At 42.0% G+C, this 70,988-nt stretch overlaps 3 protein-coding genes across 3 annotated transcripts; all 3 read left to right on the forward strand.

Annotated features, from left to right (window-relative positions):
• Positions 1 to 7,658: 7,658 nt before the first annotated feature.
• Positions 7,659 to 39,612, forward strand: PRPSAP1 (phosphoribosyl pyrophosphate synthetase associated protein 1). Its single transcript, XM_027872894.1, has 10 exons — positions 7,659 to 8,073; positions 15,644 to 15,696; positions 18,464 to 18,530; positions 26,039 to 26,211; positions 27,304 to 27,419; positions 27,925 to 27,980; positions 28,569 to 28,714; positions 35,357 to 35,427; positions 36,589 to 36,735; positions 37,697 to 39,612. The coding sequence occupies exons 1-10, from the start codon at positions 7,904 to 7,906 to the stop codon at positions 37,853 to 37,855; spliced, it is 1,158 nt and encodes a 385-aa protein (XP_027728695.1). The 5' UTR covers positions 7,659 to 7,903; the 3' UTR covers positions 37,856 to 39,612.
• A 1,977-nt stretch (positions 39,613 to 41,589) lies between these two features.
• On the forward strand, positions 41,590 to 43,843 carry LOC114050937 (uncharacterized protein C16orf96 homolog). Its single transcript, XM_027872985.1, has 2 exons — positions 41,590 to 42,138; positions 43,515 to 43,843. Exons 1-2 carry the CDS (start codon positions 41,590 to 41,592, stop codon positions 43,794 to 43,796), a joined length of 831 nt encoding a protein of 276 aa, XP_027728786.1. The 3' UTR covers positions 43,797 to 43,843.
• A 3,777-nt stretch (positions 43,844 to 47,620) lies between these two features.
• Positions 47,621 to 68,170, forward strand: LOC114051167 (glutamine-rich protein 2-like). Its single transcript, XM_027873386.1, has 16 exons — positions 47,621 to 48,836; positions 48,900 to 49,310; positions 50,502 to 50,587; positions 50,927 to 51,024; positions 51,658 to 51,772; positions 52,738 to 52,992; positions 55,107 to 55,229; positions 55,542 to 55,616; positions 55,874 to 56,038; positions 56,529 to 56,650; positions 58,471 to 58,536; positions 59,258 to 59,359; positions 64,807 to 65,007; positions 65,873 to 66,023; positions 66,708 to 66,792; positions 68,163 to 68,170. Exons 1-16 carry the CDS (start codon positions 47,621 to 47,623, stop codon positions 68,168 to 68,170), a joined length of 3,279 nt encoding a protein of 1,092 aa, XP_027729187.1.
• The last annotated feature ends 2,818 nt before the right edge of the window (positions 68,171 to 70,988 follow it).

Here is a 70,988-nt window from a genome sequence, read left to right on the forward strand (position 1 = left end):
CTCCCCCACCTGGGGAAAAGGAAGGAGGGGTAGCAGCTACAGCATGGGTCCCACTGGCAATGGCCTTGGGCTCTGGTGCAACCTTTGCCTGGAAGCATCTCCCAGGTTCAGTACATCCTGCTCGAGGTAAAGAAGCTGGCCTCTGAATTTGGATTTGTGTCTTCCAGACTACAGGTCATTCACGTACAGTTGGTACCAAACAGCGAGTACCAGCCAATGTCCCCCCATAGTTCCCTGGATGCAGCCTGTGCTAGGTTCCAGTCAACCTCTTTGGGACCCCCTCGAGGCAGGGACAGCTCTACGCCCCTTGCCAGCAGGAAGCAGTTTCAGAAGCCAAGACCTTCACCCTTTACTCCAAAAGAATTTGGGTCCCATTTGTTTGAGGGGGAAACAATGGGGTTGGGATCTGGGCCCCAGAAAGGAAAAACCCTGGACTTTCCCACATGGTCAAATCTCTGGAGTTCACCTGAGGCTATAATCCCATCAACTGGCCTTTCATTGTGGCTACACCCAATCTCCCCTCCACTGTCTTACCTCCCTATGGCCCCTGGCCATTTCTTATCCTTAATCCTAGATAGGCTCCATTCTTTCTTGGCCAAGAGGTTCAGGTCCCAGGAGTTCTGTTCACTCCAGTTTACTGGCCACTCCTACATCCCTCCCACAGTTTTTCTGTATATAAGGTCCTTCTTGTCTCCATTAAGATGCTCAGATTTTTATAATCTAGCCACTGCTTAGATTCCTAAAATCTAGCCACTGCTTAGATTCCTAAAATCTAGCCACTGGTCAGATTCTTATAATCTAGCCAATAGCTTACTAATGTTCAGACTCCCTAAGAGTCTGCCCAATACAACGGATGTTCTAATAAACCTTGTCTTTGGCTGAGAAAATGCTTGGGTCAAATTCTTTCGGGCAGAACCCACATGTTGTGATTTGGGGTCCTAGCACTCCTAAACCCCTAAACTGCATCAGTAAGTCTGTGTTATTGGCCAGATTTTAAGAATCTGAGCAATTTGGTAGATAAGACTGACTTTTTCATAGTGTGGCCAGTAGCTTGGGGGGTGACTGGGAGGTAACAGAAGGGGGTCTAGAATAATTAAGGAGTATCTGTAATCCAGTGGTAACAGATAATGAAGGGCTGGGTTGGGTTAGAGGTAACAGAGAATTGAAGGTCAGAGACACAATGAAAGGACAGTTGAAAAGATTATTAGCCAATGCCTCAAGTGAAGGCCAGGGATCTGATTTCAGATGTGGGGCTCCTGGAATTCATGGGAAAGTCCAAAGGTGGAGGGGTCCAGAGCCCATACCCCGTCATTTTGAGGTCTGGAAGTGCTATTCCCCCTTCATCTTTTCATCATTTTCTTTGATATTCAAGATCTTTTGTTTTTCAAAATGAATTTTGTTATTATTTCAGCAAGTTCTATAAAGTATCCCCTTGGTAATTTCAGTGATAGAGCATTAAAAGTAAAAATTAATTTTGGCAATATAGTCCTTTTAATTATGCTGGTATAGCCTAGCCAGGAGCCCTGAATATTCCTCTGATGGGGTTGAGATCTGGGTCCCAGAAAGGAAAAACCCTGGACTTTCCCACATGGTCAAATCTCTGGAGTTCACCTGAGGCTATAATCCCATCAACTGGCCTTTCATTGTGGACCTCCCTATGGCCCCAGGCCATTTCTCCATTCTCCCTTGGTCATGTGGTCCAGGTCCCTGGAATTCTATTACCTCATAGACTACTTGACCATTCCTAGATCCCTCCCATAGTCTTTCTGTATATAAGGTCCATCTTGTCTCCATCAAGATGCTTAGATTCTTAAAATCTAGCCACTGCTTACCCATGTTCAGACTCCTTAAGAGTCTGCCCAATGGGTTCTAATAAACCTTGTCTTTGGCTGAAAGAAGGCTTGGGTCGAATTCTTTTGGAAAGGACCTGAATCTTGTGATTTTGGGGTCCCAGCACCCCTGAACCCCTAAACCACATCACCTCCAGCTATTTAAGTTGTTCTTATTTAAGATGCACTTTGTAATTGAATCTATACAAGCCTTTTGTGTGCTTTGGTAGGTTGATCCCCAAGTATTTGATTCACTTTGTAGTTATATAGAATAGTATTTCCCTTTCTTTTTTTGGTTATTATATAAAATTCCGTTGGTTTTTGAGGATTTATTTTGCACCCTGCAACTTTGCTGAAGCTATTGTCTTAATTAGTTCAAAGCTGTCCTCTGTCTTCAATGATTTGTTACCTTAAGTGGTTGTATGGAAACTGAGGGGTCCTCTTACATCCATAGAATACTAGTCACAGTTATATTTGGAGATTTTTCCCAGAGTAGACTCTGAGCAGCAGAATATGAGCCAAAGTATAGTTGACTTGGGGGCTAGCCCCAAGATTCATGAGTACACAGTTTGGGGGGTACTGAGTCACACAATACATATACAAATATCTATGGTATATGGGAGGGTGTAATAAGGACAAAAGAAAGATTTAAAGTGCTATGAAAAATTTAACAAGAGATTATTAACTTTTAGTTATGGGGTTGATGAGGTCTAGAAGTTAGGGGTCCTGAAATCCCAAAATCAGAACACATGGGTCCTGCCCGAAAGAATTTGAACCAAGCCTTCTTTCAGCCAAAAACAAGGTTTATTGAAGATTCGCCATATTAGCCAGACTTTTAAGGAATCTGAGCATCTGTGGGCTATTGGCTAGATTGTGAAAATCTGTGTAGTGGCTAGATTATAAGAATCCCAGCATCTTAAAAGAGACAAGATGGACCTTATATACAGAAAGACTGTGAGAGGGATCTAGGAGTGGCCAAGGAATTTGGGGTGACTGGAGGAGGGGTCTAAGGAAGATCTGAATGGGAGTGGCCAGTAAACTGGGGTGTACAGAACTCCTAGGACCTAGACAATGGAGCCTGCTAGGATTAAGTGTGGGAAATGCCCAGGGGCCATAGGGAGGTAAGACAATGGAGGGGAGATTGAGTGTAGCCACAAGGAAAGGCTAATTGATGGGATTATAGCCTCAGGCTAACTCCAGAGATTTGGCCATGTGGTAAATTCCAGGGTTTTTTTCCTTTCTGGGGCCCAGATCCCAACCCCATCAGGGTTGTTGAGGTTTAGAGGTTTAGGGATGCTGGGACCCCAAAATCACAACACAAAGGTTCTGCCCGAATGAATTCAACCCAAGCCTTCTTTCAGCCAAAGGCAAGGTTTATTAGAACATCCATCATATTAGGCAGACTCTTAAGGAATCTAAGCATTTGTATAGCTAATTTAAGGGGGCCAGATCTTAAGAATCTCAGCACCTTAATGGAGACAAGATGGACCTTACATAAAGACTGTGGGAGAGAGCTAGGGATCCAGGGGAGAAAGGAGTCTAGATAGGATTAAGGGTGGAAAGTGGCCTGGAGCCATCTGGAGGTAGACTGGGCCTAGGGGATAATGAAAGGCCAGTTGATAGGATTATAGCCTGAGGCAAATGCCAGAGATTTGGCCATGTGGAAAAGTCCAGGGTTTTTCCTTTTTGGGGTCCAGATCCCATCCTCATCAGGGTAGTGAAGGTATTTTGGGAAAATTTCTGAAGGATTTGTCATCTAAATTAGGCTTTGAGAGACTTCCATACTGGTAGGGGAGTGAGAAAGACTTCATTCAAGCAAAGGCAGGGATGAAAAGAAAAAAAAACCAACAACCCCAAATTAAAAACCAGGAAAGGATAATAGTCCAATTTAAAGGAATAATACGTGAAAAGGAGTGATTAGAGCCAAGAATAGAGAGATTGAAGTCAGATTGTAGAAGGCCTTGAATCTCAGGCTCAAGAGTTTATACTTGAATAGGTAGGCAAAGATAAACCACTGAAGGTTTTTGTTAAGTGCATATATCAGGCACTTACTATTTGTTGAATTGAAATGGAATCAAATGACCTGGGTTCAAATCCTGCCTCTGACACTGTGTGATTTTGGGCAAGTCACTACAACTCTCTAAGACTATTTCTTCATATGTAAAATGAGAGAGTTGGACTAGATTACCTTTAAGGTCCTTTCCAGATCTAAATCTATGATTATTTATGCTGGAGTCTAAAGAATAGATTGGAAGGGAAATAAAAGACTGGCTAGGAAATTATAACAATAGTCAAAAGAGCAAAGAAAAGGATCTAAACTAATGCAGTTACTGTGGGAATGGAAAAAAAGGACACAAAAACATTAATATATTTATCTAGAGTGGAGCTACAATGGACTGACCTTGGCATTTCTATTTCTCATATCTTGTTATATTATTTGTTAATTTGTATCATATTTTAAATAAATCCATTTAAGAAATAAACTATACCATTGTATTTTGGAGTGTAGAGAACATAAAGACAAGAAAGAAAGAAGGAACTGGGTTTTAGGTATTTATTCAGAAAAAGTGGCGAAGTTGAATAGAGGGTAGGTTATGAATGAATGAGAAAGCATTTAGTCAACAGTAAAGAAACACACATTAAGCACCAACTATATGCTAATACTAACAATGCTAAACCCTGAGAGTACAAATACAAAAGGGAACTGCCTTGAAGGAGCTTAAGTGTGTGTGAACCAACAACTACACATATGAATATATGCAGAATAGATTCACATTTTCTTCTACAGTTTATTCTTTTGACTTTGTTTTGTTTCTTTTTTTCTCACCTTTTATTTCTAATTGATTTTTAATTTTCAACATTCACTTCCATAAGCTTTTGAGTTTTCAATTTTCTCCCCTTCTCTCCCCTCCTCCCTCCCCAAGAGTTTTATTGTTTCTTGATGTCTTATGGAGTAATTAGCTTCCACTTGCCCAATTCTAATTTTTAAGGAATTATTTTCTTCTGTGAGATTTTGTACCTCTTTTTCCATTTCGCCAATTCTGTTTTTAAAGTTCTTTTCTTCAATGAATTTTTGTACCTTTTTTTTTTTTTTTTTTTACTATTAGGCCAATTCTGTCTTTTAAAGTGTTATTTTCTTTAGTATTTTTGTGTGCCTCTTTTATCGAGCTGTTAATTCTCTTTTCATAATTTTCTCACATTACTCTCATTTCTTTTCCAAATTTTTTGTCTACCACTCTTATCTCTTTCTTTAACTTTTGGACTTGGATCCAATTAGCATTTTTCTTTGAGGCTTTGTTTGTAGTTGTTTTCACATTGTTATCTTGTTCTGAGTTTATGTCCTTGTCTTCCCTGCCACCATAGTAGCCTTTTATGGTCAAATTCTTTTTTGTTGTTATTTGTTCATTTTTCCAGCCTCTTTCTTGACTTTGAACTTTATGTTAAAGTTGGGTTTTGACTTGGAGGTGGGGAGACATTGTCTCAAGCTTCAGGCTTTTTTGAGCTGCTGTTTTCAGAGCTAGTTCTGAGTACCTGAAAGTTTTTGGTGCTTCCAAGATGGTGTTATCCTGGGAGAGGTGTGGTCACGGCTCTCCTGGTCTGAACCTAGTCTTCATTCAGGAAGGACTCATGCTGCCCTTCAGCCACAAGCTGAAGAACTCTCTTGCCTTGGAACCACAATCAGGGACCCTGCTCCCAATGGTCTTCTCCACCCTGGAACTTTGATCCAGAATTGCATGTGGGCAAGAGTTGTCAGTGCCAGCAAAGAGGCCCCTGTAATCTCTTTCTGACCAGTTGTATGACCCCCTTACCGTTTTTGCTGTGACTATTGTTGCTACAACTGTGGGGGGGGAGGGGGAAGGTGGTGTCTGGACAGGCTTCCACCTCATGTGACAAACTTCTCCAGTTGACCTCCTAAATTTTCTTAGGCCTGAATAATGTCTCACTCTGACCTTTTGGTGTCTCTGCCACTCCAAAATTTGATTTGGGGTGTTAAAGTTGCTCAGAGCAGAATGTTGAGAGAGTTCAGTTGGGTAGCGTCTAATCTACCCTCTTTATACAGAATATATTCAAAATGAATACAAGGTAGTTTTTTTGGGGGGGTGCCCTAGCGCTGTGGAGATCAGAAAAGGCTCCATGTGAAAGGTGGCACTTAAGCTGAGGTTTTTTTTTTTTTTTCCTCTCAAGGCAATTGGGGTTAAGTAACTTGCCCAAGGTCACACAGCTGCTAAGTATAAAATGTCTGGTCTGAGACCGAATTTAATCCCAGTTCCTCTTGACTCCAGGTCAGGAGCCATATCCACTGAGCCACCTAGCTGCCCCTTAAGCTGAGTTTTGAAGGAAACCAGGAATTCTAAAAGTTGAAGTCTGTCAATCAATAAACATTTATTAAGTGCCTACTATGTGTCAGGTAGCGTGCTAGCACAAAAGAAGCAAAAGACAGTCCCTGCCCTCAAGGAACTCAATCTAATGAGGGAGATGCCAAATGTGTACAAACAAGCTATAAACACGATACATAGGAAATAAATAAGAGACGGAGGCACTCGAGTTAAGAGGGGTTGAGAAAGGTTTCCTTGCAGGGCAAAAAAGTGCAATGGATTTAGAGGCAGAAGATTGGGATGCAATTTTACGATCCAATTTGATCGCTGTGTGACCCTGGGCAAATCACTTCAGTTCTCTGTGTCAGTTTCCTAATCTGTGGAGTTGGGACAATATTTAGCTGTCATGACGAAATCAGTTTCTAAATCTCAAAGAGTTTTTAAAGCCTAAGTTTTTACAATGCTTTTGAAAGAATAGCCCCCAGGGAACCCTTGGATTGGCTTTAAAGGAGTAGAAAACCAAGGCAAGGGGCTGTGTTGGAAAGGGCCAGGGATTTGTGTCACCTAGAGCCAAATCCTGCTCAGACACTTTTGTGCCCTTTTGCAGATCATTTAACCTTCTTGGGGCCCTAGTTTCCTTATCTATTAAATGTGGGGAGGGGGGGTGGGGAGGCTTGGTCTCTATGACAACTGCCGAGGTATGCTGGAGCCAGCTCAAAGTGGAGCCGAATGTTAAATGTCCACTGTGCGCATTTATACTTTGAAAATCAGGACTTGATTTATTGTTTTGTTGACTGGATGGAGAAAATGTTAATGATGCAGATTAAACTTAAAACCGTGTCCTGAGTACATTTCCTCCCTTCCCCCAGCCGGATGTTAAACATTTACCAGCATACCTCTGCTCTACGGTCCCTTGTAACTCTAAATCTATGCTCCTATGACTACACATATAATGACACTCATGTTGTTAATCAAGGATCCTTCAGTCTTCTCAAGGGACTTTTGTCTACTACCGTAGGTTTAGCGTGAACGACAGGATGCTCAGCCAATCGGCTTACCTCTTCCTCCCCCCCCCCACCCCCGGCCCCAGCGCAGGAGCGCGCATGCGCTAAGGACCATAGCGTTCTAAGGCTACAGCAGGGAATCCTGTAGATGTTAACCGTAGGTGCCTTGAAGAAAGTTCCTGGATCTACTCTCCCTCCAGTTCCCTCTAAACAACTAGTGTCCCAAGCTAGACTCTAAGAACTTTTATCGTTTTGGAACTCCGCTACTGCAGTTTTTAAAATACAGTAGCCCTCGGCGTCAGCCATCTTAGATCGGGGCAGAAGCGTTAGACATAGAACCGCCCACCACGGCGTTGCCCGAGGCTGCGAGAAGGAAAGAGTCCCCCTGGTGGGCGGAAGTTGAAACGATGAGTTCCTTGTCACTTTCCATAGAGAAACCGCCTCGGAGGGAGCGGAGGAGGAGGAGACTGAGGCGAGGGGGAACGACGCTCTAGCCCTCGCCTCTCGGATTCTACCAGGGGGCAGGGCCTAGCTCCTTCCCAGCAGTTGGAGCAAGCGGGGCGGGCGTTCACAAAGGCCCTGAGGGCTGCGGAGGAAGTCCGCTGGGGGATCGGAGGGAGACCACCGAACTCCTCCCTTCCTGTTCCGACCTCGCCCCTTCCCCCTGCGCGTTTGCTCCCCCGGCGGATGCGTCCGCGACCTCGGCCTCAGTAGTTCTTCCTGCCTCTCCGCACTGCCTGCGCCGGGCCGGACGATGCCCAAGAAGCTGCTGCTGCTGCCCCCGCTGTCCGTATCCTCGACCTTTCGCGCCCTTCGAGCCCGACCCGCCGCCTTCCCAACCATGAACGCCGCCCGTACGGGATACCGCGTCTTCTCGGCCAACTCCACGGCTGCTTGCACCGAGCTGGCCAAGCGCATCACGGAGTAAGCGGGAGGGGGCACGGCACGCATGCGCGACGTCGGGGTGGCTGGGGCTGGTTTTGGAATCTGGAGACAGGGGTTCGAATCTTGGCTGAGTTATTTCTCCGGCTGTAGGCCTCAGTTTCCCCAGAGAGAGGGTATCCTAAAGGGTGTCAGAGTTACTTCCCAGCTTTAAATTTGGTATTCCCGATCTTATTTTGCATTTGGGCTTGAGAGAGAGGAGGCAGGTTTGCAAAAGGAGGAAGAACACGTTCAAGGCCTACTTTGCACGACTCCCTGCAGAGTGTCTGCCCTTTTGCCTTTTTATCAGTTTTACATTATGACTTTTGACGAAAGTTATAGCTGTAGTAGTTATAGCCGCTCCAGCTCTTTCCTAGTTGGTAAAAAAAAAAACAAACAAAACAGGACTAATAGGAGATGGGAGTCTGGGTATCCCTTCGGTCCCCCTTCAGCACTCTATTGCTACTTATGGATTCACCAGTGATACCAGCACTCAGCTTTGCTTCTCCTTAGAGGTTAGTGCTATCCAAATTCATCAAGCTGATCCAGATCCCCGTGTCTGTGATTCCTAGAAAGCTGTTATTCCCTTAATTTCTCAGTGTTATTTCCCTAAATTCTCAGTGAGGTCAGTGCCCTCAAGCTTGCAATTCTACTGGGATGATTGGATCTTGGAGTTAAAGTTAGTCTGTACCCTAAATCTAATCAACCCTCTTTCATTTGGAAGGTAGGAAACTTGTGAAATAAGTGAATTACCTTGCAGTTCTTTTACTCTTCCCTATATGCAAGACCCTGGGGGAACAAAAAATTTTTTTAAAGGAAACTTTCTGTCCTCAAACTTACATTCTTTTGGGATGATAGGATTATGGAGTTAAAGCTGGTCAGTACCTTAAGTAATGTAATCAACCCTTTCATTTTAAAGTTGAGGAAACTGAAATAGATAAGTGATTTACCCAACAGTTCTTTTATTCCTCCCTGATCTTTTTACTTTTCTTTCTTTTTTTTTATTGGGCTAGGCGGTGGGGTTAAGTGACTTGACCAGGGTCACACAGCTAGGAAGTGTCAAGTATCTGAGGCCTGATTTAAGGGCCAGTGCTCTATCCCATGTACCACCTAGCTGCCCCCTCCCAAATTGTTAGGTGATGCCAAGGATGGAGCAGTAACCCAGGGGTCAGGAAATCTGAGTTCATATTTTGTCTCTGACACTAGATATGTGACCCTGGGCAAGTTACTTAATCCCTCTTTGCCTTATTTCCTCATCTGTAAAATGGGGACACACTGGGGAAGGAAATGCAAACCACTCTATTATCTTTTCCAAGAAAGTCCTGTGGACAAAGCCTATGAGGTTACATAGTGTCAGACACAACTGAACAACAAAATTGATTCTCTATCCCATTCCTCCTTAGGCTGTTCCAGATCTTTAACTCCATCTGGTAGTCTCTGATAAAGAGACTTATCCAAGAATCCTTAGTCTCACCCCACTTTTCAGGCAGATGGCTCCCACTATCATCCTCTCTCTAATCTTCAGTCTCTACATATATACTGCTTTCCTCCCCTTAGCTTTTTTTTTTTTTTTTTTTTTTGCTAGGCAATGGGGTTAAGTGACTTGCCCAGGGTTACACAGCTAGTATTATGTGTTTGAGGTTTTCTTTCCAGTTTCTTTCCACTCAGACCAGTGCTCTATCTACTGCCTCACCTGACTGCTCCTTTTTGTTTGTTTTTTATTTTTGTTTTTCTCCCTGCTGCTTAGAAACAAACCTAAGTCTTCCTTAGATACCCCCATCCCTGCTAACTGGTGTCTCCACTTTAGCTCCTTTGTCTCCTCTTAAACCCATGCAATCTGACTTCGAACACCATCACTCACCTGACACTACTCTCTCCAAAATTATTGTCTCTTGACCTTTTCTCAGTCCTCGGTCTCCATGATCTCTGCAACATTTGAGATTGTTGACCACCTTCTTTTTGTATTCTTATCTTTGGGTTCTCTCCTGGTTCACCTCCCTCTCTGGCCAATCCTGAGTCTCCTTTGATAATTTGTCATCCATGTCACACTGTAACTGTGGGTGTGTACCAAGGAGTGACTTCTTTTCTCTAGATGTACTCCCTCACTTGGTGATCATCAGCTTCCATCAGTTCTGTCATCTCTGTGCCAATGACTCCCAAATCTATATATCTAGCCCTAGTCTCTATCCTTAGCTCCAGTTACCCATAACAAACTACCAGAAAGACAATTCCATCTGAATATCCCTTATGCAGCAGGTATCAGTGTGGGAACCAAGGTGGTGGAGTGACAGGAAGCAGTGTGTTAGGCTTCCCTCTACAAACTCCAGACCAATATAAACTGAATCTTGATGAGGAAATCCAGAAAAAGTCTGTGAGTCATTTGTCTAGCTTATCTCCAGATATGGAGACAGATAGGGAGATCAAGTCTAATCAGGGGCCTATGGAGCACTCCAGCCCCTAAGGAGAAGCTGTGCACCAAGCCAAGAGGAGATCCCAACCCTATACTTAGGGAGGCACTGCAGCAGAACAGGTCCAAGTTAGAAGCTTTGTTGCCTGCTGTGCAGTTCTGAATCACAGATCAAGGGTGGGCAGACTGAGGAAGGGACCTGGGCAGGGGAGTGGCATCCCTGGGGAAGGAGACCCTGGAGTGTATGGGGAAGAAAGGAAGTTCAGAAGCTGGCAAGCAGCAGTAGTCTGGCTCGCACCCCAAGCTCAGAGCAGGGTCTTATTTCCAGCATCTAGCCTCGTGTGCAGAGGAATAACCAGGGCAGAAAACTCAGACCAAAGGGGAGCCCATAATTCTTCAACTCTGAACCAGTAGAACTTTCCAGCTGGCTGATAGGAGTGGAGTCCAGGAACAGTCTGCTCTTTGGGCTTAGGCCCAAATCCAGGTCAGGAACTTGCAGGGCTTAGACTAGGGTGGCCAGGAATCAGAATTTGCCCTGGATCAGACCACTTTGGGGGCCCTGAAAGCTTGCAGGTCCCCAGCCTGTCCCTGAGATCCTGGAATAATATAACACTATAGCCAAGAAAACAGCAACAGAACCAGGCCAGGTCTTCCATCCAGAAGTGCCTCAGAACCCAGTCTTAACATCAAGAATGAGCAAAAAAAAAAAAATCCCATCACAAAGAGCTGTTATGGTGGGGCAGGAAATTCAAGACAGAAGAAAATGACTCAAACACAGCTTGGATACATACCTAGAATTCCTAGAAGAAATTAAGCGAGAGTGTAAAAAAAAAAAAGAGGTTTAAAATGTTTTTGTAAATGGAATGAGAGCACATGAGGAAAAAATTGGAAAATAAATGAGAGCTATGGAAGAAAGAATTGAAAGGGGAATTAATAGCTTGGCGGAAGAGGTATAAAACCTTCTCCAAGCAGAAAGCTCCCTGAAAATTATATAAATGTGATGAAGTCCTATTGAACTGAATCTTATCAGGGCGTTGACCAACCAGGATTCCAGAAGACTAATGATAAAACATGCTACCTACCTGATAGAGGTTAAGGACTCAGAATGCAACAAAAAAAATAAATATGGCCAATGCAGAAATTTGTTTAGATTAACCATATGAGTTTGTAATGAGTTTTGTTTTTCTTGAGTTCTCAGTTGGAGGAGGAGGAAATTGGTAAAAGGGAAGGGTGAGAAGGTAAATCTTAAAGCAGATCAAAATACTTTTAAACAAATATTTTAAAATTTAATTTAAAATATTTATAAAGAAAACTTAGCTTTTCCCAAAAATCTGCTTCTCTACTTCTGCTTAGCTCATCATCATCTACTAGTTGAGGTTCGAAATCCTCTGTAACTCAGCTTCTGTCTCATATCACATATCCAATCCCTTGCCAGATCTTGTTGTTTGTATCTCCACAACGTCTTTAAAAGTCCCCTTCTCTTCACTTACAGGTACCATGCTGATTCTGGCCCTCATCTCCTTTTATGTGTACTATTACATTAATCTAACTGGGCTTTAATTCTCTTCCCTCTCCAATCCATCCTCCACAGGGCAGCTAAAGTAATTTTCCAAAAGTGAAGGTCTGATCACTCTTGTCCTCAATAAACTCCAGTGGCTCTTTCTTGTCTGTAGAATCAAACTCCTGTTTGACTTTTAAATCCTTTTACAACCTTGTCCTTTCTTACCTTTCCAATTTGTAATTCAGGCATATTGGCATACAGGACACTGTAACTCCAATCTCTTGGTATTGGTCATATATAGAGCATAAAGGTATAGAGCATAAAGGCTTAAGAAAGCACTTATTACTTAGATAGTTTTTGCCTAATTTCATCATGGACTCCAGAATCTTCTAATTTTAGAGCTGAAATGGAGCTTAGAGTCCTTTCATTTTACTTGATCAGGGAAGTATTGACTTCCCTGCTACTAACCCTTTCTGTCCTTTTAAATTTTTATTTCTTAAATTATTCAAAATTCTCTCCCTCTCCCCATCCCACCTTTATAGAAAGCAAGATAAACAACCCATATTGCAGACAAGCAAAAGACATTTTTACATTGGCCATAGCTTAAAAAAATATCATAATCTGCATTCTGAATCCTATCAACTCCCTGTTAGGAATTGGTCAGCATGTTTCATCACGAACCCTTAAGAACTGTGATTGGTAATTGTATTGTTCAGTTTGTATATTTTGTTTTAATCAGCCAAGGTCTGCCTTTTCACCTTACCCCCCCCCCCCCAGATAAGAAAAATAAAACCCATTACAAACATGTATAGTAAATCAAAATAAGTTATCAAAAGTGGGTAGCATGTTTCACTTATAAGAGTTCAACTCAGTAGTATTCTGTCACATTTATTATGTGCCATAACTTGTTTAGCCATTCCCTAATTTATGGACATCCTCTTAGATTCCTGGTCTTTGCCACCTTTGCCACTTCAGAAAGAAATATAAATTTTTTTTTTACATCCTTCGAATTTGTTTTGCTTAGGACTTAATCCCTCCTTTAAGCTACCCTCCCTCCTTTTCCTCCGATTTCCCTGTTGAATGAAGTGTATTTCTGTACATATGTATTCCTTTTGACCAGTTCAGATGAGAGCGAAGTTCACGTGTCAGCCAAAGTTCACGTGTCAGCTGCTCTCCTCATCCACTCCTTGCTATTATGTGAGATAATATTCCCTTTCTTTACAATGCCTTCCCCCTATTCCCCACCCCTAGTGTATTCTTCTTGTATAGGTCTGGGACCTCCTCTTGCCCTGGTATACAACCTCTCTCTTCCTCTGGAATGCTCTCTGTGCAGCATGTTCAGCACTCCTGACCATACCCTTTTCCCCAGTGTCTACAGGCATTTCTGCTTCCTTGTGCCAGAAAAATAACTCCCTGTGGCTTTTTCTTGGATTGCCAATCAGGATTCATTCTGGTGTGTTTTTTAAATCTGTTTGGAAGAGTTGTCAAGGAACTCACTTCCTGCTGCTTTAACATCTTAGATCTACTTCCCATCAGTTCTTTAGGATTAATTTATTTATTCTTTGGGGCAGCTAGGTGGGACAGTGGTTAGAGCTCCGGCTTTGGAGTCAGGAAGACCTGAGTTCAAATCCATCTGGCCTCAGACACTTGACACTTATGAGCTGTGTGAGCCTGGACAGATTGCTTAACCCCAATTCCCCCTCCCCATACCCCCCCAAAAAATTATTCTTTGATTTTTAATCTTTTCTCAATTCCCTTATTGTTGTTTTGGTTAGTAAAGTATGCATTTGATATTTTGCTTTTTTGTAGTTATGTTTGATGTCTTTATGCTCTTGGCACATGGTCACTTTTTGTAAAGGTACAATGCACAACTTAGTGAGATGTATAACTTGGTAGATTCTTCATGTTTTAACTTTGCCCAACATCTGGGCAATTTTCTAAATTCATTAGTTCTTGAAATATGGTATTTGTGTTTTGTTTTCATTTGGCCTTAGGGAGTTTGATGGTTCTTAAATTTTCTCTTCTAGATAGTTTGGCCATCCTCATCCTTCTTCCAAAAGAATTTGATTTCTATTGCCAGGATCCTGGGCTCTGATAAGTGAATTTTTTCTGATATTTTTGCTATTTCATGGAGTTTTTGAGTTTTGACTGCTCCATTTTTCAGAATGCCTACTACTTGGATAAGTTTTTATCTGTTTATTTGCTTCCCAATTTTTCTCTAACATTTCATTTTTATATCTTTGTTTCTTCCTGGCATTCTTAAAGTCCTTTTGAGTAATTTTTTTTCCTTTGAAACTCAGCTTTTACTTGTACATCTTATCTATTCTCTTCAGGTTTTACCTCTTGGGCTTTACTTGGATATGTTGGGTGCACTCTTTTTGACCCTGTCCCATCTGTAGTTTGGATACCACTGCCATTCTGCCCTTTCTCTCTTGGTAGTGACCTATGGAGACTGGCTCTCTCCTCCTCTTTTCTGACAGGCCACTGAAATCTGGCATCATGTCTCATTTACTGGAGATTGCTTAGGCTGATCTGAGACCTCTTTCTGGGGCATCCTCATTCAACTTGCCTGCTGGCATCAGTCTTGTTTATCTGAGCTTAAGCTAGCTTCTCTGGGATCCTTCTCCCATTGCCTGCAGGCTTTAAGCGTGTTTACTGGAATTTAGGCAGGTTTTCTTTGCAGACTCTACCTTTCAGCACTTAGTGACTTTTGGCTTATTTGCTGGGGCTTGTACTGCTTTCCCTGATGCAACTCCTCTCCCAGAGCCTACAGGCTTCAAGCCTGTTTATCAGACTGCACTGTCTTCCCTAGTGCCTACCCCCTTCCATCCTCTGCCAGTTTCTGGTTCCTTTTTTGAAGTTCTGAACTGGGTGGAAAAACTGGCTTCTGTTTTATCTGTTGTTATTCTGGGTTTTTCTGTTGGCTTTTTTTTTTTAAATCATTGCTTCATCTGGGATCCTTTTTATCTCTTTCCTAGGGTGTGTAGGAGAATTTGGCTCATCTGTAACCCTTTACATTACCTCTTTGTTATCTGGAACTAGAGGCCAAATTCTTGAAGCTCATCCATGTCTGTTTTTTTGTGTTTCCTGTTCAAAATATTGAATGGAAAAGTAGTTTTGCTCTCCAGAACTTGTTCTTACGGTACATCTAGAAACAAAATCAGTATTGCTTATCTGGAAATAGCTTGATTATTTTATTCTACCCTCCTATACATCAGATGAGAAAATACAAATATTATAGACTGTTGGACTGTAGCAGTAAATGTCTAAATTGTCTATACCCTGACACAAATACTGCTGTAGGCACATACCCCAAGGAAATTAAAGATAGAAATAAAACTCATATATATACCAAAATACTCGTAGCAGCTCTTTAGTGATAGCAAAGAACTAGAAACAAATAGATACTGACTGGGGAATGATGTAACAAAGGTGGTACAAAAATACTAAGCCATAAATTATGAAAGATTCAAAGAAGCCTAGGAAGACATCAAATGATGTACAGTAATTAGAACCAGGAAAATAATGCCCTCAATAAGTAACAATGTAAATGGAAGGAGCAAAAAAAGAAATGAATGTCATACAATTATAGGGACTACACAACTCTATAGAAGGGAAAAAAAAACAAAGAAAAATTAATAATCTCCATTTTTTTCCTCCTGCAGACGTCTTGGTGCCGAGTTGGGAAAGTCTGTTGTATACCAGGAGACAAATGGAGGTGAGAATTTTGCCTTTATTCACTAACTTAACTTAGTTTAGGAAAGTTTTGTTATCCAACATTTTTCAGAAGCTACTCAGAATCTTTTGCATACAGAGAAATAAGATCATAGATTTAGAGCTGGAAGAGACTTTTAAGTGAGGAAACTGGGTCTAGAGAGGTGAAGGTCTTATCCAAGACCATAGACATAGTAAGTGGCAGAGCCTGGATTTGGCTTCCATGCTCACCTCCTGTCCCTTATGTTGCCTTATGATGCATACCACATGGAAGGAGGTTGTTTCAGTGTTACTGATTTTTATTGATTACTGTATATTTCCAATGTAAGAAAACTACTTTTTTTTTCGGTAGAAGAAAAGCAAGCTATCAACAACCATATAAAAAAAATACTCCAAATCCCTAATTACAAATGAAGTACAAATTAATACTTCAGGATTATACCTCCCATCATATTGGTACAGATGACAAAAGAAGAATACAGAAGTGAAGTTATGTTTGTTATCTTTTTATTTTTACATCACCCACATTTCCTAACACATTCCATCCTCCTTTTCACCCCAGAGAGCAATCTCTGATAACAAGGGAAAAAATAGTTCAACAAAACTAACCAGCACATCAAAAAGGTCTGCCTTGATGGATCTGCAGTGTCCTCTTCTCCCAAAGAAGTGGGAGGAGGTGTCTTTTCATATCCCTGGAGTCATTGTAATTTCACAATATTCAGTTTTAATTTCTTGTTTAAACTGATGTTTTAATTATTGTAGATATTGTTTTCCTGGTTTTATTGCTACATTGAAGTCTTCCTATGCTTTTCTGTATTCGTCATCTTTGTTGTTTCTTAAAGTATAGTAATAAGCCATTAAATCCATTTACCACAGTATTTAGCCGTTTCTCGGGAAGTGGATATAATTTGTTTCTAGTTCTTTGATACTACAGAAAGTGTTTCTCCAAAAAAATTAGCCGTTTTGTGAGGAGTTTTGAGAGAAGAGGTACATTAATACACTATCATTGATGGAGCTCCAAATTTAATCATTCGAGAAAAGGGTTTGTAACTGTGCCCCAGTGTCAGTAGACACTACATGCCCTTTGAACCAGGGATACTTATAAGCCATATACTCCAAGTAGGTCAAGAACAGGTAGAAAAACTGATTGTTAAAAAATAGAGTAGCAATTTTTGTTGGAAACAATAGGTTTGTGTCATTTGGAGAATAGCAGAACAAATTGTGTGATGATTTTGTCAAATAGAATTACATTCAAAATTATGAGTGATGGGTTCAGAAAAACCTTTATGACTTGTTTGAACTGCAGCAGAGCGAAATGATCAGGCTCAGAGATTAGTTCTATACTATTGTGAAGGAAGAGAACTTTAAAAGACTTTCAGAACTCATTGATCAAAGCATTGAACTATATTGAATTCAAAAAGACTCTTTGTAAAACATGCTTCCTACTTCTTTGACAGAGAAATGATAGGCTAGAAATTTAGAATGAAATATGCCTTGTCCTCTGGCTGATGAAATGATTTATTTTGCTGAACTCAACAAACTTGTTACAAATGAGGGGCTTCTATTCAGGAGAGTAGTGGGCATCATAGGTTAGTTAGATAGTGATAGATAATACAAAAAAGCATCAATGAAACATTTTTTAATAGAAAGGGAAAGTGTGGAAGGCATCATAAAGAGCAACTTTATTTCTGCCTTGTTAATTTTTTGGGGGGGAGAACCTTGTTAATATTAATGTATAGTTTTTAAAACGTGTAACACAAGTTCACAATGTTTTATTCAGTCTTTTCTTGTTCTTTGTATATTGAAATGTTTTTATTTGTTGATGGTTAAGTTCACAATAAAAAAGAAAAAAATTAAAAACCAAGAAGGAATTAAAAAGAAGCAGAATAATAGATACCTAGCTTTTTACCTTCCCCAATTACTGTAGAGGCAACACCATCCTCCCAATCCCTTAGGTCCACCACTTAGGAGTCATCCTGGATTCATCACTGTCTCTTACCCCCATATCCAAGCTGTTGCTAAGGCCTGATAATTTCACCTATGTAACCTGTCTCAAATACATCCCCTTCTCTTCTCTGACACTGCCACCACTCTAGTGAAGATCCTCATCACCTCACACCCAGACTATTGTAATAGGTTGCTTGTGCCTGCCTCAGTCTCTCCCCACTCCAATCCATACTCCAATCCATCCTCCAATCCCTAAAGTGATTTTCCTAAAGCATAGGTCAAGGACCAGCTAGATGGCTCAGTGGATAGAGCACCGGCCCTGGAGTCAGGAGGATCTGAGTTCAAATCCGGTCTCAGACCAGACATTTGAGACTTACTAGCTGTGTGATCCTGGGCAAGTCACTTAACCCTATTGCCTAGCCCCTGAAAAAAACTACAACATAGGTCTGATCATGTCACCGCCCTACTCAGTAAATTCTGGTGGCTTCCTGTTGTCTCCAAGAGCAAATAAAAATGCTCTGGCATTAAAGCCCTTTCTTTATAGCCTAGCCTCTTGCTGCCTTTCTGGCTTTCTTACACTTTACTCCCCAATATAGATTCTTCAGTCCAGTGATCCTGGTCTCCTGGCTGTTCCAAAAACAAGACACTCATCTCAACTCTGGGCCTTTTTTATTTCTGGCACTTCAGCACAGAGCCTGGCACATATTAGGCATTTCATAAAGGTTTATTGATTCAAAAAAACTACTTTTTACAATATACTTTCAGCTATGTTATTTGAATTATAAGCTGCCTGAGTTTAAGATGTTTTTTCCCTTGATTTTCAGAAACAAGAGTTGAAATAAAAGAATCTGTTCGTGGCCAGGATATCTTCATTATACAGACAATACCAAGGTTAGAGCTCACTTATATGTCTCTTTCCTTTCAAGGAACTTATGTATAGTATTATATAAATACTTCCAAAATAGAATTTTTAGGTTCATGTAATGTGTGTGCTTATTAGTGCAAAATCTACTTCCCTGAACAGTTCCTTCTAGTTAAAGGAATTCTGCTGTGGGGCTTTTTGTTAGATGCTGTGCCCATTTGTCTATCCCGCTCTTATCAATGAATCTCCATCTTTCAGAACTAGCAAAACAAGGACACTCCTTCCTCCTCTCTTACTCCAGATCATCCTCCTTCTACAGTCTCAGAACCGTCACTGAAGTTCTGTGCACATGAGACAAGTGCGAGGTGCTGCAGTGTGTGGATTCACCTGCTGGGGATGACAACAGATACAGTAACATACAATAACATATAATAACATTCCTGTTCCCATTCAGGGTCATGTCTCCATACCACCTCATGCTTTCCCTCATAAAACATTTTCATTTTTATTTATCCTGGAAGACAGCATTTTCAGTAATATCACCAGTTGTTTAAAAGAGTTTTTAAATTACAAACAGTCATTAATAAGAAGAAATCCAGTTTAACTCAGACATTTTTAAGCACTTCTTATGTGCTAGGGGCTAGGAGTACAAATATAGAATAAGAGAAAGAGCACCTTCCCTGAGGCAGGAATTCTTAACCTGAAGTTAGTGAACTTGTTTTTCAAAATGATGTCTGTATTTCAACATATTTGGTTCCATTGTAATCCTATTTTACTTTATGCATTTATAACCATCATTCAGAGAGGACCATGAAACAAAAAAAAAAAGATTAAGAGCGCATGGGCAAAATAACAGCTGACATTTAAATAGTGATTTAGGAGGCTAGACTCGATCACCTAATATTCCCTCTTGCTCTGACCATTTTGATCCTGTGATGCAAAGATTATCTCTAGCTTTTTCATTTTATATAGTTGTAATCAATATGTATATAGTTCTGGTTTTGCTGAGTATCTCTTCATTTAGGTCTTTCTGTGTTTCTTTCATATTTATTTTTGTTATGTTAGTAATAATGATGATAATAATAGTAGCTAACATTTGTTTTGCTTACTATGTGCAAGGTACTGTGCTAAGTACTTTACAAATATTATCTCATTTGATCCTCACTACAACCCTGGGAGGTAAATGCTGTTATCACCCCAATTTTACAGATGAGGACACAGAGGCAAACAGTGGTTAAGTGACTTACCCAGCGTCACACAGTCAGTGTCTGAGGGTGGATCTGAACTCAGGTCTTTCTGACTCCAGCCCCAGTGCTCTTCTGTCTGCTATACTACCATTTATTTCGCTGTTTTCCAGGGTTGTGTTTTTCCCTGTCATAGAGCAGCTGTGAATATTTTCGTATTTAAGTTATCACCAGGGAATAAAATTCAAATCAATAATTTGGGGGTTGTGTTACCTTCTGATTAATGTATTCATTTAATATTTTACACAGGTGCTTGGTAAAATTATTGTGCTAGGCCCTGGTGGAAATATGAAATAAACAGTCTCATACATCTCAGTCTCTGGAAACCTTTTTTCTCTAAATGGCCTTGATCAGGTTATACATTTCAGGAATATTTAATTCCTCCTGTCTTCTGAATACTGAAACCAATATGGCAAAGGCTTGCACCTTGATACGTTCTTTAACCAGACTGCTTTCCTCTGATGATTGAATTTAAGTGAAATGGAATTAATGCAGTAGGTTTCTTTACCTAGTTGACCTCCCAGCTATTTGGTACTCAAAGTATTTATCTTTTTTGTTTTGGTTTAAGTAAATTTAAGCAACTTTAATGCACCCACCCCAAAAGCTGTACTATTTACATTAAGTACATATTTGCTTCTGGGTTTTTAAAATACTTTTGTTGTAATTGACATGTTCAAACTTGACAACAGAATTTCTTTCCAAAGGATCAGCCTCACTGAATACAAGAGAAGCTCATCATCTGTAGGCTGGTCATTTGGTGATGAATTCTTGAGCCTGTACAACCCAGAAAACAAAGAACAATACAAACATGTCCATAGTTCTATTCCCTGCCCCCTCTTTCATTCCCACAGTGACAGTGATACAGTGGTGGAAAAGGGATGGTGTGTGCCAAGAATCCCACCATTTCTAGAATCAGTAAACATTCACTTAGCTGTTATACTTTGAATAGGAGATAAAAGCGACTCAACCATCTTGACATTCTTGTAAAAGTAAGCCAATAAAAGATGTCATCAAGGAAATGTATGACCAGAAAACAGAGAATGCTTAGTAAGAACATGAGATAATGGATGGACAGAACATGTGCTCTTCCTTGAGTTCCTGTGAAATAGAGAGAAGACACAAGGAAAGATTTTTAGTAGTTATATGAGGTATTCTGTCATGTTAACATGTGTTACTTTGCTTAGCCACTCCTTAACCACATAATTATGTATGAAGTGTTTACAAATTTTCCACTGTTAGCGTTACTGTGAATATCCTTGTATAAATTGCTTTTTTCTTTTAGCACCTAACATTGAGATCCCCTTCAACAAAATACTTCTCTCTTTAAGTGTACCAGATGATGTAGAGGACTCAAAAGGCTATCCCTCCCTCAAAGTTTCTTCATCTGGACTAAAAATGGCAGGTGGCTCGGTGGCTGGAGCATTGGGCCTGGAGTCAAGAAGACCTGAGTTACATAGCTATGTGACCTTGGGCAAATCACTTAACCTTTATTTTCTTTAATCCACTGGAGAAGGACATTAAAAACCACTTCAGTAGCTCTGCCTAGAAAACCCCATAATGTGGTCTGAAAAGTCAGATGTGACTCAACAAATAAATCCTATGTAAATCCTACAAGGTTTCTAAGACTCTGAATTATTGAACTGTAATTTCAGTAATATTTTGCTATTCCCGAACTGGTTTGGGTAGTTGAAAGAATAAGTTATGGTACAATTGATCTGTACCTAGGTGAGTTCTTGAAATTGTAGCTGTTACAAGTTAATATTTGCAGTAATCTTGACATTAATTTTAAAATAACAAGAGCCTGTAACTAGGCTGAATTTCTCTTTTTTTTTATATTTATCTTATTGATACTGTTAACTGGAACAGCATCAATCATGATATTTAAGGGTGAGTACCATAGGACATTAATTTAAAGCTTATTCACTCTATACTTCCTGTCTCTTGACAAGCCTCCATATCGAACACCTAAGAGCTTTGTTGATTATCAGAGACAAAATCCATCATCGTCATTCATGATGTGCTGTAATTTGTTTTCAGTATTTTAATGCCTTCTTTATTGTGCTATAATTTAACTGTATTGCATTATGTCACTGCTTAGAATTTTGTCTTTTATGACATTTTTGGTTTTAATCTTGATGGACCAAGTTGGTAGCATGAATTATATATTTACGTTTAACAATCATTTGCATGTATACTACATGTGAGGCACCGAATGGACTGCAGTACAGCCAGTAACTAGCAGTGTGACCTTGGGCAATTCATTTAACTCAATTTCTTTACCCATATGGGATTGTGGGCTTGATAATTTCATAGTCCCTTTTACCTCTGAAATTCTATGAAATTCATAAGGCCGCTCACTTTTATATACTAAATGGTCCCAAACTGCTACAATTTTTGAATTCTTAATCTGGGTTTTTGTTTGTGGTTTAGAGATGTCTTTTATCTTTACAGCACAGTTATTTCCCATTTTAGATTGAACCTTGTCTTATGAGAAAAAAAAGCAACATCTAAAACAGAAACTGTCTGACATCCCTCACCAACAGAATGTCAACTCTGAGTTGAGGGCAGGAGCTTTTTTACTTTTGTCTTTGTTTCTGCAAGTCTAGCACATAGGTGCTTGATAAATGTTTATTGATTGTTTCCTAATGTTGAATTGTCCTTGCACACTTGGTATGAACCCAACTTTGTTAATGCTGAATTGTTTGTTTTCTGGATATATTTCTCTAGTCTTGGAGGATTTTAATTTTTTTTGCGTCAGTGTTCATTAGTGAATTCTATAATTCTCTTTCTCTACTTTATTTCTCCTTGGTTTGAGTAACAAGATTATATTCGCTTCAGAAGAGTTTGGTAGAATGCCTTCTGTCTCTGAAAGTAGTTGAAAAAATTCTTTTGCCCATGGATTTTTTTTTCCTTCGGCAGTTCATTTATAGCTTGACACCCCCCACCCCACCCCCAGATTGAGCTATTTAAGGTCTCTCTTGATTTTTTTAGTTTGAGTTTTTAAACTTTTATAGATACTCATCCTTTTCCTTTGATTTGTATTTTGCTGGTACATAATTATTTTATTTTTATTATTTATTTATAAATTATTATAAATATAAATAAAATATTTTGTTATTAATTATTTCTGATCATTCTTTTTTATTTGCTGCTCGAGGCTTGTATCTATTATACTTTTGTTTCCTATCTTAATGGATGCTGTGACTGTGCTGCCTCTGGTAGAACATAATCTTTCTATAAGTCTTCTAATTGTTGCTTCTGACACCCCTGAGCCTGGGAAATTGAGAAAAATAACATTTAGAATTTATGTGACAATGTAAGATTTACAAAAAATTGGTATCACTTGTGAAGTAGTGTAAATAGTATAATCCTCATTATACGAAGTAGAAAATAATAATAGCTAACATTCTTATAGCACTTTTAGATTTACAAGATGCTTTTACATCTATTGTCTCAGACTCAGTTTGGCAGCTATTTTGTATTTATGATTTTCATAGTTTTTTGTTTGTTTGTTTGTTTTGCATATATTTGTGTATGTACCTGTCTTTAGAATATAAGTTCTGTTTGGGGGCAGCTAGGTGGCACAGTAGATAGAGCTCTGGCCTTGAAGTCAAGAGGAGCCGAGTTCAAATCCAGTGTCAGACACTTGACACTAGCTGTGTGACCCTGGGTTTAACCTCGATTTGCCTCACCAAAAAGCAAAAAAAAGAGAGAATATGAGTTCCTTTCTAGTAGGGATTGTTTCATTCTTTGTATTTTTAACTCCAGTGCCTATGTTTTCCCTTCCTCCTTTGTTCATACTATTCCCTTAAAAATGTTTTCTTTACCTCTCTGTCTCATGAATTCATGAGATAAAGCCCAACACAAGACCTTCTCTGATCTTTTCCCTTTGGTAACAACCCCTCTCCTCTTGAGCTTCACATAGCACTTTGTTTTATACCTCTCTAAGGCATTTTCTTGTTGTTAAGTCACTTCAGTTGTGTCTGACTCTTCATAACCCCATTTGGGGTTTTCTTGGCAAAGATACTAGAGTGGTTTGCCATTTCCTTTTCCAACTCCTTTTACAGATGAGGAAACTGAGGCAAAAGGGATTATAAGTGACTTGCCCAGGGTTACACAGTGTCTGAGGCTGGATTTGAACTCAGGTCTTCCTGACTCTGGTGGGCCACCTAGCTGTGCACTTACAAATTAGTACCCCTAATGCACTTTCCATGTAATATTGTGTGTGTTTGGTTCTTATCCCTCTCCTGTTACTTATGTAAATTCCGTGAGTGCAAGGACTCATCTAAACTTAGATCTTCTCCAGCATCTTCTCCAGTAATCTACATGCAAGAAGAACAGATGATAAATATTTGTTGATTTTGAGTTCTGTGGAGAGGGAGAGTCTCATGTCAACTAAAAAGATAAGGTAGTGTCTGAAGGAAAAGGCAAAAATACATTACCGGTGGAGAAAGGAATATGCTAAAAGGTCCCCATTGTGTTTCTCCCCTTTGAACATGGAACCAATTACAGTTGTGGTCAGCTCATGCAGAGAGTAGCAATCCAGAATCATTGTTAACAGGATATAAATTTCTTTGTTATCTTTGGTCTTTTTTTCCTTTTGAGAACAGATCAAAATGTATGTGAAGTGGTAACAGCAGATTTGAGAACTTTCTCATTCAGGACTACAGTATAATTGGGTTTGGTTTCCCCCTGGTGGACGCTCTGGTGGTGGCAACTAAATAGTAATATTATGTGGCTTGGAGAATGACTAAACAAATTGTGGTATGTGAATGGAATACATTCATATGTAGGGAATACAGTGTAAGAGGTAGCTATTGGCATTCAGAGAAACACAGGAAAAACTGTATGAGCTGATAGAGAATGAAGCATGGTAAACCAGAAGAATAATGCATACAGCAACTCACTGGTATAGATGAAAGCATTATTTTACGGCAACTGAATTCTGGTTCATTTCAGTGTTCAGTCTTAGTTCTGAAGAACAAATGATAAATCAAATCTCCCTCTCAGTAAAGAGGTGGGGGACTATGGGCACAGAGTATTGTATGTGCTGTCTGTCTGGCTTGGTCTCTGTTTCATCTGGTTTAGTGGTTTTTGTTTGTTTTTGTTAAAGGTTGGAGTGTGTATCAAATGAAAGCTGTATAAGAAAAAAATAAGTAGATAAGCAGATTTTCCCTTGGATACAGAAGAAAAATGAGATGCTAGTATAGAAGTGTTATTCATAGTGGGAGCTGTGGCTTGACCCCAGGGTATGTGTGATCATCCAGTTGGAGGTTGACTATTCCCCTGTTACTTTGATAACCAAACATAGCTCTTATCTCTAACATAACCATATCTACCCTTATCCCCAATACTGCCCCACTCTGTACCCACTTCTTAGCTGAATATGTGCAGGTATTATTGGAAAAAATTCATATGTCCCCCCATATTATAATCTTTGTGGTTACAGAGGGTGGATTCTGTACTTGAGGACAGTGACCATTGGGTGAAGGCCCTGCTATCTTTTCATTTGAGGTAGGACAGGATGAATCATGGATTATGGTCTGAATCACAAATGTCATTACATTCCCCAAACCCCCCCCCAAAAAAAAAACCCACTTTCAGGCTTCCATGTTAGGGTTGAGGGTACTACCATCCTTCTAGTCGCCCTGGTTCTCACAACCTTGTTTCTGACTCCTTACTTTCTCTTATTCCAAAAACCATATATCCACTCAGTTTCCAGATCTTTGTTCTACCTTCACATTTCTTACATCCTACCACCTCTCTCTTTTCTTATAGCAGCTCAAACTTTTACCATCTGAGGGTTAGAAATAAAAAAAATAAAGCTTATCCCTTAGAAAGAAGAGATCTTTGAGCTCAACTGTGATAGTAGTTTCCTTTTTCTTTTTGGTGATTATTTTTTGTTCTTGGTAAAGATAGTTCAGGTGCTGTCCAAGATCTGAGGATTGTACAAGCAGGTGGCTGTTGGTGTCTTGCAGAGAATCCAGTGACTAGTGGTTGGAGTCTGAAATGATACCCATAGTTAGAAATATGCTAGCAGTCCTAAAAAACTAAGCATAGGGTTCAAGTGCCAAAGGTTGGTGGCCGTGTTGTAAAGTTAAATATTCAGAAATACTTAGCATGAACTGCTAAGTAGGTGGGGCTGGTGAATCTTCCCTAGAGCCCACATGAACAGATGAAGAATTATCGTGTAATAGCTTAGCATCTGGATGTTCTGATTGGTCAGGAATTTGAATGTTTTGCAGGATTAGAAAAATGAAAAGAATCCTAATGGTCAGATTTTAATGTTTTAGAGATGTGAACACGGCTGTTATGGAGTTACTGATCATGGCCTATGCGCTGAAGACTGCCTGTGCCAGAAATATTATTGGAGTCATCCCTTACTTTCCCTACAGCAAACAAAGCAAAATGAGAAAGAGAGGTTCCATTGTGTGCAAGCTCCTAGCTTCCATGTTAGCCAAAGCAGGTAAGTACTATTGAAAATAGAAGAATTTTATATTCCTTCACTTTGGCACTCCCATTATTGAAGGTGGATCAGAGCCAAGTATTCAGATGTGAGACCTTCCTCATTACCCTTCCCCCTCCTGTGTGTGTGTGTGTAGATATGTATATATATGTGTATGAATAAATAAAGGAATGAATAGATAAAGAGAGTAAAAGAAAGTGAGCTTTGCTGGTCATTTGCATAGGATCAGTCCTTTGCTTGGCTTCTGTAGAATTTATATAGGGCTCTAGTGGTAATTTTGGCACAGACTCTTCTTTTTTCTCTCCACCAACATGTTTCTCGTGAATTTTAGTCTTTCGATATTAGTCTTGTCATTCTACTAGTCTTTTTACATTTTGGCCTGCTTCATATATTTGCATTTCTTAGTTTGCTAATTCTGTTCCTGTCTAAATTGTTTTTCTTTCTTTTAATAGTTAATAACTGAACTGTAAAAAAAGCAAATGAATCTCTTTTGTTCCATATGTTCCGTATTTCTGGTATTTCTGATTCTTTTACCACGGTAGCTTATTTTCCCAGCATTATTTTGCTTTCATGCTTATCAGTCATCTTTTCTTCTACATCAGGCAGAAATAATAGAATTTATGGTTAAACCTATAAATCACTTTGTTTTTGATGTTTTCATTCTGCTATTTTATTTTCCCAGTTTGCTATTCATTCCAGCACTGCTTCACATTCTTTCTAATTATCTTTTAGTCAAACTGTTGTCATCTACATCTCTTAGTGTTTCTGTATATATTGACTCATTATTTAAATTTCTTTTATCTTCTCTGTTCTTTGCTGAGTTTTCAGGAACAAGTTCAAACAAACCCTAAGTAGGATCAAACTTATTTTGCTTCTCAGTTCGGCCTGGTGCATCCTTTGTCAGTAATTCTCATTGAGGTGTGATGTTTAAAGGACCTGTGTGTAACTGACTTGTTGAAGCCACCTTTGTTGAGCTGCCAGCATCACTCGCCACTCTTTCTCTCAGGGATCCTTAGTTAGACCACAGGATGTTGTCCAGTGTATCACTATTTGTAGGTGAGAACATTTTAATTTTTTGTTTTAAAATTTCAGGTTTAACACACATAATAACTATGGATCTTCATCAAAAGGAAATACAAGGCTTTTTCAGCTTTCCTGTGGACAACCTTAGAGCATCACCTTTCCTACTTCAGTATATCCAAGAAGAAGTGAGAAAACTCTCCTCTTATGCCACCTAGCAAAAACATAGTAGTCCTCTTTAAAATATTATGTTACTTTGCTCTTTTTCTGATGTAGGAGTTGAGCATCTAAAAGGCAGAACAGATAATGTTTCTAGCAGAGGTCTCTTCTAATTATTTGAGTAAGGCATAGCCTCCCCATCAACAAGCCATGTGTATAGCATCATGTTATTTATAAGACAAAAAGAATTGCCTTTTCATTCCCTTTGGTGATCTGTTTACTCTTTCCTTGAAGATTCAGAATTTAATTATTTTTATCTCAAGTGATATAACTGTAGGGTTGTTTTTTTTTTGTTTGTTTTTTGGGTTTTTTTTTGCTGATTTTAAATGGCCAATATGTTTTAAACGTTCTTTAGTTGTTCCAGTATGTTGCTCTGTTTTGTATCATGTGATTTTTACATCTGATTTTTTATCAAATTCTGTGACTAGTAATATCCAATGACATTTTTATGATTCTTTTTCCTTTTCAATTTAGATCCCAAATTACAGAAATGCAGTCATTGTAGCCAAGTCTCCTGATGCTGCAAAAAGGTAAATAAGCCAGAAATGTATGAGGTATCTCTGTTGCTCCTTTTATCAGGATCTAACTTTAATAGAACTCTAGTCAGTCAGGTTTTGTTGATGTAAGTAGGCTTTTTTCAAATTGACACCTGCTGTTTTCACCATTTAAATCATTATTATTTATATCATTATTTATATTTTGAGAGCATTAAGTTCTTCAAAATTCTGAGGGAAAGGAAAGCAGCTGAAACAATAAGCATCTTTCTAACTTTTAAGGACGCTTCTGATTGCGCACCTCTTTCCCATGGGGGAGGGTGGGGTGGTTATTGTGTCATAATATTGAACAAAGGACAACATTAAAATGAGTTTAAGCAGAGCTTACTGAATCCAAAACACTGATGTTAATATGGTTTTTTTATGTAGTACCAAAAGACCCCACCATCTTCATAAGATATATAATCAAATTGAGGGCCAGGCCATAGTTTTTTGTAAGTATTGAGTATGTTGGTACTTAATGTGGTGTTAAAATTCATTGGAATGTTTTTCTTGATGACAAGTAAATATTGATGAAATGATTCTAGGGTTCTTCTTCATGAATATTCTTGGGTTTTCTCCTAGGGCCCAATCATATGCTGAGAGACTTCGCCTGGGTTTAGCTGTAATACATGGAGAAGCTCAGTGTACAGAGCTCGACATGGATGATGGACGTCATTCTCCTCCAATGGTCAAAAATGCCACTGTCCACCCTGGTCTTGAGTTGCCTTGTAAGATTATCTTTGTTTTTACGTCTTTTGAAAGGCAGTATTTATGTAAAGGGCTCTGAACCAAGACATCAGGAGACTTGAGTTGTTACTTTCCCGTGCTGGGCCTCAGTTCCCTCTTCAGTAATTTGAGAGAGTTATGATCTCTGTGGTCCTTTCCAGTTGTGTGGTTTTATCACCATGAATAGTGGGAAACAGTAAACCTTTTGTTAACATAAATACAGCCTCAGTTTTACCACCATTTAATATACATTTGAAAGAGGCATGACAAATGAGCCACTATAGACAGCATTTAGCACTTTAAGGACAAGATATTCAAAACTTTAAAATGAAATAATATAAGGAAAGATTAGAACTCTTTTAAGTTTTTTATTTTAGTAAAATGGGCAGTTTTTAAAAGAAGGGGAATAATGTATTAAATGAAAACTAAGCCTAGTGACGAGGTGACTTTTTCCTACTCATATTTTAGTCTCTGGAAAGTGGAGAAGAGGCATAGCCTGTTGCATGGTGTCCAGCATCAGCTAGCAAGTAATGCCTTTATGTTTTCGTAGCAGGGTCCTAATTACTGAGACTAAGCAAAACCATTGGGGTGGTCATCATTCAAGTTGACACTATTCAAAATTATAAAAGGATTAGAGTGGTTATAGAAAGCAAAATTTTAAAAAATTACTCAGTATTGTACCAAAGGAGGTCTACATTAAATTGTTTGAAATATTTAGCAACATAGATCGAACTGTCTTCTCTTTAAATCTTTGTACGCTGGTAGGTGCAGAGAACTTTATCCACATCTTGGTAATTTGTTCTCATGTTCTCACAAGACAGCCAGGTATAATTGGATGATCCTAGAGCATTACCTAAAATCATGAATGCTTTTCACCAGTAAAGAACTGGAAGCAACCAATGCTTACAGCCTCTAAAAGTGCATGGATTTCCAGACCCATAAGTATTCGTTTTAATTTAAAATCCCCTTCAACATTACTTGCTAATAAAAGTGTTGGGAGATCCTTAGTCACTTTAAATCTAGGTTGAACTTTTTCTTTCTTAGAAATGTAAGTTTTGGAAGGCACCCTTTCCCAAAATAAGCCTGTTTCATTCACATTAAAATGTGTTGATCAGTGTGTCCACCTTCATTTATTTTCTTCAAAATGTCAGAGTGTTTTGTGGCTGTGTCCTCACCTGCATTGGCTGCCTCTCTAGTAATTTTAGCATTATTCAACCCAATGGAAATTTACAAAATCAATTTTTAAATCATTTGAACCAACCATAACTTAATAGTAAAAGTTTCTTCACCATGCACTTCATTTCCATTTTCTTTCACTTGAAGATTTGTCTGAAGGATTACACTGCTAAGAGGAATGCTTTTTTTTATTGCAATTATATTGCAATTATAGCTGAAAGACTCTGTTTTGTCCTTAGAATACTTGTAGTCCTTGTAGTTGTTTGCAGACCACAAAAAAGCTGGTGCATTTTTGCCCTTTTATTTCTCCTTTATGTTTTATAATATTCCATGCTATAGATTTGGGCATTTTGACATCTTGTCCTATTTTAAAGTTATTGTGGCCACATTCATGCCATTCATTTAAGTCAGATTTTTGTTCTAATGTAATATATATCCATTTGATGTGTGCTTCTCTTTTTTGTAAATATGATCCACTGCAGCATATTACATCTACACAAGACTGTAGGCAGCGCAAGTATAACAGATACTATGTTGAAACAAGCAAAGTTATCTCTTCAGAGGCTCTTTACTGTTTTTGTTTTTGTTTTTCATTCCATGTTGCTCCTGTTCTTTTAGGCTTTGCACGCTACGGACAGTTTTACTTTACCTAAGTGGACTGTTCTGAAACACCTCTGTTTAGGAAGGGAGCCACACAGCAAGGGGGGTGGGCTGCACAAGATTCAAGGACAGTTTAAGCACACATAGAAGAGCTGGACAGGCAGGTGGGTGGAAGAGAGCAAAGGTCTCTTAGGAAGACACCCCAGTGCAGATCTAACAACAGTTATCTCTCTGCTCTTCTGCTTTCACTTGAAGGGATTTTTTTGGGGGGGGTGTTGGGTTTTTGGGGAGGGGGGTGGGAGACTGCAAAGCATCGAGCAGAAGGGTTCAAGAGCAGACAGAACACACAGTACTGTACAGTCAAGTTACCATAGGTGTTTTGTTTTTTTAAATGAAGATTTCTTTCACAATTTTCTATGTGAAGTCAGATTTGCCTAATGCAATTTTGTGTAAATCGAGAACTGTCTGTATATAGACTTTTTAGTTAAGTCTGCTTAAGATAGTTTAGTAATCAGGAAAAACGGGAACATAAGGAATACCCACCATTCTGATATTTTTGCCATGTAAACATTGCTTTGTCTCAACCTAGGAGAAACCTTTCATGAAGCAAAGTTCATAGTGGTGATGGTAATAACTTTTCTCCTCCTTAACGTGACATGATTTATTACCATGGTCATTACACATGATGGAATTCTGTTTTGACTGGGTTATTCAGGTACCAGCTTTCCAGAGCATAGCATAGCTTAAAGATGATATTTCTTTACACATTTGCACAAGTTGAAAAGTTCCAAAAAGCTTTGCAGCATGTGGAATTGTTTTCCAAAAATTAAGTATGCTTCAGTACAGTTACTTCGGGTGTTTCAATGAGATGAGTACACGCTTAAGTAACCAATGTGTTTATTATGATACTGCACTCCCTGCAAGAAGGCAGTTTCAAATAGCGTATGTAAATTTAGTAAAATGTTCTTGCCATGCAGTAGTTTTATCATTTCTTTCTACATGGGTAGACCTACATGAGACATCACTGTAGAAGAACACTTTATTTGGATTTAGAACCTGCATTCAGATTCTGAGAGCCTTATTTTAAACCTCATTTCATATATTTTTGTGTTATTGAAATATTAAACACTATTGAGTCTGAGTCAGAATTATCACATATGGAAAGATAGTTCAGGTGATAACTTTTCTCTTTCTCCTATATTCCCAGCCTTAACAAATCTGCATCAGTAATGTGATCAGCCATTAATTTGGCTCTAGAGAGGCTTTTGATTCAGTGTTAAATAAATTTATCTGAATCTTTCTCTCTTCCCCCTCCCTCTCCTTCTCTCCCTCTTGGGTTCTTATCATTGGATTTAAGAGATTCTTCTTTTGCTTTTTGAAGTTATAAACCTACTGTGGTCTTTTATTCTCTTAAAGAGTTAGTTGCCCCAAACTATGCTATAGTAAAAGGCTTCCAATCTTTCTGTTACGTGATGTATATAGTCACTGGAAAAGAAAGACTAATGTTCCTGTCTTTCAGATTGTTATGGCAGGCTGTTCTCATCCTAAAAAGAAGAGTTGTTCCAAAATCTGCTTCTCAGATATTGTCATGCCCACTTGCCACATTGACTCACAGTTTTGAATGCAGCACATGTTTGGTACAAAATTAAGTTGGAATGTTGTACTTTATAGCAGTCTTAACAGTGCAACCACTACTTACTTGTGTGTAAAGATAGTTCCCATCAGAGAGAGAGAGAATAAGGAATGTAAGCATTTCACCATTAATATGGATCTGTCTCAAATATGGCAGTCATTGATTGGAAAGGCGCTGCTTAAACTTAGAACATTGCTTTATTCAGAAAAGTTGCTATTCTAGTCACAAGTCCTGCCAAAAGAATGAATTTTTAGGTAATGGTGTGTTCATGTTCATAGAAATAATGTCACCTCCACTTATCCCAGTTGCTTTACTTTTTTACCTTGACGGTCTTTAAAAGTTTTGTATTGAACAATGACTAGAGGTCATTTCTAATTTGAAAAAAAAAAAAACTAAACCTTTTGTGGACTGGTCTAGTTCATTATATACTTATACAGTGGTAAATTTGAGTTGACAGAAGGGGATGATATTGGGGCCCATGTTTTCTGGCTTCATTTTTATTCTGCCTTCTTTGTCTGATGCTGTGGCTTGTTTTGGGTTAAGTTCTAACTGGGGGTCTGTTCTTGACTTGTCCGTGTTTTCTCTCTTATTTAACATCAGACTTTTGTTGGGTATAGTTTTCTGTTGAACTATAAATGCACCAAGTTGATGGGTGAGGAATGAAAAAACTTTTTCCTCTTCATCTTCTAGTACGTAGTAGGGCTGGTATTTCAATCAAGTCCAATCTAATGCAACAAGCATTTGGCTCTAGTGAAGGAGCTGTGATGGGATTGTTGGAGTTCTTGATCCTCTGGGTAACTAAGGACCCAGCTGTGACTCACATTTTACTGGAGGCTGGCTTACAAGTGCTACCTTAAGCTTCAAAAATTAGCTTTGTTCTTTAAAACGGCGTGTTCTTCTTAATGAAATGGCAGAATAGAAGAAAGCTTTAAAAGAAGAGCTGCTGGTCGTTTAGTATTTTTTTGTTCATGGCATTTCTTTAATCCTTTAAAACCACATCATTTAAAAAAAACTTATCTATTTTAGTTATTAGGGAGAATTGTTTTTTAATGTGAAATGCTATTGGTTCCTTCCATTCTTTATTTTTGGTTATGTTGATGCTTTTTTATATATAACACTTATTCCACCCTCTTCTAAAGTTTATTTTCAGTTGTTTTTAAAATTGTCTTAACCAATTTTGTCTGTTGTTTCTTTAAAACACAGATAAATTCAGCTTCTTGGGAGGAAGCTATTTGGTCAGACTTTCTTTATTTTGCTTCCCACCCTATTATTGAATTTCAAAAACTGTATGTTGGAGGGGAGGAGAAAAGATTATTTTTTAGTAGAAAACTGACCACGAAGTTGACATGTTTTCTGTATCACAGTGGAACAGAGTTTTACTTCTGCTGGTATTTGATGTGGTTATGGGTAGATACTGGCTTGCAATTTCTTTTTTTGCAGAGGAAAAAAATGATCAAGAAAAGGGATCACATCCCTTTAAGAAGCGGGTAGGTCAACATAACTACCCTGTGTGGTTTATCTTAAACACAGAATTAAAGGAAAGACAGTTTAACTGCTTCCATTGATAGTTTTTCCCTTTTGAAAATGTACAGGAGCTTTGGGGCTTCTTGTCCTCTAGAATACAGGAAATAAAATTAATATTGGTATTTTTTTTTCTTGAATCAGGAGTTACGAAGTATCTTAAATTCATCAATAAAATAGTTTCTTTTTGGCTCATTTACAGTCTGAGTTCAACAGACTTCTGTTCACTGAGCTGTAGAGTAAAATGGGCTTGGATTCAACTATTAAAATCTCTTTGGTAGTAAGAGTGGAACCCGTAAAGTTCAGTGGCTTGTGAAAATGGTCAAAATATTTAACTTTGAAATCAAAGGATTTTTCTATCTTAATCTTTATTTTATGCAAGGTCAGAGTTTATTCTAAATTTCTACTCTTAGTTTCTATTCTAGATATTGTTAGACTCAGTGGAACTGATTCTTTCTTGGGGAAAACGTCAAATTCTGTTACTTGGCCCTTAGGAGAATTTTTTTTTTTTAAAGGATTCTAGTGTAGTTCTTGTGGAGTATGGCTGTGTGATTTGGAATGTGGTCATTGCCTCACAGATGCAATTAGGGACAACCACACCAATCCTTCTGGCTTGACTCATTAATTGTCTGGCTTTGGGTTCTAAGGCAGTTTGTATATATGGGAATATTCTCAGTAAATTCCCAAGTTTTCAGAAATTCTTATTTTCTCTAATGAGCTCAACCTCCACCCAGGAATAAAACCTAGAATAGTGGTGGGGAACTACCACCTTCGACTGAATCGGGGCCACCCTTGAGGACCTCAAGGCTGTAGGTTCCCCGACCCCGAAGAAGATGGGGTACAGTTTTTTCTTTCTCAGTCTCAGGCTATGAGTTTACAGACTTATTTAGAACCAGTGCTAATGTCTATGTGATTTATTATTGAGGGAGGCAAGGTAGCATAATAGATAGCTGGACTCACCTAGGTTCAAGTACTACCTCTGATACATGGCAAGTCACTTTATCTCCCAGTGCTCCCAACAGCTCTCAAATGGGAGTTGCAGAGAAGATACTCATCTGTCCTGCTAGGGGAAGTTCCTCACCAGGAGCTCCCTATATTACATGCATGAACATGGGGCCTTTAAAAATAATTTATGAACTCCATCAGGTAACTTAGAGATTCAAACCAGGTACAGAAGGCCACAGTGGGACTTGGAGCTTTCTCTCCTCTACTCTCCTCCCAGCTGGTCTGAGGCAGGGCTTGAGGGGGGAGGAGGGGTTTTAAGAGATTTAAACTCTAGGAAAAAGAATATTGATTGTTCTTCAGTCAGACAGTCCAGGTCAGCCTGGTCTCCGTTCCATCTGCTCCTGTTGTCTTGCCTCTTGCTCTTTGGTCCACATTCGTAATCCATTTGTGTTTTGATCCAAGCTTCTCTGCCTCCTATGTGCAGCACCACAAAATTTCGGCAGAACAACCTGAGCTCTCATGAAAGGTGTAGACAGGATTGTTTTTCATCCTGAGAAGTCTTCCAGAGCCTCTGATCCTAGGGAGGTCCTTCTAAGTTTTTCTGGCTTTTGACAACTTGGGGCCACACTGGGTTTGATGATGGGGAAGCTTTGAGAATCTTACTATTCAGTGGCAAAATCATTTTATGAAGTGAATAAAATATATGTGTATGTATGCATATTCCTCTTCTGATGTATAAAGGCTAACAAAATTTTTGTTTTTTTCCTAGTGATGATGGCCAAAGAAAAACCACCAATCACTGTAGTTGGAGATGTTGGAGGGAGGATTGCCATCATAGTGGTATGGTATCCTCCTTATTCACCGCAAAAAACTTAAACACTTGAACTTTAAAATGTAATTTCTGCAGGATGACATTGCTCCAGTGCACACACGAATGCAGGCACATGTATCATTAGGGTTTATGCTTTTGATCTTTTTCATGTCATAGTGAGAGGTGTGTGTGTGTGTGTGTCTTGTGTCTGTGGTGAGGCAGTCAGGGTTAAGTGATTTTCCCCAGGGTCACATAGCTAGTATCAAGTGTCTGAAGCTGGATTTGAACTCAAGTCCCTGACTTCAGGGCTTGTGCTCTATCTGCTGCACCACCTAGCTACCCCGGATTGACGTATTTGAATTAATGCCTCCATTCTTTCATCTCATACCTCTAATGACCAGTAGAACAATTTCTGAGATAATTGTCAGGGCCAGACTATGAACTGTACTCATGAAGTGAGACAAAAATAATATGACATATTCAAACCCATGGTTTGTCACTGCTCTTAACTATCTGAATTAAGTGGCCAAAGATACTAGCAGCGTGGTACTTAATAACAGATGTTAGTTTTATCACAAAGGTAAGCAAGCCAGTGTCCTCCTGAGTTCAGATTCCTCTTAGCCTTTGGATGGTGTGTTTATTTCACTTGTGCATTCACCCACAGCTCTACTTAGAATTTCTTAGCTGGAGCACAAAGTCTTATTTCCTTATTGAGGATTTCTTCTGGTATCTTTCCAATGAACTTGCTTTATAAAGAGCTTGAATGAGAGATTCATAGTTGCAGGTATTTATATATACTAAAATCCCACTGCTGCTTGGGCTGGTACCACATACCAATATTGCCATTGTTACTATTCCTACATGTTCATCCTTGGGGTTGTCTTTAGTTGGAGTAGCCAGAATAATTGTAAATTGAGTCTTAGTGTTCTTATTTGCAAAGGGAAGGAATTGGACTGGATTTTTAAAGAGCCTTTTCAACTGTAATCCAGTTGAACATTGCAAATGGTTAGGTCTGAAATGCCCAGCAGATAAAAAATTTAAAAAAAAAAACAACAAAAAAACATTTTATTTCCTAAAAAAAAAGGAAAGGTTAAATTTTTAGTCTTTTAATTCTGTGTTTAAGGTAAACCATAGGAATAGGTTAAGACAGTGGGCAACAGCTCTCTGATTCTGTTCTGTTCTCCCCCCAGGATGACATCATTGATGATGTGGAAAGTTTTGTAGCTGCTGCTGAGATACTCAAAGAGCGAGGTGCCTACAAGATTTATGTCATGGCCACTCATGGCATCTTGTCTGCAGATGCTCCCCGCCTAATTGAGGAATCATCCATTGATGAAGTATGTCTGTTCTTAAAGAGAAGGGGCACCTTTCTTTTCTTCTGAGCTGGCTCGAGTCACTGCTCATTGCTATTCTTTCTGTGAACAGCAAAAGTTGTTTACCAACTCGACTCAGAAGCATATAGAATTAGAGAATACTAGAGCTAGAAAAAAGTTACAGGTTCATCCTCTTGATTTGACAGGCAGGGAAACTGGATCCCACAGAAGTGAAGGGATTTGCCTAAGATCACAAAGTTGGACAGGTCCGGGACTAGAATCCAGGTCTTAAGGCCTGGAGTCTAATGTTGCCTGTTTATAAGATGATTATGTAGATATATTTATATAGTGTTGTACAATGCAAAATGTTTCATTCACAGGAATCCTGCAGGTTGATAGTGCAATTGTGAATTTTTTGCATTTTGAAGATGAGGGAAACTGAGGGGTGAGGAGGTAAAACAGTTTGCCCAAGGTCAAACAGTAAGAGATTCACACCCAGGTCTTAATGATCCTTTCTAGGACACTAAACAGGTGGCTTTTTCTTACAAACAGGGCAGGAAACACCAGCACAAAACAGAACCTTATCCTTTTGGCTTTATACATGTAAGAACCCACCAGGTGTTTACTTATACATTGTTGGGAAGGTGATTTTCCCAATTCAAGTTCTGCAGGGTAAATCAAAAACTTTATCTAGCAGAATGTTTAATTAGGCAGTTCATCCATCAGCAATCCAGTGCTCAGACTCAACAATTTACAGTTATTTAGAAATGGCTTAAATGCATGAGAAACAGCAGAATACCCTTTGAATCTGATGTCTTCTCCTTCTCCAACTTTTTTTTTGTTTGTTTTTTTACTTGCCATACAGCTTAGTGTTCTCATTTCTGTTACAGGAACTAAAATTTTTTAAATGAAGTTTTTTTGAAGGGGACTGTGTGATTCCGAAATCTGATAACACTGTTTCTTTTCTGTTACCGTGTGACTATAGGTAGTGGTGACCAACACTGTTCCTCATGAAGTACAGAAGCTGCAGTGTCCCAAGATAAAGACTGTTGATATCAGCTTGATTCTTTCTGAAGCAATACGGAGAATCCACAATGGGGAATCCATGGCTTACCTATTTAGAAACATTACTGTAGATGACTAGAATCCAGACTTGCTTTTGTTCTGGGGCTTTTGAGGAAAAAAGGCAGGGCCATCAGTTATGTATATTAAGTTTTTTTGGGGGAGGAGAGTGCTGGAGGTTTCTTGGAGCGATGGTGGAGAAGCAAAAGAACATTAAATTGAGCAGTGTTTATACCAGAAACTTTCTTTTGCCATGTGGAGAAGCATTGTGATGGAGATGATTTAATGCTGAATAAGTGAGTAGGCTGAAGGATCTCCTACCAATCCATTTCTTTTTATAAAAGCTATTAAGGCCCTATGCTTAAAATGAATCCATTTCAAAGACTTAACTGAAACTGTTTCATAACCAAACTAATTGGTTTATTTCTTAGAAAATGGGTTCTTACGTTGAAATCGCTTCTACAAATAGAATACTTGCCTGTAGCAATTATGAATCAAGTTATCTCTTTCCTTAAGAAAGGAGTAAGTATTCTGTGTCATTTAAGAATGTGAGATTTCGTGGGGCTAAATACATTTAGAAAGTAGTACAGTAATATCAAGATTGGGCTGTCTAGCCTATGAATCTGGCCGCCTATAATATATGCAGGGTTTTTTCAAAATTGCAAATTAAATAACTCGATCTTTACCTAACCCCACTACATTGCAGAAGCATGTGCCTTGCCCCTTTCCCCCTTATATTTGCCCATCCCATCTAATGTCCTTTCCCATCCGACTACATGAATGAGGTGTGTGTGTGTATGATGAGTACTAGGAACTAAAATGATAAATTACTGCATTACAAATTACATGGCAATATGAGATTAAAATCTCTTTATTAGCTCACAATACTGGGTGCTGTGTGAATAGATTCCTGCTTTTGCCTATACTAACTAATCTCATCCCTTCCAATCAAGGGCCAATCATCTGTGGGATGTGAGTGTAGCCTTCCTCCTAAGCAATGAATGTCACTGACCTAGAACTCATTTCATTTCATTCGTTGTTTGAGGGTTAGGAAGCACAAATGGACTACTGTGCAGTTGCATTTCTTTGTCCCAGCATGAAGGTTTTCATCTTTCTTCAATAAGTTGCTAACTCTCCAGATAAAACTTTTTAGCCGGTTTAATTTTGTTCTTCTGGAGCTGCCTTTTACTACTGATCCTGATTGTCCTGGATAGGTAGAATTTTGGTTGGAAAGACCCTAAGGATTTAGGAAAAGCAATACAGTTTGGGTGGAGCCCTAGATGAAGTAGGCCTTTAGAGGTCAACTAGTTATGTAACACTGAGAACATTATCTCTCTGGACAGATCATGCCTCCACTAGTAAGACAGGAAGGTATGGCCTGGGATCATTTCAGTTTCTAGAGTCTAATCTGTTGGCCTCTACCACTTACAAATTTTTGCATTTGATTCTGATACTATGTTGTAAACATTCTGTATTGAAGTACAAAGTTCCTTTGTGGCCAAAATGTATTATTTCTCCACTTTTGTCAAAATTTGTTGTCTGGAAGGCTGGTTTCAGTAATTCTGGAGCAAAATAATCACACCATGGTTCTCCATGGATTGATTGAGCTGAATGAGCGAGTTTTGTGGTGCTTGCTGTCATGGGAATCTGCTAGGGTGTAGAGAAGTGTTTGTTTTTGTTTTTGAGTTTTTTTGAGTTAAATGAATAAATCTGCAGTGGAGCACCTGTTCGCTCAATTTCCATTGACCTTTCAATTCCAGTCTATCAAAAGTTAGCTGAGTTAACATTCCATTTTTTATAATCACTACCCCCATTTTAATAAAGTCAGTAGCTTAAGAACAACTCATCTGTGCCATGTTGAATAAAAAGAACTAATCTTTGAGTTCACATGTTCAGACTCACCAAAGTAGTGCAAAGTTCCTTTAAGTAATGAGTTCCAGCTGCATTTTAAGTAGATTGAATTGTTTTCTTTCTGCAACAGTTTAGTGATATATAGTATAAAACTGGATTTAGAGTTTTAAAAAACCCAAAAAAACTCAGGTTCTAATCCCACCTACCACTTAATAACTTTTTGACCTTCCAGCACGTCCCAGTTTTACCTTGAGTCTTAGTGTCCTAATTTGCAAAGGGAAGGAATTGGACTGGATTTTTTAAGAGCCTTTTCGGCTATGATCCAGTTGAACATTGCAAATGGTTAGGCCTGAAATGCCTAGCTTCATCTTTCTAATTAGCAGCAGAATTGGGATTTCACTAAAGTGCATCTTTGATTTTAGAGAAATCTGTTAATGTAGCAGGAGAAAAGCTTGCCACATAGAGCACTTTCAAGATGATAGGTATTTACCACTTCTCTACCTCTATAGTGAAACACTCTCCACGCTCCCTCACTTTTTTTTTTTAAACAGCAGGAATCCTTAACCTTGTTTGTGCCATGGACCCCTCTGGCAGTCTGACGTTGGGGAGGGGATGGGGGGAGTCTTAGAATAATGTTTTTAAATTCATGAAGACAGGATTACAAAAATAAAACAATTATGAAATGCAACTGTGAGTACTTTTTTTAAAAATAAGTACCCCAGGTTAAAAATACTAGGTAGGTGCTCTGGTGGGTAGAGTGTTGGATCTGGAGTCAGGTCTGAGTTAAAATGTGATCCAATAGGCTAGCCGTGTGACCTCTGAACAAGCCATTTACTGCCCCATTCCTCAGTCTCCTTATCTGTAAAATGAGAATAATAAAAGCACCTGCCTCAGAATGGAAGGTTATTGTGAGAAGTTTAACGCTCATGAGGTGCATGTTAACGTTAAGCAGATTGCCTCCAGTTCTATGAACGCATTCAGCCACTTGTGTTTCAATGTAAATAAACATATCCAGTCCTCCCGTGTAGGACCTCAGCAAGCGCACTCCCCCTCCACCATTCTGGGGAATACCCTCTGTGGACACATGGGCTGGGGACTGGGAGTCTGGAGACTTGAATTCTAATCCTAGCCGTCACGAACTAGTTCCATGATCTCAGCCTTCCAGATCATTCTTTGGAAAATTAATTCCTGGAGTGAGATGACAATCGCAGGGCGAGCTTTGCTTGGTCGGCCGCTGGGCTAACGGGTTGATGGCATCGATAGGGACTATTTTCACTGCATGGGCCGGCTCGGGGAGCGAGCAGCTAGCTTCGCCAGTGGACCTCGCTATCAACCTTTCCGCCCTAAATTGGTGGGGGCTCCAGGGATTCCGTCTGAATGGCGCGTTCCTCCCATGGAACTCGTAGCGAGCTGTGGTACTGCTTTTGCGACTGTTACCGAGCAACCAAGAATACTAAAAGAATAAAATCCCCCTTGGAAGAAAACAAATAGCAAGCCGGACATTTCGAACGTCCGAGAAAAAGTGCCTAATTGGCGAAGAACCAATGGGAGGGAGAGGGTGGAGCCCCAGCTGGGAGACTCGATTAGAGTAGGTACTGAGCAGAGGTCTAGCCCGCAACCTAGCAATAAGCTGAGATTCACTGAATCGACGGTGGGAGGTGGGAGGTAGGTCTGCACAGGGCAGGGCTTCCTAGACGAGGGCGAGGAGTCCCTTGTTACCTAGGCACCCACCTCCCTGGACTGTATCCTTAGATTTCTGATAGCGTCAATCTCTCACGCCGTAGTTATTTGGCAGGGCTGGCTAAAGGCACCAAGACAGCTGGTAGCAACTGGCAGGAACTCGCTAAAGCCGCCCTTCTGGACTGACAAGGGGGGGGGGCGAATAACGGGCCTACTCTTTCTTTTCAGGGAGCCCATCCTGAGCCTGACCGATTTGAATGTTGAGCCGACCTAAGTGGGCTAATCATGCCTACCAAAATCACGCTTGTGGAGCTGGTGCACCTTTCGATTGGTACCCCGGAGATTGGCGCTGTCAACTTCAACGCCCTCCACACCTTGCTCGTAGCTATGCTCAAACATCTAAACCTGCAGGAAGTCAAAATTGAGTTGCCTTCCCAGATCACTGAGCAGAGCCGCAGCACAGAGTCTCTCCGGGGGCCCATAAGTGGGTACCCGACCAAGGAAAAGAGAAAGGTCAGCATCAATAAGCAGCCTTCTGCAGGGCGACTCACACCCCAAATAATAGAGGCTCAGGTGAAGGACCTGGGAGTACAGGTACAGGATTTAGGCAAACAAGTCCAAGCCATAGAGAGTCAAGTGCAAGGAATTGAGAGCCAGGTACAGGACATTGGCTCCCAGGTTGATGGGTTTGGGGAGCAAATAGCTGCTTTGGACAAGCTGCCATCCGGTACCGACCTGCTAGAGAAGACGCCGAGTGGCTCCCGGGTGTCAGATATGTGGCAAATGATGCAGATGAAAAAGAAAATGGAAGCCAATGAGGACGGCATTTCCAAGGTGAGCCAGCTTTGCTGAGGGGTGGGGGTCTGATTGTCTTCCCAGGACTTTAAGAGTTCCCTTTCCCCATGGAATGCTTATTCAGGTTTGGTCAAGTTAGGTCTCTCCTGTTAACAAAGTTCTGAGCGAGCAGACATTCTGGGTTTGTAGAGAGGAAGGAGACAGCCCTCGGTGGGAAGCGTATCCCTTAGTTCTAAGTCGGGGGTCATAGCTGAGCTTTGTGTTTCCATTTGAAGACATCGGCGTTCATCAGGCAAACAGAACTAGAAACTTAAAATCCTAGAAAAAGTGGGAGGTGAGACCAAACCGGAAAATAAAGGAGGATAAGGACCCTGAATGGCCTGCGAGGGGGACAAAGGGAGAGTGTTAGACGTTCCAAGGTTTAGGAACAAACACTCTGGCTCAAATTTCACACCTCCCCAGTACTAATCTAGGAGACGTTGGAAAAGTACCTTAGAGATCAATTAGTCAAAACACCTCTTTATACAGATAGGGAAACTGAGGCACAAAAAAATGGAAGTCACTTGCCCCAAATCATAGAGCTAAAGTTATTAGTATAGTTGGAACTAGAACCTCACCCCCGGATTCTTAGACTAGTGCTCTTTCCAATGCTGAGTTATAATCTTGCCAGAGAAATCTCCAATATCATTTCCTTTTTGAAATGATGGTATTTTGAACAAGATACTAACATAAACTTCATTCAAAAAAGCAATAATAGCCACAATAACTCAAATGAACTTTTAGGTAGCTGTCAATTAAATTTTTAATTTGTTAATTAAATTTTTACCATTCCAATAGTAAAAAGTCTGGTATCTTTCAATCAAGCAAGCTCCAGACAGACAGACAGACAGACACACATACACCCCCACCCCCACACAGGGTAGAACATCTAGTTGGCAGTGCTGAGATCCCTGAGCACTTTCAGGTCCCAGACAGCAGCCCCCTGTTGAGAGCATTCTTTGTGGCTGAGTGAAGGATCCCATACGAGAGGTGATACTAGGACTTAGGCATCCCTCATTGGTCATACAGCCACTCACTCTTCTAGGTACATGTAGAAGAAGGCTAACAAGGCCCAGACAACAGTTTTTCTCCAGTCTAGAGAAACTACTCCATTGGTAAATGTTTAACAAATGGCTCTCTAGAAAAAAAAAATTGCTCATAACATAGCCTTTATTAACATTTTCCCATCACTTTCTTATATTTAGACAATCAATAAAACAATACGTCAAACCCAGCTTTGTAGTATTTGTTTATTTCTCAAGGTGTAAATGCTTACAACACTGAAAATTTAACATTTAATTTTGGTGGGTTCAAGCTGGCTCCAGCATACCGCTAGCCAGGTATATCATCCTAGCTTCTGTTGCTTCCTCCTGCAGGCTATGGGACTGATCCAGGATGTCATGAATGAAGTCAAAGACTTGAAGGCAGATCAAGAGAAGGGGTATCTACAGAAGGAGTTTCCCCAGGTGAGAGGGAGCCTTCTTTGCCATCTTCCAGGTCCCAAACAGGCCAAGTGTCTCCAGGACCTCTCCCTCCAGTACACCCCAGCTGAGGCTGATACAGACTTCCAAATCTTAGCAGTGGAAAGCAGAACTTGGGCTGGTCTATTTCTCAAAAATTGGGGAACCATTTGGGCCCTTACTCTCAGGAGCAAATAGATTTCTAGACCTTCAGAACTCTCCCACTCCCCCTCCTCTATTACTAAGCTGGCAACTACAGCAGCAGTCTCCTCAGGTCCCTTAACTGTGAGACACAGCCCAAGCTTTAAGATTTGCACTGATTTTGAAAACTTCATACTAGTAGGGAGTAAGGAGAAATTCACTGAGATTAATTTTAACAGAGTTACTTTTAAAATAAAATTCCAGGAATAAGCACATTTTGGAGGGCAGAGGGCAAAATCAAGAAAAAAAAATCTGAAATAACTTGAGGCAAAGACCTGAAATGGGATTCATTTGGCATATTCTGCCATACCCCACTGCTACAGACACATCTCCTTTGGGAACACAAGGGGGCAGTAGAGAGCAATGATTAGACCAAAAGGGGGGAGCTTTTTTTTTTTTTTGCTTGTTCAACAAAAGCTACTGTACTTAAAAAAAAAAAATCAGAGTCAAACCACAAAAGAAAAGCAGTTTTTAATCTGGCTTGGATTTGTTTGAATTTTTTTTTTCTGTTTAAAGATTATATTGCTCTCACCCACTTTTTAAATGAAGAAAAGAGGGACTTAAAATAATCATCAGTTGCATGTTTTTGCCTAAGGGACACAGGTGTCTAGGATAAGGGGACAAAGAAAATGAAATTAAGGAGAGAGAAGCACAGAAAAAGAAAAAGATGGAGGAGAGGTAGGTAAAGAAATCCAAGGAGAGTAGGAGAAAGAGGCATAGGAAGGCTGGGAGATGGCTATGTCTCTGGCACCTTCACAAAAATTGACCATGTATTAGGGCATAAAAACCTCACAAATGCCAAAAAGCATATATATTAAATGGACCCTTTCTGAACCATAATGCAATAAAAATTATATTCAATAAAGGTTTGGAAGCATAAATTAAAACTTAATTGGAAACTAAATAATGTAATCCTAAAGAATGAGTGGGTAAAAGAACAAATCATAGAAACCATCAGCAATTTAATTAAAGATGATGACAACAAGACAACATACCAAAATTTGTGGGATGTAGCCAAAGCAGCACTTAGGGGAAATTTTATATATCTTCAAATGCTTACATCAATGAGAGAGAAAGAGAGAGACAGAGACAGAGAGAGAGAGATGAATTGGGTCTGAAACTTAAAAAAACTAAAAAAAGAGCAAATTAAAAATTCCCAATTAATCACCAAAGTTGAAATCCTGGAAATCAAAGGAGAGATTGACAAAACTGAAAGTTTAAAAAAAAATTGAACTAATAAGTAAAATTAAAAGCTTGTTTTATGATGGGGAAAAATAGATAAACCATTGGTTATTTAAAAAAAAAAAGAAAGAAGAGATGGCTATGTCTCCTTACATCTTACTGTTCACTGGGATTTCAAACTAAGTTATACCTAAGTTTAAGTTTAAGTTTACCTAAGACTCAGTGAAGTTATAACTTGTCCATGGTCAGAGAGAGAGTAAATGTCAGAGACAGACACAGATATGAAAACTCAGGTCTTTCTTAGTTTAAGACGTCTACTGGTTTTGAATTATAGTAAGGGCATATTGAGAAATTCTCTAACAATTTAATTAATTTTAACAATCATTTTACTTCTAATAAATAAAATTCCAGACAGCATATTTCTGAAGGGGTTGGAGAAAGTTAGCAACCGGAAAAAAAAAAGCCTCAAATGGCTGAGGGACTCTATCTACTATTGTATTTCTAAACCTCAAAGTACATATCTGAATTAAAATGTTATTTTCTCTGAGGAATTCTGAAGGTTTTGCAAGTGTGTGAAGGAAGGACTTCAACAAAAATTTATTAAGCATCAGTTATGTGCCTGGCACTAGATATTAGGTACTAGAGATAAAAAAAGACAAAAACAAAAATCTCTTGTCCTCAAGGAAGTTTTAGTCTAATGACAGAAAACAACTGAAACTCAATTTACAAAGATCAGTAAACACACAATAAATAGAAAGTAGCCAAAAAACAAAAACAAACACAAAAAAAACCAAAAAACAAAAAAAAGAAAGTAGCTAGGTGGTAAAGTGGATAGAGTACTGGGCCTGGAGTCAAGAAGACTCATCTTCCTGAGTTCAAATCTGACCTCAGATACTTACTGGCTGTGTGACCCCAGACAAATCCCTTAGCCCTGTTTTCCTCAGTTTCTTCATCTGTAAAATGCTCTGGAGAAGGAAATAGCAAATCACTCCAGTATCTTTACCAAGAAAACCCCAAATGACATCACTAAGAGTAGAAAAGGAATGAACATCAACAAAATTTGATGGGAGGGGTTAACATTTTTTCTCTGGATTAATAGAGGTATGTATCCATTTAAATACTTGAGTTATCAACTAGAAAGAACATTTGGTAACTTAAAGCTCTTAATTGCTCTTCCCAAGTTCCTGGAGAGATTCGGGTCCCCTCTTTCCAAGAGGCTTTGAAAGGGTTGGTTGGTTGATTGGTTTGGGGGCTGCATGAAGCCAAGGCCAGGATGGAGGCAACACACTGAAAAGATGTTCTGGATTTGCCCTTGCCTCTGCAAGCTCTCTTCTAGACACCTGTCTCTAAAGTAAATTTCCCTTTTACTGGGCTATGAGAACAGAGAGCAGGAACTTGGTTGTCTTTTCTTGGTTAGCTAGGACCCTTCCCCTCTGGGTCCCCTCTTACTTTTCCTGTATAGGGATCTTAACACACTCCTCTCCTTTTTTTGTCCCTGTCCTAGAGATAGGAGAGTGGGATCTTGACTCAGGGTATGCCTTTTAGCGGTTTTTGTTTTGTTTTTGTTTTTGCAGGCATTGAAAGACTACAAATCAATGATTACAGATGTGGAGGAACGGATTACAGATTTAGAGAAGCTAGTCAATCACCAAGAAAATAATTTGGTAACATTCTGTCCAGTACAGGGAAAAGGGACCCTTGGAACTGGGGACAGGATTACTCATAATCCAGCCCTCCCTCTAATGGTCCACTCAGGCTCCTCTCCGCAATCTCATCACAACAGGACTAGCAGTGTCCTCTGCATTCTGGGTCCTTATCCCGGGACCCAAAGGAATGCTTTCTAAGGTGTCACTCCTTACTCCAGCTTCTCGCTTCTAATTCAAGGTGGAGGGTTAAGATCTATACCTGCTACAAGTCAGGTCTGCAGTGAAACAAAGAAGGGAGCTGTCTGAAGCTTGCTTGATAATGGTGGGGGGGTGGGGGGGTGGTTGGAGTAGTTTAAGGCAAGGCAAGAGCAGGTTGTGGGAAAACAGGATCCCCCAGATTGCAAGGATGTGACCATTTCCCCACCAGGAAAACGTAACGCGAAAGATGAGTCTGTACCCGGAAGACAACTCGATCGTTACCTGGGAAGACTTGGAGCAAGCGCTAGTTTCTGGTCGGAGAAGCTCTACGGTGATTAGGGGAAAATTGGGAAAGGACTTAGAGTGGGCTCTTCTCAAAGCCAATAGAGTAGAGCAACATGGGCCTGCGCATTTGTTTTTTTTGGGGGGGGGGGGTGTTCCGTTTCTGAAGGGATCCGAGTGTATCTACAGTATTATTCTAAATCCCTAGTGGCCTGATATGATCGGAGTTTAACTCTTCTGTTTTATTAGACATTATAAAATTTCCATCCTTCCTACGTCGGGGACCCACTGAGATTTGGTCCCAGAGATTCTGTCTCGACCAATGCCCTAAATTGACCTTAGATCTCCCCCAACACACAACCTGGGATCAGTACAGGAGACTTGGACCACACGCTTCTGTCTTCCTCCTCTAACTAGGCAGCGGACAAGGCTTCAGAGACCTCTCTAATTACCGCAGCATATGTGCCCCTTGTGAAGGCTTCTCCAGCCGGGAAGAAAATAAGTTCACAGAAGATGCCGTCTGGCACAGAGATTCCGCCCCCACTTCGGGGAGCTGCTGGACCCAGGCAGAGTGGCGCAGAACAACATATCCCACTGCCCTCTGGCGCTGCACAGCAATCCCCTCTAACCTTAGTTAGCGGCACACTCCCTCCTACATCCCCGGGCACTTCCCAGTTTTCTCCAGTTGCCCCAGGCATAGGTCAGCTAGCCCCTGGGGTAGGTCAGCCACCCACTGAAGTGCGTCAGCCATCTCTCGCTCCAGGAATAGATCAGCCAGACTCTGTAACCTCAGGAACCGATCAGCAAATAGCAACAGCTCTAGGCCTAGGTCAACCAGTTCTTGGAACCCCACCCACCTATCAGCCAGCCCCTGGAACCCCATCCACCTATCAGTCAGCCCCTGGAGCCGTACCCACCTATCCATCGCTTCCTGGAACCCCACCCATCTATCCTCTAGTGCCTGGAACCCCACCTACACAGCCTATTCCTGGAACCCCACCCAACTATCAGCCGGGACCCAGCACCCCAGTAGCTTATCCTGGTGCTCCAGTCACCCTCCCTGGAGCCCCTGGGGCCTTCCCTGGAGCCCCTGGAGCCTATCCTGGAGCCCCTGGCACCTCCTCTGGAGCCCCTGGCGCCTATCCTGGAGCCCCTGGCACCTCCTCTGGAGCCCCTGGGGCCTATCCTGGAGCCCCTGGCTCCTCCTCTGGAGCCCCTGGTGCCTATCCTGGAGGCCCTGGCACCTATCCTGGAGCCCCAGTTGCCTTCCCTGGAGCCCCTGGCGCCTATCCTGGAGCCCCAGTTGCCTTCCCTGGAGCCCCTGAAGTCTCCTCTGGAGCCCTTGTTGCCTACCCTGGAGCCCCTGGTGCTTATCCTAGAGTCCCAGGCACCTACCCACAAGTTTCTGGAACCCCACTTGCCACTCAGCCAGAGCTTGGAGCCCCACCCACTTATCTGCCAGGTGCTGAAGCCCCAGTTACAGATCATCCAGTCCCTATTGATCCAGTAACTGGTCAGTCAACGTTCGCAGGTCCACGCATAGACCAGCCCACCCCTGCTAATCAGCCGATCAATGGAACGCCCCCCACATATCTGCCAGGGCCTGGAGTCCCAGTCCAATATCCACCAAGTCCTGTGCCCCCACCCACGTATCAGCCAGGTGTCTGGCCGTATCCTGTAGCCCCAGAAACAGTTTCTTCAGCTACCATAGCCCCAACAGCTGCTCCTGGTAAGACCCAAAGATTATTATTTCAGCTTGGAGGTGTACCCTCAGGGCCTTCTGTAATTTCAGGCACTGATCAGCCTGGCTTTGTTGCCTCAGGCACCAGCCCGAGTGAACAACCTGTGGGCCAAGTTGGCACTCAGACTGAATTGTCTTCCCAATCCCGGCCTAGTTTTGTGCCACCCTATTCTCCCTACACACCACCCCAGCCTCCCTACGCATCGCCTGCCTTGGGGCCACAACCACCGTGGTCCAGCCCATCGTATATATACTCTGCACCTCCATACCAGCATCGTCGAACACCGAGCCAAAAAAGCAAAGAAGGAGAGGGTTTCAGCTTCCCCTTTGCCTTAGAGACCCTGCGTTTGATGGGGGAGCTTACCAGCTACTACCTGATTCTGAAGGAGCAGATGGGGTCACTGGATGAAGACGCTGGCCATTCTGAGCTGGAGAAGCTACAGTTCGTCATAGGGAAATTAAGTAGGTATTGCCTACCCAAACCAAAGTGAGTGTCTTACCTCTCTGTCTCTGCTTTCCAGTCTCAGCTCCTTGGCCTTGAACCTCTGCATTCACACACATACTCACACACACCTGACCAAACCATCTTCCGTCTCCTATCCCCGTTGCCCTTTGGTTTTTTGGAATACCTTCCTCCAGGGTTCTCCAATTGTAATCTGTAGTTCTGAGATAGGTGGCATGAAAGGCTGGGGAGGCAACCACCAGGGGAAGTAGCAGGCTCTAGGCAGGGGGAGGAACTGGTCTGTCCTCTGGTAGCTTCCAACATATTTTAAAATTTGTTCTGGTGGTTTCTGTTTTTAACAATTCTTGCTAACTAGGTGCTTAGCTCAGTTTCTACCTGGTGAAGAAATGGAAGAGCTTTTAGTGCCTTCTAAATTTCAGCATCCTGGGATATAGCTGCAATCACCTTATCCTAGTTATAGTTCCATAGGACCTTTTTGACTGATTAGGTAGATATACTGGGAATATCAGCAAGATTTGCATCTGATCTCAGGGTTGGGGCCAATGACCCAGTAGGGGAGTGAGAAGTTTATATGCCATTGTCAAGCCCCCAGGTTAAGAAGCTTGGTAAGGAAATTGAGAAGAGAAAAAAAGATAGTGTAGAGTTGGGGTGAGGGAGAGCGAAAGGGTTAAATTCAGTCTTCCTTAATCCATGGCTTTAGGGTCTTGGGTCCTAAGATTTGAGGTAGGTGGGATGGCCACCTCCCCAAAGCAAACCAGAAAAATTCTAATGAGAGCTATTTAGGAAGAGTTTCTGGAGACTTAGAACAATGTTGTTCTCATCTCCCCACCAGGGAGAGTTTTTCACATTGGTTAAGGGAGGGGATTGTGGAAGCAGGCAGGCAAGAAGAATTTATGAAGCTCAGGCCAGTGGTAAAGCTAAGTGCCAGAGATATAAATATAAAGAGACAGTCCCTGCCTTCAATGAATTTAGGTTATAAATGGGGAAGATAAGAAACCAAAGGGAGATTGAAAGGGTTGGGGGACGGGAGCTTCATTCGGGTGTGGTGGGGAAGTTTGGGAATCCTCGAGGGGAATGAAGGATGTCTAACCTAGGACCCTCCCCAGAATGGAGGCCCAGGGAGGAATTTACCAATAGGAGAAGAGAGAGATGTTTAGACCCTGACAATTCTGACTTGCCTTCTTCCATAGCCAGTAAGACCATCCCTGATGACATGCTGCAACAGCTACATGGACTTAAAGCCTTAACCAAAGAAATTCAAGAGGAGAGGAAAAAAGTGAGTGAGCACAGGGCTACCCAATTTGTCCTGAAATCCATTGAGAACCCACCATTCTAAGGGGATAGTCAAAAGCATTTCAGAACAAAGTCCCTGGGCTAGGTCCACAGGAGGGAGGAGAGGTAGGCAGCTAGGAGACACTGTGGATAGAGCCATCTTGCTTAGACAAATTCACTAGCTGTATGACTCCAGTCAAATCACTTAGCCTCAGTTTCCCCACCTATAAAACTAACCCTTAACCTCCCAGCTATTATTATCATTATTAAGTGGGAAGCCTGGGCCAGACTTCCGGGAGGGGGAAGACTCAGGCCTGAAACGGCTGAACCATTGGGGTTGCAGATGAAGTTAATGCAGCAAATCCTAGCAGGAGAAGAGGAGGATGCTGAAGAGGAGAGAGAAAGGTCTGGCCATCTGAGTCTGCAGCTAAGTATTCTCAGGTAAAAGCTGGGCCCTCCGGGAGCTCAAGACCGTTTGATGTTTGGATATATAGGAAACAGGTGAGATTGAGTGGGTAGGGTAGGAAAGAGAAGACCCGTCTTCTAGGCTATAAGAATGAGTGGAGCTATTCCTGGACTGGCCGTCTCTTCCCATCTTGATCTGGGCTGTGGGCTCTGTCTCATGTCCTGGGAGCTTGCCATAGCCAACCCATAAGGCTGGGTGGCTTCAGAACAAACCCGCAGATATCCACCAGGATCCCCTAGAAGACATGCCCAGGGGATATGAGAGAAAAGCCTCTCAGATCCTAGCCGGGAGGTGCCAATGACTCCACACTCCTTGTCTCTTCAATTCCTAGTCCTAGCAGGCTGGAGATCTCGAAAGCTGGCTGAGTGGGCGTCTGTCCCAGTCATCACAATGACCAGCTGAGGAGAGAGCTTGATTTTCCCTACAAGTACGCCAGAACTGGAGCTGGAATTTTTTAGAGGGGAGAGAAAATAAAGATTCAACTCCCCCAAACCTCAGTTCCCCCTAACTGGTTTCTGCACCCCTTGAGTAAAGCTGAGTGTTGATGCCTAGCACTCGTCACTTGGGGGCTGGCAGTAAGTAATCATCCTCTTGGTTCTGCGGCGCAGATCGAATGTGAATGACATAGAGAAGGAGCTGGCCCTACTGAGGGAACGGCAGGAGCAGGGCAAGGCCATCGTGGAACAGTCAGTGACCGAAGCCACCCTTTATCTACAGGAACAGGTGAGGGAGCTGGGCCCTGGGCCCAGGAGTTGACCAGAGAAGGGGAGAGCAGGCCTCCTTCCTGCTAAGTACCAGAGACCAAGTCTCCATTTCTCTGCTACCCTTCCTGGGGAAGTCACATCTAAGAGTCCTCTGGCTTCTAGTTATAAGACCACAACACAGAAGCAAACCCATCTCTAGTCATGCCCCGATGCTGTCTTACTGACCACAGGGCCTTCCCTAGGTTCGTCTTGTACTGACCAGCCTAGCACACAGTATCTACCCAGTGCCAGTTGTCCACCCCACCTAGAAGCTGTCATAAGTACAGGTTTGAGATAAAGAGAGACCGTACAAAGGTCCCTTCATCAGCCATGTAAGATGTACGGGTTAGGGTGATATAGGGACTGGCTGATAATGTGAATGGATCTTCAGGGCCTGTTTTAAAATGGAGGATGCATTCCCCTCCAATACCTATTTGTCCAGTGGGGAGAGACCCTATGGAACAAGGGCAACTCTTGTGGAGCCCTCTGTCTCTGGAACTGTTGGGGGAAGCTTCTGAGTGGAAGGAGGCAATCCCATTTTGACTGCCCCTCCAACACCTCTCACCTCCCCTGAGACTTGTAGCCCAGACCTTCAGGTCTATTCCCAAATTCCCTAGGGCAATGTGACTCTGGAGCTCTGTCTGTAATTGCCATTCATTCACCAACAGGATCACTTGACACCTGTATGCCCTACAGAATCTGGTGTCATCTCATAGTCTAATTCAGAATTTAGATGTCTTTTAGAGCCACAGATTGGGCCCAAGACATTGACATGTGTCGGGAGGGTTGCCATAAAGTCTAACTGAGGAAAGTAGAGCTTTGCATCGGACCCCACGACCCGGCAGAGAAGGCCTTCAGGCCACGCCTATGCAAAGAACTCTTCTGATTGGTTTGTTTCACGCCACCCTGAAAACTCTCCCCAACCTGCTTTTCTTTGATATGCAGTTAGACAAGCTCAGGCTGATCATAGAAAGCATGCTTACCTCGTCGTCCACCCTTCTGGCCATGAGCATGGCGCCGCCTAAGGCTCCAGCCCTCTTGAACCCAGCCGAAGTTGACCCGCACGCTACCTGTCCAGCGTGTAGCCTAGACCTGAGCCAACAAGTCAGCAGACTAGTGCAGCGCTACGAGCAACTCCAGGATATGGTCAACAATCTGATAATATCTCGGCCCTCTAAGAAGTATCAGCTCCAAAATCAGGTCGGTCTGGCTGGACCATCTCCTGTACTGGGATAGGCACGCTAGGGAATGAGGTTCCAGGGCTCCAGATTGCGGTCCCCCTCCCGTCTAAACTCTTCAAAGCTCCACCTCGCCCTCTAGTGGGAATCCAAGAAGCAGGCATCACCTAAGAGTAACTGCACCCGAGCACCGATGACTCTCCCTCCCCAATACTTCCCAGAGGATAGGGACCTACTTTTTTGGAAAGAGTGAAAGGTTAGCAGAGGTTCGGGGAGGAAGGCCAAAGATCCAGGTCACCAACTGCCCATTGGACAACACCAATGGGAATAGGCATCTCAAACTCAATATGGGGGGTAGTTATGTGGTGCAGTAGATAGAACACCAGCCCTGGAGTCAGGAAGACTTGAGTTCAAATCCTGCCTCAGACGCTAGCTATGTGACCCTGGACAAGTCACTTAATCCCTCCCGAAAAAATAAATAAATAAAAAGAGTCAAACTCCATATGAATGAAACAGAACTCATTATCCCCCTGCCCTAAAACACCTTCTTCCTAAATTGCCTATAATCTGTCCAGAACACCACCATTCCTTTTAATCGCCCTGGTTCAAAACCTGGAGTATAGTCTCAGTTCCTCCCTCGCAGTTCTGCCTCTGTGTTCCTTGCGTCCGTACCTTTCTCTCCATCCACATGGCCACCACCCTCGTTCAGATCCTCCTTGCGTCAACCCCTGGACTGCTGCCACAGCTTCCCAGTTGTTCTCCCTGTATCCAGTCTCTTCCCTGAGGACGCATCCTCAACACAAACACCAAATTGACATTTTTCAAGCACAGGTCTGACCAGTAGTCACTCCTCGGCTCAAGAAGACCCAGGGGCTCCCTATTGCCTCCAGGATAAAAATACAAACTTTTCTGCTTGGCACACTTGAATCCCTTCATATTCTGGTCCTCGATCATTTCCAGGCTTATTAGACATGACTCCCTTTCATACACTCTATAGTCCAGCTAACCTGGCCTTCTTGCTGGTCCTCACACATGTCATCTCCTATCACCATGCCTTTGAGTCGTCCCTCAAAGGGACGCCTGGAGTTCAGTTCTTCTTCACCTATGGAGTCTCTGTTTCCAAAGACCAAGTAAGCTGGAAGGGACCTCAGAAACCATCTAGTCCTACCGTCCGTCTCATTTTATAGACTTGGAAACTGAGACCTATTTGGGTTCTGTGACTTGCTTAAGGTCACACAGATAATATACATTAGAAAGGAGATTTGAACCGCCTCAAAAACGAGTGCTCTTTCCATTATATATCCACATTGTCTCACTTCAAAGATCCTAGAAGAGGCCTATCCTGATCCCCTCAGTTGTTAGGAACTCCCCACCCCCAAATATTACTTGATATTTACTTTGCAAATACGTTGGTGTGTGGTTGTTGTTTTTGGTGAGACAACTGGGGTTAAGTGACTTGCCCAGGGTCACACAGCTAGTAAGTGTCAAGCGTACAAGGTTGGATTTGAACTCAAGTTCTTCTGACTCCAGGGCCCGTGCTCTATCCACTGTGCCACCTGGCTGCCCCTGAAGATATGTTGTACATACTTATCTAACATGTTGTTTCCACTTACAGTAGAATGGAAGCATCCTGCGGGCAGGGACAGTTTAATAAATGCTTGTTAAATGAATAAATGAGTTGAATGAATGAGTAAACAGGCACTAACCACACCTCCCCTGTTACATTATCTGTACTGATTAATTCAGAAACTCGAGATTCCATGCAATAAACAGAGCTGGTGGGGACCTACCCTCCCACCTGTGGAACACACATTTCCTGAGTGCTAGGTCCTTAGGTAGAGATTCTGCCTACCTGGGGTAACTCTAGATTGGGGGGAGGGCATGCTGAGGAAGAGCAAGAGTCATCCCTCAAACTACACCAGGAAAATACAACTACCCAGTGTTTCTCCAGTCCATCCCCTGGGGTCACTCAGTTCTTTACTAGGCTCTTGTCCATTTTATGTGACTTGGCTTGAGACTTCGATATATCCTGGAAGAAGGGCCTATGAGTTTGTGGGGAGGGGAAGGGTCATGCCACCAACCTCAAAAGGGCTTCCTTTTGTCCTCCCTTTCCTTCTCTTCCTCCTCCTGCCTCAGGATGAAGAGTTACTAGGTCATATCCAGACCACTATCCTTCAGGTGCAAGGTGACTGTGAGAAACTTAACATCACCACAGGCAATCTCATTGAGGACCACAGGCAAAAGCAGAAAGACATTGATGTGAGGTTTGGGCTGTGCTGGGAGGAAGGGGCAGGAATGAGAAGGGGAAAAGGCTAGAAGTGCATGATGTCTGCAAACCCCAGGTCTGGCCCGGCTGGTTCCTGGTGAGGTGGGAGGAGGTATCATCTTAAGCTTCAAAATGGCATCTGAGGTCCTCTACCTCCTTCCACCACCCTGCTTCAGAGTGGAATGGAAGTCTTTGTCCTGGGCTCAAAATTATCTCTACTCTTGACATAGTCTCCCCTCCCCAACTCATCCCACTACGTCCGACACTTTTATTTCTGTCTGTATCCCTCTCAACCTCTCACCCAGGTCCTGTACCAGTCCCTAGAGAAGCTAGAAAAGGAGAAAGCCAACAGGGAACACTTGCAGATGGAGATTGATGTGGTGAGAGGCCATGCACACATAAGATACATTTGTGGAACAGGCCTGTTGTTCCAGCTAATTCTATGAAATGCATTTGGGGTAGGAGTGAGGTGGGGGGACATATGGGAGAGATATAGATCAAAGAGACATTGGTTGGTGCCAGGGATGGATATCAGGTGGGCAATTGGGATGGAAGATATCCCCAGAGAGACAAATTCAATGAAGGGTGCCTCCATTGTGAAGACATGCAGCCACCTCCTTCGTCTCTCCTGAGACAGAAAGCAGATAAGACTGCTCTCGCGGCCAAAGTGAGCCGAATCCAGTTTGATGCCACCACAGAGCAGCTGAACCAAATGATGCAGGATCTGCTGACAAAGATGACTGGACAGGAGAAGGACTGGAAGAAGGTCCTGGACAAGCTCCTGGTAGAAATGGATACCAAGGTGAGGGACTTACTTTGGGGTTGGCATACTTGGGTACCTACTCCCTGAGGGTACTTGGGCAGATGAAGATGGTGAGGCGTCAGGAGTCTGTTCATCTTTTTTTTTTTTTGACAATTGGAGTTAAGTGACTCGCCCAGGGTCACACAGCTAGTAAGTGTCAAGTGTTTGGTCTGAGGCCAGATTTGAACTCAGGTCCTTCTGACTTCAAGGCCGGTGCTCTATCCACTGCGCCACCTAGCTGGCTCGAGTCTGTCCATCTTTAGATGGCTTGAGGGGAGAACAAACTGGAAAAAAGAAATTGTGCCCAGATAGATATATTGAATAGTCTTCCTCTCCACGCCGAGGGTCTTCTACTATTCTGGTGAGGTGGGTCCTGGCTTAGCATTGTTCCCCCACGCCTTCCCCTTTCCTTCAGGGCTAGCTTCTTGTTTCTGTTTCCCTGGACATCCACACCCTCCTAAACACGGATCCTTGTTTCTCCCCGAGTAAGCTGGATCGCCTAGAGTTAGATCCCGTGAAGAAGATGCTGGAGGAAAGGTGGAAAGCCTTACGACAGCAGCTGAAGGATCAGTCCCCTCTCTATCAGTCTGACGAAGCTGCCACCATGCGGAGGTGAGCTGGGTGGTCAGACACTGTGAGATCACACTTGGGTGGGGGTGGGGTGGGGTGGGGAGGAGAGCTGGAATGGCCTGGCACAGATGAAGGTAAGGAGGCCCGGGGAGCACGGCCAGCCAGTGGCAAGACCACATGATGGAGCAATTAACCCCGAGTGGTCAGTGGACTCCCTTACTCTGGGAGAGGGGAGGGAGGCAATTCAATTCTGCCACCCCTATAAGACCCCAGGAAAGAGTTGGATATGTGTGTGGGCTCCACTCCCCAGGCTCTCTCTGTACTTAACTGTACTAGAAGAGTAGGAGAGCTTCAAATCCGGCCTCAGACACATAATACACACTAACTGTGTGACCCTGGGCAAGTCACTTAACCCCATGGCCTAGCAAAAAAAAAAAAAGAGTAGGAGGGCGCATTTAGATATCCAGAGCCACCAAAGGCGTGGTGATATTGGGGCACGGCTCTACCTCCCTGCATAAGTGGGGTTAAAGTGGAGAACCCTAGCAGGAGAGACTATTATCCTTCAAAATCATAAATATGATGCCCCGGGAAACCTGAAAGGTAACAGAGCCCAGGTCCCAGCTTCTGTGGTGGGCCACTAGAGGGCACCAGCAAATCACCTGTGAATCTATAGATACCCTAGGTAAGCACAGTTCCCAAATATGCAGAGAGCACGTTAGGTCCCAGCGGGGATGAGCTAGGGCAGACCTCTCCTTCGTCAGTCCGCTTTTCTTTCTGGGAGAAAAGATGTGTCAAGGAGAAATAATTTTAAAATTATTAGATTACCTGAAAGCCATGATCAAAGAAAGAACCTAGACATCCTATTCCAAGAAATTATGAAGGAAAACTGCCCCAGTGTCCTAGAACTGGAAGGTAAAATGGAAGTTGAAAGAATCCACCGATCACTACCTGAGAGAGATCTGAAAATCAGAAAGAAGATGTGGCACCCGCAGAGAGAAATCTGACTGACGTGTACATATGTGAATGTGAATTTACTGGAGTGTATAGTTGTTTATGGATATGAGAGAAATGATTATTTCTTTCTTGTATTAATGACTAATTATTGAATCAAGACCAAGGTTTTTCTCCTTTTCTACTTCCTCATCCAGAAATCAACCAGTGTGGGAAATCTTTCTCAAAGACAGTAAAAGAAATTCTAAATTTAGGCTAATGGGAAGTTTCCTGCTCATTGTATTTACACAAACAGGTCTGGGAAAATGTGGATTGTCCTTTTTGTCAGACAGGTGATATGGAAATAGATAAGTCTCTTTGACCAAGATTTGGGGGATCCAAGTGATGTACCCCAAGATCCTCATTGTATTATAGCCTACTTCCTATTATAATATTAATTTTCTTATCACTTGTTAACCGATCAGAGTTGATTGCCACCCTCAGAAACACCCACTCTTCCAAGGGCATATAAACTTAGAGCTCACAGCCAGAAGGTGTCTTTGGCATTCGAGAGTTTCACTGTCCTCGTTTGATTAATAAACAAGCTAGCCTTATTAATAAAATGATAAAATTACCCAGAAACTATGCCTTTCAGATTTTTTAAATGCCACAGATGTGTGTATACACATTTGTGTATGTGACCATCTTGTGTATAAGCAGATGCCACCTACCCTGATCTCTAGCATGTCCTCCAGGGCTGGGATGAGGGTTATTCTTATATAGGCTTAATTTCCAACTTGTCTGCTCTCTGCTTTCTTGTCCCAGGGTTCAGCACTGTTCTTGGAGTGTGGATAGGAAATCCTGCCAGTGTTTTTTGTCTTTCACATAATGTGATGTGCAAGAGAATTTACCCTCAGTTTCTATCCCAATAGGCAGGTTTTGGCACATTTCCATTGTCTCTCATGCAACCGGCCCTTGGAAACAGCTATAACTGGACAGTGAGTGCCATATACCACCACCCCACCCTGTTACACACCTCCTTTGTGGGAAGGAGGGATGTCTTCCCAATTCCTTAACTCTCCCTTACTCTCCTCTCTTCATTCTCTTCTGTCTCCAGCTTTTCCTTCCAGCTCCCATATTGAGACAAATGTAAAATGCTTTATGAACCTTAAAGTACTATATAAATTATTGTCATTATTATTATTTACACATTTATACCTGGTGTGAAGACCATCTCCTTCCCTGTACCTGGGAAGGTGCATTAAGCAGATGGATGAGGGTATAGGGAAGAAATGATCTTTTAGGGGATGCCAGGGGCTTTTTTTTTTTTTAATGAAATAGGGCTTTATTGGATATTTGTTCAAGTTCTTAGGCAAAGTCCAAGCCATGAGTAACATCTCTGGGGTGGGTTATTTAGCCACTCTCACAGCCATAAAACGGACAAGACAGAGAGGACCAGAATGGTAAAGGCCAACTGCACCACCATCCAAGATGGCTCTTGAGACAGAGATAGTACCCCATGTCAGAAAAGACATGGCCTTTACCCATCATTACAGGATACAAATTGTCTAGAAGAATAGATGAATAACATAATAGAGCAGAGCGCTCACTCCCCCCTCCCCACCTCCTGCCAAGTGAACTTGCAAGGGTTGTGGGAACCGTGAGTGGATTTCAGGTCGTCTGGATTTCTCATATGTTGTTCGCCCTCCCCATGGACAGGATCATCCCCTCAGTGCCGGGTGGCCCAGGACTGCCAGCACATCGTTCTAACCGTCCCTATACCATCTACGAATTGGAGCAAGTCCGGCAGCAAAGCCGCAAGTACGGAACGGCTCTGCCCGAAGAAGGGGCTTTGGATGGGGCTATCAGAGGGAGAATCCTTTCTAGAGGCCTGGGGGAGAGACTCGGGGAAGTATTTTGGAATTGGGTCAAAGGATTTGTTGCTTCATGGGGATGAGGCCTGGAGAGCCAGAAATGATTGAATCATTAAAGAAGTGGAAAGTTTCCCTAATCCAGCCCCTCCCCAGATATCTAGCTACAGGTCCTACAGGACCTCTCTTTATGGTCCATTCTCTGCTAAGGCTAAGTCCTACCCAGGCTTCTCCCGCATACTCATTTATACACCTTGGGTTACAATTAAACCCATCATTTGGGGCGATAGAGTTATGGGAGGGGGGAAGGGAAACTGAGCATGGGGGGGGCAGATAAACAAGCATTTATAGGGATCCATTAACAAGCATTTATTAAGCACTTACTATATGCCAGGCACTGTGCTAAGCAGCAAGTTTATAAAGAAAGGCAAAACATGATCCCTGCCCTCAAGGAGCTCACATTCTAATAGAGGAGACAACAGGCATATGACTATGTACAAAATACATAGATTTTAAATGCAAAGTAATCTCAAAGGGAAGGCACAGGCAGTCCAATCTAGGACATGGGATTTGAGCTCAATCAGGGAAGCCAGGTGAGAGGGGAGAGAGTATACTGGGAGATGAAATGCCTACCAGTGTTACTGGGTCACATTTTTTTTTTTGGCAAGGCAATTGGGGTTCACGCACCTAGTAAGTGTCAAGTGTCTGAGGCCAGATTTGAACTCAGGTCCTCCTCACTCTAGGGCTGTTGCTGTATCCACTCTGCCACCTAGCTGCCCTTGGGTAACATTTTTTTTTCATTCATTTTTCAGTCATGTCCAACTCTTTGTGACTCCATTTGGGTTTCTTGTTTGTTTGTTTTTTGGCAGAGGTACTGAACAGTTTGTCATTTCCTTCTCCAGCTCATTTTACAGATGAAGAAACTGAGAAAAAAGGGTTAAGTGACTTGCCCAGGGTCACACAGCTAATAAGTGTCTGAGGTGGGATTTGAACTCGGGAAGATGAGCCCAGCTCTCTATCCATTGCACCACCTAGCTGGCCCTACTGGGTCACAGAGGTCCTTAAAGAGAAAGAAGGCTGGGGGGGGCAGCTAGGTGGCACAGTGAATAGAGCTCTGGCCTTGGAGTCAGAAGGACCTGAGTTCAAATCCAGCCTCAGACACTTAACACTTACTAGCTGAGTAACCTTGGGCAAGTCACTTAACCCCGATTGCCTCACCAAAAAAAAAAAGAGAGAGAGAGAGAGAGAAAGAAGGCTAGAGAGATAGGAAGGGGCCAGATTATGAAAGGCTTTAAAAGCCAAACAGAAGATTTTCTACTTCATCTTGGAGGTCATGGGGAGCTACCATCCCTTGTGTGGGGCCTCTGGAGCTCTGCTGAAAGTCCCAGGGCTTATAACTTGGTTCCCCCAACCTCCATAAGTATAACTGGTTTGGGAGTCAGTAGGGCTAATGATTGGGGCTCAGTTCACATTTTAGAATTAAAATCCTGGTTAACAGGAAGAGTCACACTTAAATTAGCCATTGACAAGTTGAGGTAGGCCTATGCTGAAGTATGTGCAGTTTGACCGTACTCTCAAGGAGCAAGGAGGAAAAGGTTGCTAGCTATGACTAAGGCTGGAGGCATTAAAAGATTCAATTTAGGGGCAGCTAAATAGCATAGTGGATAGGGGCACCAGCCCTGTATTCAGAAGGACTTGAGTTCAAATCTAGCCTTGGACACTTGACACTCACTAGCTGTGGAACCCTGGACAAATCACTTGACCCCAATTGCCTCAAAAAAAAAAAGATTCAATTTAGTTCACACAAGCATTGAGTTCCTGTAGGTTAGTTATTCCATTAGCATTGTGTTAGGTGATCTCAGATATTAGGGAAGTAAATGACATCATCCCTCAAATCAATCAATTTCTAATCAACTTGGGAAAACACACACACACACACACACACACACACACACACACACACACTGAAATAATAACATTGGATAGGATCTGATTAAGTGTAATGTTGGGTAGTACAAAGAGAATTGGAGAATAGAGGGGTCATCCCTCTTGGCCAGTGATCAGGGAAGGCTTTATGGAAGAGGTGAGTCTTTGTTAGTCTTAGCTCCCTCGGAGGACGAGTTACATGAACTGAAGAGGGTAGGCACACTCAGGTGAGATAGCACAAGCAAAGGTCAGGAAGCTAGTGTTTCAGGGATGATGAGGAGACAGTTCTAGCTGGAGCACAAAGTTGCCATTGGGAAATCCCCATAATACCAATCTGTCACTCTCTAGACTCCCCATAGTATTAATTATTTAATCATTATACCTTACTTCATCTGTTAAGTAGGTGAGAGGGATGGGTGGAATTTGGACTAGGGGATCTCTGAAGTCCCTTTTAGATCTAATAATTGATGATGGTACATTAGCTCATCTGATTCACGCTATGTGAAGAAGGCAGAGCAGGTATTATTATCCCCACTTTACAAATAAGAAAACTGAGGACCACAAAGGTAGAGTGACTATCTCAAGATCACGTAAATGGTTAAGTGGCTGAGTTGAGACTTGAACCCAGGTTTCCTGACTCCATGACTGGCGCTTTCTTTTTTTATTTTCTTTTTTTAAAATTAATTAATTTATTTTTAGTTTTCAATATTCACTTCCATAAGATTTTGAGTTTTAAATTTTCTCCTCCTCCCTCTTCTCTCCCTTCCCCAAGATGGCATGCAATCTGATATAGGCTCTACTTACACATTCATATTAAGCATGTTTTCACATTAGTCATAATGTAAAGAAGAATTAGAACTAATGGGAGGAACCATGAGAAAGAAGCAACAAAACAACACAATAAAAGAAAAGGAGAGCAAATAGTATGCTTCCATCTGCATTCAGAATCCATAGTTCTTTCTCTGGATGTGAATAGGGTTTTCCATTGTGAGTCTTTTGGAGTTGTCTTAGATCCTTGCATTGCTGAGAAGAGCTAAGTCTATCAAAGTCAGTCATCCCACAATGTGGCTGTTACTGTGTACAATGTTTTCCTGGTTATGCTCATTTCACTTAGCATCAGTTCATGTAAGTCTTTCCAGGTTTTTCTGAAGTCTGCCTGCTCATCATTTGTTATAGCACAATGGTATTACATTACATTCATATACTACAACTTGTTCAGCTATTATTATTATTATCATTATTAATATTATTATTATTCAGCTATTTTTCCCCAATTGATGGGCATCCCCTCGATTTTCAATTCTTTACCACCACAAAAAGAGCTGCTATAAATATTTTTGTACGTGTGGGTCCTTTTCCCATTTGTATGATCTCTTTGGGATACAGACTTAGAAGTGGTATTGCTGGGTCAAAGAGTGTGCACATTTTTATAACCCTTTAGGCATAGTTCCAAACTGCTCTCCAGAATGGTTGGATCTGTTCATAACTCCATCCATAATGCATTAATGTTCCAATTTTTCCCACATCTTCTCCACCATTTATCATTTTCATGTTTTGTTGTGTTAGCCAATCTGATAGGTGTGATGTGGTACCTCAGAGTTGTTTTAATTTGCATTTGTCTAATCAATAGTGATTTAGAGCATTTTTTCATATGACTACAGATAGCTTTAATTTCTTCCTCTGAAAACTGCCTGTTCATATCCTTTGACTATTTATTAATTGGAGAATGACCTGTATTCTTATAAATTCGACTCAGTTCTCTATATATTTTAGAAATGAGGCCTTTATCAGAGATACTGGCTGTAATAATTGTTTCCCAGCTTTCTGCTTCCCTTCTAATCTTGGTTGCATTGGCTTTGTTTGTGCAAAAACTTTTCAATTTAATGTAATCAAAGTCATCCATTTTGCATTTCATAATGTTGTCTATCTCTTGTTTGGTCATAAATTCTTCCCTTCACCATAGATCTGATAGGTAAGCTATTCCTTGCTCTCCTAGTTTGCTTATAGTATCAGTCTTTATATTTAAATCATATACCCATTTTGATTTTATCTTGGTATAGGGTATAAGATGTTGGACTATGACCAGTGCTTTCTTTTGCAGAATATACAGTGGGCCTCAGTGTATGCTTTTTACCTTGTCCAAATCGTGATACATTCAGTCAGTTTATTCATTCACAAACATTTATAGAATACTCCCTCTCTGCTGTGATACCCCATGACATTAAATTTATTTTTTAAATGAAATTGAGTGGTTTTCAATGAACAACAACAAAAACAAAATCTCTTTTCTCTCCCTGCTACCTCCATTTCCTTGTTGGGGAAAAAAAAAAAAGAAAGAAAAGAAAAGAAAAACGTGTAACAAAAAACACAGTCAAGCAAAACAAATTCCTACACTGGCCACGTCCAAAAAATATGTTTCTTTGTATCTTGTCTGTCACCTCTGTTAGGAGACAGTGTGATTCGTCATTGGTCTTCTGGACCAATTATATTAAATGTAACATCTTATGGTAACCTGTCTTGTGCTATGTTCTTTCCTCTTTCTTTTGATGACAATAAAAATGGAAAATTGATCCCCCCCCCAAAAAAAACAATGAAGAGAAAACAAGAAAGACCTCTAGGACAACAGGTGGATCTTCTACAGAGGGCTGATAGGGGAAATGAGGACAAGAAATGCCCAAGGAAGTCATAGGGGTTGCTGGCTAAAGTGGAGGATTGTCACTGAGTCAATAATGGAGCTTTCCATGTTTGAATATGTATCAGTATCCAGTTATTTCTTCTGTGCCTTGCCTTCTCAAACAGAGAATATTTGAATAGTGGACTAATAACCACAACAACTCAATTTCCCTTGCATTTTAGAAAACAAAACTGTTTTCCTACATTAGCTCATCCAATCCTCACAACCACCCTGGAAAATAGGCCCTGAAAGAGTACGAACTACCTCCTGTACTGTGTTGTTGTAGGAAGGACACTTGGTAAGGAGAACCTTAAAACAGCGGAGAAATGTGAGCTATTAGCCTCCCTTTACGGATAAAAAAAGTCAACCCAGAAGAAGTAAGTTAAAAAACTTTGTCCGACATCACACAGCTGACACTAGAATCTTCTGCCCTTGTTTAAAAGGCTCTTTCCACTCTACTGACTTTTTGTTTTTATTTTGTCTCTCTCATACTGCCAACTATAGTGCCTGGCACACAGTAGGTCTCCAGTAAAGAAAGAGAATGCAATAGAATTGAATAGAGGGTTTCTGACAGAGGCCTCTGTTTTTTAGAGGAAATATCTCCCTATTCTGGGGTTTGGGTGAAATTTCAGGGAGCTGAACTAGGAACACGGAATATCCAGAAATGCAACCCTAACCTGGGCTCAGAAATTGCTGCTCTGGTTAGGGATAGGGTGAAGGAATTGGAGCACCTCCCACAATTTGCTTTAGGACAGAGGCTAACAGCCCTTCTCTCTTCTCTACTCTACCACCCCCAGCATGAGGTTGGGCACTGCCTTCCAACGATCAGAGCTGGGACAGCTGGAACGGAGTGTGGGCCGCCTGCATTCCATGCACTCCAAGATGCTGATGGACATAGAGAAGGTACAGATTCATTTTGGAGGCTCAGTCAAGGTCAGCAGCCAGATGATCCGGGAGCTGATCCAGGCCCAGTGCCTGGGTTCCTCCTACTACAAAAGGTAAGATGGACGACGGGAAGGCAGGGTCACTCCCCACCCCAAGTCCTGTACCCCGAGAAGGTGGGTTTAGAAGGAGGGTGCTTAGAGATGAGGCAAAAGTCCTGGGATAACCCTTGCCATTCTGATAAAGTATCTGGAGTGCTCCAGACATCTCAAGGTTCTTATTCAGCCTTTGATCCCATAGGGTTCTGCTGTTGGGTAGATGTCCAGACACACAAGGTCTTATACTGGTCACTGTGGCCTTGTTATGGCTTTCACCAGTCAGGACCCCATAGCCCTACTCCCTATCCTGCTGCTGGGGAAAAAATGAAAGAGAAAAAACTGAAATCTGTGTGTCTGTCCAGAATAACAGGGAGAGGGTTGGGATGTAGTTAGCTTTCTTTGCTCATTTTTTCCCATATGGGGTGTATGTGTATGTGTGTGTGTGTGTGTGTGTGTGTGTGTGTGTGTGTGTGTGTGTGTGTGTGTAGTTGATTCATGTTGATCATGCATTTTTTTTTTTGTTTGGGTGGTGTCAACCAGTTAACATTAAGCACCTACTATGTGCCAGACACTGTACTAAGTGCTGAAGATACAAAGAAAGGCAAAATATATATATAAATAACTAGTGTGCGTGTCCCTAGTTCACCATGTTTCTTGACCACAGCTCTTCTAACTGGGCCATGGTCCTTTTTGTGCTATACTTTTTGTCCCTCCTGCCAATCCCTTCTACTGGGAGGGGAACATAGAGTAGCCATCAGCCTCTGACTCCCCAAAGAGAGCTGTTCAGCTCATCTCCTTCCGCCCCTGTGGGGCGAGCAGTACATCTTGCTCCATCACCCTGCTTATGACTCCCTTGTGACCCCATGGGTATCGTCTCTCGCAGGCTTCAAGATATGCCAGACTACTCCTACATGTCAGTGCCACGTCATTGTGGTGGTAGCCATACACTTACCTTCCCCTACCGCCGCTACGCTCGCTTACAGCACCTGGCTCAGTGTGTCTACCCTACAGAAGATACACAGCCCTCCTTGAAGGTATGGGGGCATTAACTAGGTGGAACTGCACAGGAAGGGGGCAAGGGGAGACAGGACTTACCTGCCTTAGAACCATAGACCTTAAGGTACGCAAAGCTCTTGTGTCTCCTAGGCTTCACGTACAGGAAGTTCTCATCTCCCTTGTCACTCTGGCACATGTTTTCCTGAGGCCATACAGATGACTTTGTTCATGGAGTGGAAGGGAAGGGTGAGGAGAGAGTTGTAGGGAGGTCCCTACAGCGTCCCTACCCTTCCTCTAGTCCAGGAGCTCTTTTTTTTTTTTTTGCTTTTTGGTGAAGCAATCAGGGTTAAGTGACTTGCCCAGGGTCACACAGCTAGTAAGTGTCATGTGTCTGAGGCTGGATTTGAATTCAGGTCCTCCTGACTCACTTTGCCACCTAGCTGCCCCTAGTCCAGGAGTTCTTAACCTAGGGTCTATGAACTTACTTTAAAAACATTTTGTATAACTATATATCACTGTTATTGAATTCCTTTGTAATCCTGTATATTTTGGTTTGTGCATATGAAATATTATTCTGAACAGGGGTCCATAGAGTTTTTTTGTCCATGACACAAAAAAAGGGTAAGAACTCCTGATGTAGATATGTGTGACTGACACAAGTTGGCAGCCTGAGGATGGGAAGTCCTAGGCACTATCATGGTGATGAAGGTATGTCCTTGCAGCATGAGGTGGACATCTTGGGCCTGGATGGACATATATACAAGGGACGGTTGGAGACAAGGCTTCCTATAATCCCAAACAAGGAAAGTGAGTATCCAGAACCACCTGTATCCCTATACTGTAGAGTGGGTGAGCAGTCACTGGGTCTAGGTTAAGCTGACTTGTACCCAGCAGGCTAAGGCAGCACTGCAGAACACTAGATCTCCGGGCAATCAGTAAACGTTTATTAAGCATCTACTATGTGCCCGGCACTGTGCTAAGCACTGAGGATACAAAAAAGAGGCAAAAGATAGCCCCCACCCTTAAGGAGCTTACGATCTAATGGGAGAGACAACATGCAAACAAATTATATATGTGAACAAGTTATGTATATATATATAGGATAAATAGGAAGTAACAGAGAGAAGGCACTGGAAATGAGGAGTGACGGAAGGCTTCCTGTAGAAGGTGGGAGTTTATTGAGATTTACAGGAAGCCAAGGACGGCAATAGCTGGAGCAAAGGAGGGAGAATGTTCCCGGCGTGGGGGACAGCCAGAGAAAATGCCCAGAGCTGAGACATAGAGTGTCTTGTTCATGGAACAGCCTGGAGGCCAATGTCACTGGATGGAGAATACATGTCAGGGAGTAAGGCATAAGAAGACTGGAAAAGTAGGAAGGTTTATGAAGGGCTTTGAATGCCAAACAGAGCATTTTGCATTTGGTCCTGGAGATAGAGAGCCACTGGAACTTATTTCTCCTACTACCCAGCATCACCCTCTCTCTACCCCACACCCACACTCTCAACATGCAAAAAGTGCAAATTTCCCATGGACCATGTGCCCAAGCACAGAGATTAGTTAATAGGGATAGATCCTGCAACCTCTGCCCCTCAGCTAGTACGAGGGAAGACCCATATACTGGTTTTCCGGCACACAAAGTTCAGATGGTATTATGTGGAAGAGTTAAGACTTTGAGTTGGTGGTTCAAATCGCAGTTCTGTTAGCTGGGTGACCTTGGGCATGTCACTTCCTTGCTCAGCCTCAGTTTCCTTCTCTGTAAAAGGAAGGAATTGGACTAGATCTTCTCTAAGAGCCCTTCCAGCTCTAAACCAATGATCTAAGAGCCACACTCTTTGCCCTTGGGTTTACTGTCTACTGGGGCAGGTAGGTGCAAGGAGTGCATAGAGCGCTGGGCCTGAAGTCAGGAAGACTCATCTTCCTGAGTTCAATCCAGCCTCAGACACTTACTAACAGTGTGACTCTGGGCAAGTCACTTCACCCTGTTTGCTTCAGTTTCCTCATCTGTAAAACGAGCTGGAGAAGGAAATGGCAAATCACTCCAATATCTTTGCCAAGAAAACCTCAAATGGGGTCATGAAGAGTTGGACACAACTGAAAAATGACTGAAAAAAACAATTACTAACAGGAAACAAGATAGCAGCTTCACAGCTGTCCTCTTTGCCTGTGCATCCCTACAGGTTACTGATGCAGTTTAGGGGCACAGGGGTGCTGGGACCCCAAAATCACAACATGTGGGTCCTGCCCGAAAGAATTAGACCCAAGCCTTCTTTCAGCCAAAGACAAGGTTTATTAGAACATTCATCATATCGGGCACTCTTAAGGTGTCTGAACACTAGTAAACTAGGTTATAAGAATCTAAGCAGTGGCTAGATTATAAGAATCAGAGCAGCTTAATGTAGACAAGGTGGACCTTATATACAGAAAGACTGTGGGAGGGCCCTAGGAGTGGCCAGTAAACTGGGGTGAACACAACTCCTGGGACCTGGACCTCGTGGCCAAGGGAGAAAGGAGGCTAGCTAGGATTAAGGGTGGGAAATGGCTGGGGGCCATAAGCAGGTAAGACAAAGGAAGGCCAGGCTAGGTTAACAGAATTGGGAGATTGGGTGTAGCCACAATGAAAGGCCAGTTGATGGGATTATAGCCTCAGGTGAAGCCAGTGATTTGGCCATGTGAGAAAGTCCAGGGTTGTTCCTTTCTGGGGCCTGGATCCCAACCCCATCATTACCATGCCTACCTTTCTGCTTAGCACTGACCCCCTTTTCCCTACTGCTCATCCTCCTTATGCCCTTCCTGCTACATCCAGGTCCTATGAAGAACAAACCAAAGAATCTGGGTCCTGCTGGGCAAAACAGGCAATCCCCTTCAAGACCGCAGAGTGCTCAGATGACAGCGGCTTCTGTGACATGTAATCATTTGGCTGATCTTCCTGGATTTCTCCTCCCTCCCATCCCCAACCCTGGGCCGCTTGGGTCTGGCTCCTCCCCGTGGATTCTGGCACCTCAGGGAGGGAAGGAGGGATGTAGGGAGGGGTACGGATGCTGGAGAAAGAGAGTGTTCAGGAGCTGGGGAGGCTGGGTGGAGGGTCAAGATTGGGCTTCACTGGAGCACTTCTTGGTCCTGGATTCTGCAGACAACATGCTGGATTTTGCCTCGGTTTTTGCCTAGGTTTTTCTGGGAGTTTGGTTGGTACAAGCTTTAAGTAGTGGCTGAGGTGTGGGGATGGGATATGGGGTGGGGAGGAAGGCACAATGGCTATGGTTCCTTCCACAGGCCCCGAAACAACTAGGCACCTCCTTGTCCATAGAGCGGTTTCCTCCCCAGATTTCCCAAGAGCTTTCAAGAGCAGTGTTGTCCAGAGAGCTAAGAGTAATGGGTGGGGGGATTACAGAGAGGCAAATTGAGGTTTGATGTAAAGAAAAACTTCCTGATTGGGCTATACCAAAGTGGAATGAGCTGCCTTGGGAGGTGGTGAGTTTGCTTGGCTGGAAGTGTTAACTGTACTGTGTTACAGAGGAGACTCTTACTCAGTTATGGGCTGGCTGAGATGGTTTCTGAGGTCCCTTTGAGCTCCAAGGTTCTGAGATTCTGTGACTGACACCTACCTCCCAGGGCCTTGTAGCTGGAGGAGGGAAAGGGCCCAGCTGGTCCTTAAAGGATGCTCTTCCAGGGGCAGCTAGGTGGCGCAGTGGATAAAGCACCGGCCCTGGAATCAGGAGGACCCGAGTTCAAATACGGCCTCAAACACATAACACTTAACTAGCTGTGTGACCCTGGGCAAGTCAGTTAAGCCCATTGCCTAGCCAAAAAAGGAAAAATTTAAAAAAAAAAAAGGACACACTTCCAGAAATATGGAAAGGAGTGAAAAGAATAGTGAACTGAGGATCAGAGTCCCTAGATCTGCTCTGATACTAGTTAGCTGTGTGTCCGTGGACAGTTAATTCCCTTCTAGGTAAACTGAGAATGTTGGGCTAGATGAGAGAAAATACCCTGTGGCTAGAAGTTAGGAACTGAGCAGGCCCATTTTGGCCCACTCAGGAGCACAGCCTGGAATTCCTTGAGAAAGGGAATAGTAACTGACAGATGATCAGTCATATTCCTATTTCCCAGGCCTCTAACACAGTTTTAGGCTGTTCTGATCCTCCCTAAGGCCCTACCGAAGGTATATTTAAGGAGGTCTTAGCCTGGTCACCTTCATGTCCACTGGAGTTTTTGGTTTTTTTGTTGAGCTTTTTTGGAGGCAATCAGAGTTAAGTGACTTGCCCAGGGTCACACAGCTAGTAAGTGTCTGAGGTCAGATTGGAATTCAGATCTTCCTGACTCCAGGGCTGGTGTTCTATCTATTTTGCCACCTAGCTGCTCCTCCGATGGAGTTTTAAACAACATTTAGTGGGATGGGTAAAAATATATGAAAGCAGGGCTCAGAAGAAATTCCTATACCAACTAGGGTGAATTTTGTCTAAAAAGAAATCCCTAAAAGAATTGTTGGGGCCCATTTATTTGGTACTTCACAATGGATAAAGAGGCCCATTTGACTTTTTTGTTTAAGTTAGGTGTGGGGGCTCGAAACTTAAAACTTGTACCACCATAAACACTGACTTTACCCTAACCTTGAGGTTTGCCATACACCCCTGTGCTTATTTCTGTAGTCAGTATGGCCCCAGTGAGGCTAGACGAACCAAAGTCCCTGCCCTGTAGGGGGAGAATTCCTTAGCGTGTGTTTCCAGTGTAATTCTTCCGGACTATGCCCCCTCTCAGAGATTAACTCGGTAGTATAGAGAAGGCGCCAGCAATCTTAACCACTGTTGTTTCTTGTCTCTCTAGCCCCGCAAACGAAGGGCAGACCTGTCTCTTCACAGGGGCGCCTCACACAGCTTAATGCCACACATCCACCAAGTCCCACAACTGCTAACCCCAATAACATCCCCTAACAGATTAGAGGATGTTTATTGCGGTGCACTCGGGTCTGTGCTCTGCCCTGGGTGAAGACCAGGCAAGGATACCCT

Source organism: Vombatus ursinus, unplaced genomic scaffold (assembly GCF_900497805.2).
Source record: "Vombatus ursinus unplaced genomic scaffold, bare-nosed wombat genome assembly UNPS02014801.1, whole genome shotgun sequence".
In the NCBI taxonomy this organism is placed as follows: Eukaryota; Metazoa; Chordata; class Mammalia; order Diprotodontia; family Vombatidae; genus Vombatus; species Vombatus ursinus.

Bases quoted from the DNA above. Each gene is read 5' to 3' on its own strand.
- PRPSAP1 (XM_027872894.1), top strand. From the start codon at position 7,904: ATGCCCAAGAAGCTGCTGCTGCTGCCCCCGCTGTCCGTATCCTCGACC. The intron at 27,420-27,924 runs GTGAGAAAACTC...TTTTCAATTTAG, and splicing joins TTCAGTATATCCAAGAAGAA to ATCCCAAATTACAGAAATGC. The intron at 36,736-37,696 runs GTATGTCTGTTC...GTGTGACTATAG, and splicing joins AGGAATCATCCATTGATGAA to GTAGTGGTGACCAACACTGT.
- LOC114050937 (XM_027872985.1), top strand. From the start codon at position 41,590: ATGCCTACCAAAATCACGCTTGTGGAGCTGGTGCACCTTTCGATTGGT. The intron at 42,139-43,514 runs GTGAGCCAGCTT...TTCCTCCTGCAG, and splicing joins ATGAGGACGGCATTTCCAAG to GCTATGGGACTGATCCAGGA.
- LOC114051167 (XM_027873386.1), top strand. From the start codon at position 47,621: ATGCCGTCTGGCACAGAGATTCCGCCCCCACTTCGGGGAGCTGCTGGA. The intron at 55,230-55,541 runs GTGAGGTTTGGG...CCTCTCACCCAG, and splicing joins AAAAGCAGAAAGACATTGAT to GTCCTGTACCAGTCCCTAGA. The intron at 56,651-58,470 runs GTGAGCTGGGTG...CTATCCCAATAG, and splicing joins GAAGCTGCCACCATGCGGAG to GCAGGTTTTGGCACATTTCC.